This window comes from Salvelinus namaycush, chromosome 37, assembly GCF_016432855.1.
Source record: "Salvelinus namaycush isolate Seneca chromosome 37, SaNama_1.0, whole genome shotgun sequence".
Lineage (NCBI taxonomy): Eukaryota > Metazoa > Chordata > Actinopteri > Salmoniformes > Salmonidae > Salvelinus > Salvelinus namaycush.
The window spans coordinates 24,460,418-24,530,434 of record NC_052343.1 but is presented as its reverse complement, the minus strand read 5'-3'; the positions used below and the strand labels follow the sequence as shown (position 1 = coordinate 24,530,434).

Sequence of the window (70,017 nt, the reverse complement as noted above, 5' to 3'; positions counted from 1 at the left end):
ACCTAGAGGCCGGAGAGGGATTACACATGACAGTACCCCCTCTTCAACGCGTGGCCAAGATGATGATCCCGGGGATCAGGAGCGGACCGGTCACCTCTGCTAAGGCGCGGGAACCTGTAGATCCATAGAATAACGCCTCATCCAAGGGATGCATCAGGGAGTGTTTTTTTCCCCCGGTGGGAATGATGTCGGGTCCGGGAGCCGCTACAGGCTCTCATGCCTCAGACAGAACGCCAGGCTCCCCTGTGTCCGCCGGCTCGTCAGGCTCTCATGCTTTAGCCGGAAAGCCAGGCTCCCCTGCCTCAACCGGCTTGTCAGGCTCTCATGCCTCAGCTGGATCACCAGGCTCCCCTGCCTCAGCCGGTCTGTCAGGTTCCCGTGCTCCAGTCGGCGACAGGTTCCTGATTATCAGCAGGGGTGACCGGTCCGCTCCTGATCCCCGGGATCGTCCCTTTGGTTGGCGTCCTGCGGCTGAAGCCGAAAGCCCAGGGAGGGGTTACCGTCATGTATAATCTCTCCGGCGCTCTAGGTTGCTATGCTCCAGCGTCTCAGCCGGACTGACAGGTTTCCCGTGCCTCAGCAGAGGTGACCGGTCTGCTCCTGATCCCCGGGATCGTCATTTTGGTCAGTGTCCTGTGGCTGGAGCCGCGCGTTGGGGAGGGGGTACTGTCACGTGGGCTCCCTCTCCGGCCTCTAGGTCACCAGGCTGCTCGTTATGGCGCACACCTGTCCCCATCGTTACGCGCTCCTGCGCGTCATCAGACTCCATCACTTCCCTGATTACCTTCCCTACATAGGTCACTCTCTTTGGTTCCTTCCCCAGGCGTTATTGTTTCTGTTTCTGTGTCATGTCTGTGCGTTGTTCATGTTTCTTATTTTGTATTATGTTGTGATTATTTATTAAAACACTCCCTCCCTGAACTTGCTTCCCGACTCTCAGCACACATCTTTACAGTCCCAACGAACACAATGGCCTCCGTCATTCTTAAATGGAAGAAGTTTGGAACCACCAAGACTCTTCCTAGAGCTGGCTGCCCGGTCAAACTGAGCAATCGGGAGAGAAGGGCCTTGGTCAGGGAGGTGACCAAGAACCCAAGGGTCACTCTGACAGTGCTCAGAGATCCTCTGTGGAGGTAGAAGAACCTTCCAGAAGGACAACCATCTCTGCAGCACTCCACCAATCAGGCCTTTATGGTAGAGTGGCCAGATGAAAGCCCCTCAGTAAGGCACATGACATCCCACTTGGAGTTTGCCAATAGGCACCTAAAGGACTCTGACCATGAGAAACAAGATTCCCTGGTCTGATGAAACCAAGACTGAACTCTTTGGCCTGAATGCCAAGTGTCATATCTGGAGGGAACCTGGCACCATCCCTACGATGAAGCACGGTGGTGGCAGCATCATGCTGTGGGGATGTTTTTCAGTGGCAGGGACTGGGAGACTAGTCAGGATCGAGGGAAAGATGAACAGAACAAAGAACAGAGCCCGGACTGTACTTCTAACAGGACAACGACCCTAAGCACACAGCCAGGAGTGGCTTCGGGACAAGTTTGACGGACCTTGAGTGGCCCAGCCAGAGCCCGGACGTGAACCCGATCGAACATCTCTGGAAAGACCTGAAAATAGCTGTGCACCAACGCTCCCCATCCACCCTGACATAGCTTGAGAGGATCTGCAGATAAGGGGAGAACCTCCCCAAATACAAATGTGCCAAGCTTGTAGCGTCATACGCAATAAGACTCGCGTCTGTAATTACTGCCAAAGGTGCTTCCACAAAGTACTGAGTAAACAGTCTGAATACTTATGTCAATGTAAAATGTGTAAAAACCTGTTTTTGCTTTGTCATTATGGGGTATTGTGTGTAGATTGATGAGGGAAAATTGAATCAATTTTAGAATAAGGCTGTAACATAACAAAATGTGGAAAAAGTAATGTGGTTTGAATACGGTCCGAAGGCAATGTACAGTTGAAGTCGGAAGTTTACATACACTTATGTTGGAGTCATTAAAACTTGTTTTTCAACTGCTCCACAAATTTCTTGTTAACAAACTATAGTTTTGGCAAGTCGGTTAGGACATCTACTTTGTGCATGACACAAGTCATTTTTCCAACAATTGTTTACAGACATATTATTTCACTTATAATTCACTGCATCACAATTCCATTGGGTCAGAAGTTTGCATACACTAAGTTGACTGTGCCTTTAAACAGTTTGGAAAATTCCAGAAAAGGATCTCATGGCTTTAGAAGCTTCTGATAATAATATAATGTGAGTCAATTGGAGGTGTACCTGTGGATGTATTTCAAGGCCTACCTTCAAACTCAGTGCCTCTTTGCTTGACATCATGGGAAAATCTAAAGAAATCAGCCAAGACCTCAGAAAAAAAATTGTTGACCAACAAGTTTGGTTCATCCTTGGGAGCAATTTCCAAACGCCTGAAGGTACCACGTTCATCTGTACAAATAATAGTATGCAAGAATAAACACCATGGGACCATGCAGCCGTCACACCGCTCAGGAAGGAGATGCGTTCTGTCTCCTAGAGATGAACGTACTTTGGTGCGAAAAGTGCAAATCAATCCCAGAACAACAGCAAAGGACCTTGTGAAGATGCTGGAGGAAACAGGTGCAAAAGTATCTATATCCACAGTAAAATGAGTCCTATATCGACATAACCTGAAAGGCCACCCAGCAAGGAAGAAGCCACTGCTCCAAAACCGCCATAAAAATGTCAGACTACGGTTTGCAACTGCACATGGGGACAAAGATAGTACTTTTGAGAAATGTCCTCTGGTCTGATTAAACAAAATAGTCCATAATGACCATTATGTTGTTTGGAGGAAAAAGGGGGAGGCTTGCAAGCCAAAGAACACCATCCCAACCGTGAAGCACGGGGGTGGCAGCATCATGTTTCGGGGGTGCTTTGCTGCAGGAGGGACTGGTGCACTCCACAAAATAGATGGCATCATGAGGATGGAAAATTATGTGGATATATTGAAGCAACATCTCAAGACATCAGTCAGGAAGTTAATGATTTGTCACAAATGGGTCTTCCAAATGGACAATGATCCCAAGCATACTTCCAAAGTTATACAACAAAGTCAAGCATACAACAAAGTCAAGTTATTGGAGTGGCCATCACAAGCCCTGACCTCAATCCTATAGAAGATTTGTGGGCAGAACTGAAAAAGCGTGTGTGAGCAAGGAGGAGCAAGGAGCAAGGAGGACCAGCTCTGTCAGGAGGATGTAAGCTTGTGGAAGTCTTCCCGAAATGTTTGACCCAAGTTAAACAATTTAAAGGCAATGCTACCAAATACTAATTGAGTGTATGTAAACTTCTGACCCACTGGGAATGTGATGAAAGAAATAAAATATGAAATAAATCATTCTCTCTACTATTATTCTGACATTGCACATTCTTAAAATAAAGTGGTGATCCTAACTGACCTGAGACAGGGAATTTTTACTAGGATTAAATGTCAGGAATTGTGAAAAACTGAGTTTAAATGTATTTGGCTAAGGTGTATGTAAACTTCCGACTTCAACTGGATCTGTGCCATTTATTTTGAACTGGACTGTGTTTATAGCATGAGTGGTCATGAGCAGTGTTGGTCAATTTCTTCAACAAATGATCAGGTCTATATAATTATCAAACATACATTAGTAACGGAAAGGAAACACAGACTCTTTAAGTTTTAAAATACTCCTTTAGTAATACAATTGTAGGCAGAAGTTGTTACAGAGTACAGTATAACAGTATATGATAGTTCTCCCCAAGTTCTGCAAAATGTCTAAGACATCCTGTAACTCATATAGCCTCTCCCAGTCCTCCTTGCATGAGTTCCCCTGGCAACAACATTTTAATAAATCTAACCTCCCTCTGACAGCAGTAACCATCTTATCAGCAATTAAAAGCTCAGAAGTTGGTTTGACCGAAACTTGAACTTCCATCACAAGTATAGAGTCATAACAATGTGAACGAGTGTAAGCATCTTCTGACAGGTGGCTGGTTTCATCAGGTCTGTGGTAGCCTTGTGCTCTCAGAAAACCAGATAACCACGGTGGGATCCAGACAGGAGGAGTCTGAATGTAGACACCTTCTGATAGTGTCTGAAGGTCACAACACGCAAAACAGGTTTTAACACACAGAGGTCTCCTGAAGAGGAGACCTTACAGTTTATCATAACATAATTTATTAACCTTTTAAAAGGTATAAGGCCTTGGTTTAACCCTCTTCAGTAGATGTGCTTGTTTTGAGATCAAAACAAGAATTACATGTAGCCAACGTGTGCACATTTTTTTCATCTCCTTCTCTAGTTAGTGAGTTTTTAGCCCTGTTAGATCATTTGTAGTCAGCAATAGGGGAGTGATTGCTTCCTACAAGAGGACAAACGTGCACATTCCTAGGCATCTTTGCAAAACGAGTCAGGTAAAGAGCTTTTTTTTGTCTTAAAGGGCCAGTGTTGTGTTTTGAGACAGGGTTGAATAAGCTAAGTAGCCAATAGGCAGAGGGTAGCATAATTTGTCTGATTCTCTGTAATAATGGTATGGGAATAATAATGAATTTATTTTGTAAAGTGGTTTCTTGCATCAAACAACACAACATTTTCAGTCACCACCTTGTCTGAAGGACAAGTGGATAAACAGGTTAATGTCAAGCCCTGCATGTTTTTTTCAAAAGTCTCATGGAATGTAGGCCTACATTGAACACCACTCATTGGCTGCTGCTGTAGGCTTAATGACAGAATAGCTATTTCTATGTAACAATGTTATGGGTTGCATTTTCTCCATTGTTTGATGGTAGCCCACTCTAGTAGGTCTACAAATAGCCACAGAAGCCTACTTGGCCACTGTTAAAACTGTAACTTAAAGCGTGTACAGCCTCTGTGTTCACAGAAAATGCGTGCTGGAAGTTGCACTAACTTTTCACTGACTTTTCAAGTTTGCGCACTGCAGACCTGAAATTTGCTCAGTGCCTCAAAAAATGTGAGGGAACATTGCTCATGACTTGTATTGGATTTGTGCCACAAATGCTAACGTTTTCATGTGCAAACTGCTAGGACAACTAAACCAAATCATGGATTGCTTTCATACCTTTTCCATAGACTGCTTACAGGATAAGTAAATCAATATGTAATTTTTTTATTTGGGTGAACTATCCCTTTAACAACACGTGATGATCAATCCTGGTTCCAAAGGATAACCTACCCATTGCAAGGTTTAGTCCCGGTCTACTGTACATTAGATAACTTTGGTAATATACTGCTAAAACAGTGACGTACCTTTTAGGAAATCATAGAAGCAACTGGTATTGTAACGGCAGATTTCCTCCTCTTCGTCTGAAGAGGAGGTGTAGCAGGGATCGGACCAAGACGCAGCGTAGTTAGTGTTCATCATGTTTAATAACGACAAAACCGTGAACACTACAAAATACAAAATAACAAATGTGGCAAAACCGAAACAGTCCTATCTGGTGCATAGACACAAAGACAGCAGACAACCACCCACAAAACCCAACACAAAACAGGCTACCTAAATATGGTTCCCAATCAGAGACAACACAAAACACCTGCCTCTGATTGAGAACCATATCAGGCCAAACACAGAAATAGGAAAACTAGGCACACAACATAGAATGCCCACTCAGCTCACGTCCTGACCAACACTAAAACAATGAAAACACAAAAGAACTATGGTCAGAACGTGACAGGTATTGCCTATTTGTTAATAAACAGCTGCAGAAGTAGGGCTGGCACAATAAACATATAGCTGGCCGTATAACCGACAATTATAGACAAAAAAATATACAATTATGGCTAATCATGAACTACAAACGATAATAGTTATAATCGTTTTAGCTAATACATTTTGTACATAGTAGATATATTTTCAGGTATAGACGTATAGTTTACCCAACAGCAGTTTTTCATTTTAACATGAAGAGGGTCAAGTTGGTATTCATTTTAGGAGCAGAATGCACTTAGCTTATAAATGAACGAGAGACAACGTCCAAGATGGATGCCTGTTGTTTTCAACATAAACTTCTCACTTTCGCATGGTCGTTGCTAGATGGGATACAGTTTATCAAAATGATGTCAAAAGTTGCGAATTTTTTCATTTTAGCTAACCCTAACCTTTTTCCCAAATCTAACCTAATTCTTCAAACATGTTACGTTTATTATCCTAGCCTGCAGTGTAAGTTCTCCTAACCTGCTACGAAAAGTAATTTCTGACAAACTAACCATCTAGGCAAAACCTGTTTGCAAAACCTGTGTTTATTGCCCTCTTTTTAGATTTGGTTTAACAGAGCAGATAACACCTGCACACTAGCACAGCTCAATGTGCACTTGGATCTGTGCTATCCAAAATCCTTGGGACATCCCAACCCGATTGAAGTTGACATTTCTGCAATTTAACATGGTTAATTAACAATTAACAGCCAAAGCATTGCTTCCACTGTCTTGATGGCCTTCCTCCCTGTGGTGCCTAGTAGGCTTAATGCCCTGTAGAAGGATTGATCTGCGAACCTTCTGCATCCCACTTCGACAGACTCAGACCTTGCTCTTCAGTACTGCTCCACCAGGTCCTCGTACTTCGGGATATTTTCTTTCATTCTCCTCAATGCGGTCCTCCCAAGGGACAGTGAGCTCCGTTAAGATGACCTGCTTGGAGGTTTTGGAAAACAGCACAATGTCTGGCCTCAGTGTTGTCGCTGTGATGATGTCTGGGAACTTGAACTGCTTTCCCAGGTCAACTTTCAGCTCCCAGTCTTGAGCTGTTGCGAAAAGACCTGTGGAGGTTCTGGTAGTTGGTGTTGGCTTTTCCCTGGCTCTGACGATTGCAATGGCCTACTTAGCTTGTCCGAGGCGCTTGCAGTGGCTGTTCCCACTGAAGATGTTTTTTTGTCTTAAACCATAATACCTGCATTCTGACAGATGGTTTCCACAATGGCTTTAGGCACCAGGTTGTGGCACCAGCGGTAGTGACCCTCGCCTTGGGCTTTTGAGCAGCAGTTGAGAATGGATGTACTCCTCTCTTTAGGCAGAGAGCATGATTGTTAATCGACCTTGCCACAGCAGAACAGGTTAGATGGGCTTGGTAGGACGTTGTAGACTATACCCTGATGAAGACTGCTTGGCTGTTTATTTAATTATTGCATCTGAGCTCCTAGAGTGTGCGGCTCTCCTTTTCTTTTTCAGGACATCGTAGACTACCTGGATCAAGAACTTGATGCGATGGGGCTCGGCCTTCGACAGCTCGGAAAAGGGCTGGGCGATATGACGATATATATCGTGTGACGATAGAAAAACATCTATCGTTTCATATTATGCTCTATCATTTATTTTGTTATGTCGCAAATCACACTCTTTACGGCAATATTTTTAGTCAATTGGACGTCGCTTTGCGTTGTGTGGAAGGAAATTTGCAACACAAACAAACATGGTGGAGAGTGAACGTGACACAGAGCACGGAGACCGTACCTAAAAGAGGGGCTACTTCGGTCGCACGGACGTGGTTTGGGTATGAAAAGTCTGCCACGGACCAGAAAACCGTCCTCTGCAAAATATGCCGTAGGCCGTTCCCGACAACAGGCTTAAACACCACTAGCCTCTTTTACCACCTACGCAAGAATCATGTGAAACAGTACAGAGAGAGTCTACGGATGAGACCCAGAAAAGTACAGTCGAGTGCTCAAAACAAACCCCCGACTCAGACGTTGCAAGAGGCTGTTGCCCGCGGAACACCATATGACAAAAATCACGAAGGTGGAAGGAGATAACAGCTGCCGTTACAACTTACATCTGCAAAGACAAGGCCCCAATTTGCACGGTCGAGAAATGGGGGTTTCGTGAGTTGGTGCTAACACTCGACCCAAGGTACCAAATGCAAATTGATATGTGACACGTATTAATACCAAAATAACATACAAAACAGGCAAGCCCCCCCCCCCCCCCCCCCAAAATGCATATATTAGGCCTATATTTATTTTGTTTGCAACTATAGTTGAAGTGTTTTCTATTTACCTTTTTAGATTTTATACATTGATATATTATATTTTGTTACATGCTTAATTGAAAATTTGCACAAAGGTTCTAAATAAAATGAGAAATAATCAAATATAAGTAAGTACCTTTATTTGTTGAGTATAATTCAAAATGTAATAAGAAATAGGCCTTTACTTGTGGTCGTTTTATATAAACTATTTATTCATTGAATTTACAGAAATGTGATATATCGTTATATGTATCGTTATCGGGATATGAAATTACCTTTATCGGGATATGAGATTTTGGCCATATCGCCCAGCCCTAGCTCGGACCATGTACTTTCCACCATTTTCTCCCATCTTATTGCGGCATTCCTACCCTCCTGCTGGCTCACTCCTCCTCAACTGTTGCTCACACTTCCTCCAGCACCAGCTTCCACCTGTCTTTCCCTTGGGCCTGGTCGTAGTGTGGTGTTGTAATGCTACCAAGGTCAGCTCTTCCCGGAGTCACATTACCCACCAACACACTGTGCCATAGCCGTGACACAGCCTGCTCTACTGCATCCTGAGCCCTCCACTTCCTTCCTGTCCTCACCTCTATACCTGCCTAGGAGACTTTCGAGTTGCTTGACTCCCTGTATTGCAGCACCTCCCTTGTACGAGTCACCATTAATTCCTCATTCAGGCTGCTGATGGGTAGCTTCAGTTTGTTCTTCTGACTGTACAGGGCAGTGCTGCTCAGGCTTCGAGGTAATCCCAGCCATTTGCTCGACTGTAGAAATCGGGACCTTGTATACAAGGAGGGGCCAGAGGTTCCGTGGGAGGACACCATGTTGGTATATTCAGGCCTTGAACTTGCCAGGTAAACCTGACTTGTCCACTGCAGCCAGCTCCTGGTTGGATGTCTTGATGGATGCTGTATCCCTCAGGCTGCTGTCAAACATCTTGCCCAGACTCTTTACCGGTTTCTCTGTGTCTTGAATGGTGAAGCGTAACTTGTCCACAGTCTTCCCCCTTTTCAGCACCAGGTATCTAGACTTTGCTGGCTTGAAGTTCAAGTGGCAAGCTTCCCCAACCCCTTCAGAATTAATCTACTCCCTGGGATGGATGTTGTTGTCACAGTCAGGTCATCCATGAAGACTCTGATAGGAGGTTGTCGCACGCCAGACTTGGTTAGCGGGCCTCTACATTCCACCTCCGCTGACATGGCAAGGGTGAACAGGATCACTGAAATGGTGCAGCCCGTAATGATTCCATTCCCAGGCCTGTGCCATTCCAATGTTGTGGACCTGGAGGTGACTCTCAAACTGAAACTGTTGTAGTAGTTCAGCATGAGATCCCTGATCTTGCCTGGGATGTAGGGTATGAAGCCGTTGGCATTCGTGAAGTCCAGCCACAGTACAACAAGGTATCTTCTGTTCTCCCTGGCTTCCCTGATTATCTGCTTGACCACGCCTGTGTGCTCCAGTCATCCTTTCACCTCCGGGATCCCTTCTTTCTGCTGGACTGATGTAAGAGTTCTTCAGGAAGTAGTCTGTCAGATGGCTGGGCACAATGCTGAAGAATATCTTTCCTTCAACATTGAGCAGCGAGATGGTTCTGAAATGGTCGATGTTCTTCGAGTTCTTCTACTTCAGAATCCTTCTGCATATCTCCATTGTTGAGAGACTTTGCCCCTCCTCCAGATCACCTTCAGGATGCTCTTGCCCTTTTGACAACCTCCTGTACATCCTTCCAGCAGGGCTCCTTCTTGTTTAACTCTGTGGTTGGTACTGGTAGATCTATCAAGGCCTTGGCGTGCTCCATCTTGTTCTCTGATTGCGTTGCTGTACGTGGTGCGTAGATGGTTGTTGATCTCATCTTTGGAGCAGGTAAGGTGACCACTGTGCTTCTGACCTAGCAGCTGTTCAGTAAATCCAAAGAGATTTGCTAAAAAGGCAGCCCGCTTCCTTGCCCTCTTTTTCCTATGCCTTCTATGCCACTCAGCTCTCTACAAGGCCCTGAGGATATTCCGTAGCTCTGACAATGCTGGCCTTTCTTCTTCACTCACCTCCTTGAACTGTTCATAACTCCTGCCTTATCTGGTGGATCTTTGCCACTCTATGCCCAGTTGGTTAACCAAGCTGTCTATGACCTGTGAGGCTTCAAGGAATATTCTCCTTTTGACAGCTCTCAGCTCTCACTAATTGACGTTGGCTCACTGTTTACTATCCGTCACTTTATTCCTGTACATATGTACGTCAAATAACTCGTACCTCTGCACATCGACTCGGTACTGGTAAGAAAAGTTATCATTACTCATTACTTTTATTATTCACATGTGGAACTGCAATTCACATGTGAGATAAAAACATTTTATTCTCCTCACATGCGAAAAGGTGGTGTTACATGTGATCTTAAAATGCAATACATGTGAACATATGGTTTCACGTGAAAATTTCAGCTCAACGTGTGAAAGCAGCTATTTCAAATGTGAAAATGCAAATATGACATTTTTTTGTAAGGTCGATTCTTAGAAGGAGCTTCACAACAGCTCACTGATACGGATGATTCTGCAAGGTTACCATGAGTTGTGTTTGCAGCTCCTTGAAATCAATAAGAATGTTGCCACTATGGAACCAGTTGTGAACTTTGGTCTCCATCAAAATAAATATTTGTGGTGGATAAACAGAACTAGATAGAGCAAATTCAGACTTCTTCCCTTCAATGTTCATGAATACAACTACATGTATAATATGTTCCTGATACATTTTATTTATCAGTCACACTGGGGAACTTGTCAGCGTGTGCGCTACTGGTGATGAAGTCAGGTGCAGGAGAGCAGAGAGTTGTGATCAGGCGCACACTTTATTCGGCAGAAGCAAACAACAGACGGACGCAACAGTGTCCAACAAACCTCCAGCCAAAGGCAAAAGTGCAAAGCGCGACAAAGTCACAAATAAGCAAAACTTTTTAACAATTAAACATACTCCGTGTTGAAACATAGTATCCGGGGAAAAACCAGCTAGGCGCATCAATACAAAACACATAACAAAACAATCCCACACAAAGACATGGGGGGAACAGAGGAATATATATGCAGTTGATTAGGGAATGTAAACCAGGTGTGCAGGGAACAAGACAAAACAAATGGAACAATGAAAAATGGAGCGGCGATGGCTAGAAGGCCGGTGACGTCGACCGCCGAACGTCGCCCGAACATGGAGGGGAGCCGACTTCGGCGGAAGTTGTGACAGAAATATCATGTTTATTGACTGCCATTCAGCATGCCAACTGAAGGGTTTTCATATAGAATATAGTAATCTGTTCATTCAACATAGCTAAAACTAAATACCGCAAACGTTATCTCCATTTGAGAATCTTGAGTTTCATTGATTGGAGAGCCCGGCTCTATAGCAAGTGGGGCTCCTATGCTCACAGCCAGAGGAATAGATCCTTTGTCTGGATAGGACAAAAAATGTGACAAGTCACTCGTATGCAAATGAGGTGCAAGATTTCAAAGCCTAGCTCCTTGCGAACGGTGCCATCTGAATGGGGAGAGCTGTTTTGCTGAGTTTAAAGCAATTGACGTTGCACTGTTCATAGAACGTTCTGTACACAAACATTTTGGTCACTCAGAACCAGTCCAGAACCGCGACTAGTCCCCTAAATAAGGGACTTTACATCAGAGGTTAACAACGTACCCTACTAACAACCAACTTCCGCACCTCTGCAGAATAAGTTTTGGATTATAGCCAATGACAGTTCAGGGAATTTTGATTGACGTTTTGCTGGGCGAACACTTTTTTGGTTTCTCATACACTTAAAATGTTTTGATTATTGCTTGAATAGTCGCAAAGATTATATTTGTTTGTGAACTTTAAAAAACATATTTTGGATGTAGCAGTTGTTAGCTAGAATGCGAAAATCCAATTATAATCCCTAAGTAATGTGAAATTGGGCGGCAGGTAGTTGAGCGGTTGTCACATTCTGACCTTTATTTTCCTTTGTTTTGTCTTTATTTAGTATGGTCAGGGTGTGAGTTGGGGTGGGCAGTCTATGTTATTTGTTTCTATGTTTAGGTTTGTTCATTTAGCCTGATATGGTTCTCAATCAGAGGCAGGTGTTTTGCATTGTCTCTGATTGGGAGCCATATTTAGGTTGCCTGTTTTCACTGTTGGTGTGTGGGTGTTTGTCTTCCGTGTCAGTGGTTGTCGCCACACGGTACTGTTTCGGTTCGTTCACATTTGTTATTTTGTTATTTGTGTAGTGTTCAGTTTATATTATTAAAACATGGACACTTACCACTCTGCGTATTGGTCCTCCGATCCTTCTCGCCTCTCCTCGTCAGATGAGGAGGAAGAGATAGACAGCCGTTACAAATGTGTATAATACACACTTGTACATGTGTGAAATAGGACAAATGTAAGCACCCACCTTATTATTATTATTATTATAAATCTACTCATAATCTACGCAACATGTAAATGGAGGCTTTTTTAGCTGACCGTCTATGAGAACTTCCAATATGGTGCGCATCACCCACCTGGAGAAATGTTTGCAAACACAGAAAAGGGTATTTTGATTGATATGAAAAATCTTCCTTGATAAAACTTTTTTTTAAATACGACCAATGCCACAACATAATTGACCTTATTGCACAAATGAAGCCTAATGTTGTATTCATAGATACAGTATTTTTAACCTCCCTTCCTCTTTTTTATTCCCCCTTTAGCAGTGTGCCTCAACACCCCCCCCCCCCCCCCCCCCCTCCACTACCACCCATCCCCATTCCCCTCCTCTCTCCTCTCCTCTCCCGCTGCCTTGCACCTCTCTCAGTATGTGCTGTCAATAATTGATGGTTCTACAGACTCAAAGGGTAACAGGTCTAAAGAGGCAATCTCTCATGCGTTTATTTATTTATTTACCATTCCTATCTTTACACACACCAAGTCAGTGAGACCACTACCTGTGTTTCTTAGAGCATGGCGACCGATACCCAGCGACCCCTCTGTCTCTGTGTCCTACATGTACTGTATGTCAGGGCAGGGTCACGGGGGTTTGTTATCCATCAGTGCGTTTCCCTGTGGCCAAGATGGGGTTAAAATTGCTAGTCTGGCTGACAGCAGGATAGAGGGAAGGAAGTAGAGAGATTAAATGAGTGAGAGGCAGGGGGCAGAGAGAGAGAGAGAGAGAGGGAGGGGAGTGATTTAGTTCATCCCTAAGCAGCACTGATTGACTATAGCTAGCACACTGGCACTCACAAGCACTCACACCCACACAGAACGATGGAGAGAGACAGCAGAAATGAGAAGTTCTTCTCCAGAAAGAGAAGTTTCACTTTTGGGGCATATGGAGGGTGAGTAACAGTCACAGTATTGAGAACAAATTAAAATGCTTTGGTTCTAGTGTCAGAATCTGAATAAAATCTTGAAATAGTTGATAATAGAAGTAGTCCTTAATGTCATGCGACACATTGTCTAAGGAGTTACCCTATTCACAGTGTGGACAAGTTCATATGTGAAAATGAGACTAGGTGAGTAAAACTTAATAATACCTTTATTTACCTTTATCCACATTAGATGTAGTTTATTTCTCACTGGTTATTTTACACTGGATTTAAAGTTTGATACACTTGCAGTTGATGAATGGGAAAGGTGATGGTTGCATTTCTTTGCTCTGTCATTCCACCTGTTGCAGCAGACCAGAACCTTTAGAGCACAGCATTCTGGATATTTTGGACTCCCCTACCAGCGAGACCAAACCGTTCCTTTCTGCTGGCAGCAACCAGAAGGTAAAAGGACTTAATTGTGATAATGTGTCTTTCATCATATCCTTTTTGAATTTGTTGATCACATAATCACTCATTTAGTCTCCCTGCATCTGTGTTTGTCTAACGTTGTTTCTCTTTCTCTTCCTGTTTCTCCCTGAACCTCCTTTCTGTCTGTCTGTCTGTCTGTCTGTCTGTCTGTCTGTCTGTCTGTCTGTCTGTCTGTCTGTCTGTCTGTCTGTCTGTCTGTCTGTCTGTCTGTCTGTCTGTCTGTCTGTCTGTCTGTCTGTCTGTCTGACTCTGTATGTTGGTCTGTCTGTCTGACTCTGTCTGTCTGACTGTCTGACTGTCTGTGTTTTCCATGTAAGGTGACAGAGCTGTTTGAGATCATTGAGAAGTTGCAGGTGAGTGTACAGCACCATTCCCTCTCTGTTTTGTGTAGTCTCTGTGTGTACAACAGTTCTCTCTCCAGTTAGTCAATCAGTCAGTCACTGTTACCTTCCCTCTCCTTCATCAGAGCAGCAGGCTAGATGAACAGCGCTGTGAATTCCCTCTGCCTTTGAGGGTGAGTCTTTCTCCTAAAATATCATGTCAAGATCTGTGTGCACACGTGTGTGTGTGTTGACAATGACCTTTCAATATTCTCAACGATACAGACATTTTTGTTCCCTAAAACACTGACATCACAATAGTTATAACACTCATACCAGCATACATAAAACTCATTATTAGGTATGCTGATGCAACCATGAGCATGTCAGTTCAAACATCATCCTACGGATACTGCTAGATGTACATTTAATTGGATACACCAGACTATTTAATTATCATCTCACCCTTTTGAAAGTCTCAGCTTTTGAAGATAGGTCGTGACCTTCCTCTGATCCTGCCTCCAAAGCTGGGTGGTTACTGGATAGACCCCCCGCTACAGAAGTTTGCTGAGACCAGTCCGACATCCTCTCATTACGGACTAGACCCAGAGACCTATGACATCATGGAGAGAGACAGCGAGGCCACATACTACCAGGAGTTCTTCCGCTCACGAGTTAGTAGAGTACCGCCCATAGGACTACTCTTATTCTGTTCCATTTGATGGTAGAGATGGACTATGATCCAAGATGATGAAATACATACATAGTAACTGTGTGACTTTCTCTCCTATGTCAGTATCATCACTCGTTCACAGCAGTGGACCCCTCCCTGGGACCCCTCCTTCTCTCTGTCTGTTTGGAGGAAGAAGAGAAGAGGCTGAGAGTAATACTGAGGTTGTATCAGAAAGAATGGAAATGATTCAGTTAATGTAATGAAACACCCTGGTGAATTCCATGAGCAACAGTTATTACGTCTGTCTTTCCTTTCCAGAATGAGGGAATGCTCTATGCATGGGGTTTTCTCTGTGTCTCTGTTCCCAAACATCCCGTCTGCTGTGGAGCTGGCCAAGGTACCATTACTAGTCTCTCCAACAGACGTGTGTATTCTAGATGAACCTTTATTGTACTTTTACTGAAAACATTTACCATCATTGAAAAAACCCAAACTGACCATGTCCTTTTCAGATGCTATGCGACAGTGTGACTGTGCTCAGATTTGATGTGGTCAGTTACCTCAAGGTACTTCTTTTTCACTGTACATATTCCCAAATGCTTTAGGCCTTCATGTTACACAGAATGTACTCTTCAAATGACCTCTAAACCCTGAGACCATTTTGACAAAAATGTGTGCTCTCTCCTTCCCCTTTATCTCTCTGTCTCTCCCTCCCTCTCTCCCTCTCTTTGCTTCTTTCTTTCTTTCTCTCTTCCCCTCTCTGTCTTTCAGGCACCAGATCTTATAACAGCATTTGATGAACACAGAATGTCTCCGAATTTCAAGTTTGGTGTCTTGTATCAGAGAGAGGGACAGGTAAATAACTGGAATGCAGGCAGAAGCTTGGACGCATTAAATAGTAGCACTAGTCTACTGTACATTACCTCTCATATTTTCTCTCTATCTTTTACAGTTGACAGAGGAGGACATACTCTGTAACAATGAGGAAAGTGAAGAGTTTCAAGAATTCCTCTCTATTTTGGGAGCTACAGTCGCACTTCAAGGGTTCACTGGGTAATGTACAGTAACCTACATGGTGACATGGCCTTATGGAGAAATTACAGAAATATGACATTGTAACAGGAAGAGATGAATAAGAAGATACCAACAGCTTACTGTCACTCCCTCTCCCCAACTACCTCTTCCCTCTTTCTATCCCTCCCTCTCTTCCAGGTTCCGAGGAGGTTTGGACGTGTGTCACGGCCAGACAGGAAATGATGCGGTCTTCACTTCCTTCCACGGCAGAGAGATCATGTTCCATGTGTCCACCAAATTGCCCTTCACAGAGGGCGATACACAACAGGTTAGCCTGAATAACGACACCAAATCATCCTCACCCACAGTCAATCACTTCAACCCAGCTCCAGTGGCTCCCTCTTACCCTCTGATCATTACTCCTTACAGCTACAGAGGAAGAGACACATTGGCAATGACATCGTTGCTGTTGTTTACCAGGAGGGCCACACCCCTTTTTTGTCTGATGTCATCGGCTCACACTTCCTGCACTGTTTCCTAGTGGTCAGGAGGGTGAGGAAGGGAGTGGGGGACGAGGGGGAGGAGGCAGGAGGAGGAGGGGTGTTCCAGGTAAGAAGATAAAACAAAATGAGAGACACATTGATCTCTTATCACTGTAGGTATTTTATTGGAATGGAAAGCCTTTTTCAAACCTGGAAGTGGTCTGTTGCAGGTGTCAGTCACAGCCAGAGAGGATGTACCTCCCTTTGGTCCCTCCCTCCCTGATCCTCCCATATTCACAGAGGTGAGTAGAATTCACATCTGAACTTGGTGACATGGTAAAAGGCCATGATGCATTCTCAGTGTGTCTCTGTTGACTTATCTTCCAGAGCTCCCTGTTGAGAGAGTTCCTTCTGACCAAGCTTATCAATGCAGAGATCTCCTGTTATAAGGCTGAGAGGTTCAGTAGACTGGAGGTAACCACAGAAGAACAACACCAACACCATTATAAATGTATACAGTAATGCTTGAGGCATTACATGCACATATCCAAAGACTTTCTAGATGCAAATCTGGTATCTTTTTATGTGGAACAGAAACCTAAGAAACAAGTCTTTCCTCTTCTCTAATTCCTCTCTTCTGCTCCCCATCTCTTACTTAACTCCTCTATGATGCCTCCTTCTCTCCTCCGTCTCTGCCTCCTTCTCTCCTCCGTCTCTGCCTCCCTCTCTCCTCTCATCCTTTCTTTTCAAGCTGCGCACTCGTTCGTCCCTCCTGGAGGGTCTGCAGGCGGAACTGTCCACCCGCTCCCAGTGCATGATTGGAGATTCGCCTGTGTCCGCTCTCTCGACTTCTGAGGGGATGAGGGGTGTAACTGAGGGGAGTGGAGGGTTCATCGAAAACTTTAAGGTGAGGTCAGAAATCCTTGACTTTTCACTACAGTGTGGGGAAAGGGTGGGTTTTGGACTTGGCATACATATTTCCTGTCTTTGTTGCAGAGAGCCATTAGGGTACGCAGTAATTCTTTTGACACTCTTGGGGGGCCTAGAAAGATGGGCGGGGTGCCGCTCCCACAGAAACCCAAGGTAACTCATACTGAAGATGGAAGCACTTTCTCTTTTTTCAGTGAATATCTTATTGATATGTTTGTGGGAAATACTGACCACCCCTGTTGGTTTTTGTCTCCCTCTCCAGGCTGCTACAGAGAGAGATGGAGAGAGGTAAGACACTACAGAGAACGGACAAATCAGGCAGATGGATGGACAGACAGACAGATGTTGTTTTTTGTCTTTCAGTGAGTTGGCCTACAAGCCCCCTGAACCCAGCTTTCCGCCCACAGACAACCTGGGCTCCACAGAGGTCAAAGACCACTCCAGTCCCCAGGAGAATACATAGACAGACAGAATTATGTGTATATTTTAGTAATAACCGAGTGGATACTTTGTATGTACAGTGCATTCGGAAAGTATTCAGACCCCTTGACTTTTTCCACGTTTTGTTACGTTACAGACATATTCTAAAATGGATTATTCTAAAATGGATTAAATCGTTTTTTCCCCTCATCAATCTACACACAGTACCCCATAATGACAAAGTAAAAACAGGTTTTTAGGTATTTTTGCAAATTCAGTACTTTGTTGAAGAACCTTTGACAGCCATTACAGCTGTTATTTTCAGGTCTCTCCAGAGATGTTCGATCGGGTTCAAGTCCGGGCTCTGGATGGGCAACTTAAGGACATTCAGAGACTTGTCCTGAAGCCACTCCTGCGTTGTCTTGGCTGTGTGCTAAGGGTCATTGTCCTGTTAGAAGGTGAACCTTTGCCCCAGTCTGAGGTCCTGAGTTCTCTGGAGCAGGTTTTCATCAAGGATCTCTCTGTACTTTACTCTGTTCATCTTTCCCTCGATCCTGACTAGTCTCCCAGTCCCTGCCGCTGAAAAACATCCCCACAGCATGATGCTGGAACCACCATGCTTCACCGTAGGGAGGGTGCCAGGTTTCTTCCAGATGTGACGCTTGGCATTCAGGCCAAATAGTTCAATCTTGGTTTCAGCAGACCAGAGAATCTTGTTTTTTCATGGTCTGAGAGTCCTTTAGGTGCCTTTTGGCAAACTCCAAGCTGGCTGTCATGTGCTTTTTACTGAGGAGTTGCTTCCGTCTGGTCACTCTACCACAAAGGCCTGATTGGTGGAGTATTGCAGAGACAGTCGTCCTTCTGGAAGGTTCTCCCATCTCCACAGAGGAACTCTGGAGCTCTGTCACAGAGTGACCATCGGTTTCAGGGTCACCTCCATGACCAAGGCCCTTCTCCCCTGATCGCTCAGTTTGGCCAGGCAGCCAGCTCGTGGATGAGTCTTATTGGTTCCAAACTTCTTCCATTTGAGAAAGATGGAGGTCACTGTGTTCTTGGGGGACCTTCAATGCTGCAGAAATGTTTTGGTACTCTTCCCCAGATCTGTCCCTTGACACAATCCTGTCTCGGAGCTCTATGGACAATTCCTTCGACCTCACGGCTTGGTTTTTGCTCTGACATGCACTGTCAACTGTGGGACCTTATATAGACAGGTGTCTTTCCAAATCATGTCCAATCAATTGAATTTACCACATGTGGCCTCCAGTCAAGTTGTAAAAACCATCTTAAGGATGATCAATGGAAACAGGATGCACTTGAGCTCAATTTCGCATCTCATAGCAAAGGGTCTGAATTCTTATATAAATAAGGTATTTCACAAAACTAAAAACCAGTTTTCCCTTTATCATCATGGGGTATTGTGCTTAGATTGATGAGGAAAACAAATATTTAATCCATTTTAGAATAAGGCTGTAACGTAACAAAATGTGTAAAAAGTAAAGGGGTCTGAATACTTTCCGAATGCACTGTACAACCTGTAAAATAAGATGTTTAAAGTAATAGTAAGTAATACAAGTAATAATATATTTTAGAATATTTTCAATGTTAATATGTGGACATCATTGTAGTAAATGTATGATAACGAAGTCATGCAATATTTATTACTATTTTACTATTTTAGAGCATTGTAACAATTCAGGGCTGCCAACATTTGAAGAAAGTTTGGAGTGAGATTTGCTATGTGAATTTCATTGCCCCCTGGCCAATCCATAGACGAGGGACTGGGGGTTTACTGTTTTAAAGTGAATTTCCTGAAATTCTATGTATTTTGACATGGCTTAGGCCTATTACCAGGGTGGAAAATTAGGTTTATTCAGGATGCTTTGAACATTAAATGAACACTCCAAATTTGACTACTTTGTTACTTTTTTGGGGTATGAAATGTGAAGAATGCTAATATGTTTTTTCAAATGTTTTAGGTGGTTTGACACTTTATTCAGACAGTTTTTAAATGAGGTAGGGAGACAGGCAAATGCTAAAAACAGTGGGAAGGTTGGAAGCTGGGATTGATCCATGTTATCAGGTGGAAAGTTGTATGAGATACATGGAGAGGAGTGTGTTACTATTAGTGGTTGATGGTAGTGGGTAACCAAATCATAGATTGGAATCTGCTTGTCCAAAGACTGCTTTGAAGGTAAGGACACAAAAGTTTAATATTTTGTCATTTAGGATCAATCTCTTTAAAATAGGGATGGAAAGAAAATCCTGCTTGCTATCCAGGAGATTTGGACAACCAGATCTATGTTCAACAAGTGCTGGGTGTTTGAAAATGTTCTTGATATAAAAATACATTTTCAAGATGACGCAACCTTCAAGAAAAATCTAATGAAGATCAACATTCAGGTGGTTTATGACTACTAGTTGAAGATCAATATTCAGGTTGTTTATGACTACTAGTTGAAGATTAATATTCAGGTGGTTTATGACTACTAGTTGAATATCAATATTCAGGTGGTTTATGACTACTAGTTGAAAATCAATATTCAGGTGGTTTATGACTACTAGTTGAAAATCAATAATCAGGTGGTTTATGACTACTAGTTGAAGATCAATATTCAGGTGGTTTATGACTACTAGTTGAAGATCAATATTCAGGTGGTTTATGACTACTAGTTGAAGATCAATATTCAGGTGGTTTATGACCACTAGTCTAAAATCAATATTTCGGTGGCTTATGACTACTAGTTGAAGATCAATATTCAGGTGGTTTATGACTACTAGTTGAAGATCAATATTCAGTTGGCTTATAACTACTAGTTGAAGATCAATATTCAGGTGGTTTAGGACTACTAGTTGAAGATCAATATTCAGGTGGTTTTTTGACTACTAGTTGAAGATCAATATTCAGGTGGTTTATGACTACTAGTTGAAAATCAATATTCAGGTGGTTTATGACTACTAGTTGAAGATCAATATTCAGGTGGTTTATGACTACTAGTTGAAGATCAATATTCAGGTGGTTTATGACTACTAGTTGAAAATCAATATTCAGGTGGTTTATGACTACTAGTTGAAGATCAATATTCAGTTGGCTTATGACTACTAGTTGAAAATCAATATTCAGGTGGTTTATGACTACTAGTTGAAGATCAATATTCAGGTGGTTTATGACTACTAGTTGAAGATCAATATTCAGGTGGTTTATGACTACTAGTTGAAAATCAATATTCAGGTGGTTTATGACTACTAGTTGAAAATCAATATTCAGGTGGTTTATGACTACTAGTTGAAAATCAATATTCAGGTGGTTTATGACTACTAGTTGAAAATCAATATTCAGGTGGTTTATGACTACTAGTTGAAAATCAATATTCAGGTGGTTTTTGACTACTAGTTGAAAATCAATATTCAGGTGGTTTTTGACTACTAGTTGAAAATCAATATTCAGGTGGTTTTTGACTACTAGTTGAAAATCAATATTCAGGTGGTTTATGACTACTAGATGAAAATCAATATTCAGGTGGTTTTTGACTACTAGTTGAAAATCAATATTCAGGTGGTTTTTGACTACTAGTTGAAAATCAATATTCAGGTGGTTTATGACTACTAGTTGAAGATCAATATTCAGGTGGTTTATGACTACTAGTTGAAGATCAATAATCAGCTGGTTTATGTCCCCTAGTTGAAAATCAATATTCAGGTGGTTTATGACTACTAGTTGAAGATCAATATTCAGGTGGTTTATGACTACTAGTTGAAGATCAATATTCAGGTGGTTTATGACTGCTAGTTGAAGATCAATATTCAGGTGGTTTATGACTACTAGTTGAAGATCAATATTCATGTGGTTTATGACTACTAGTTGAAGATCAATATTCAGGTGGTTTATGACTACTAGTTGAAAATCAATATTCAGGTGGTTTATGACTACTAGTTGAAAATCAATATTCAGGTGGTTTATGTCCAATAGTTGAATATTAATATTCAGTTGGTTTATGACCACTAGTTGAATATCAGTATTCAGGTGGTTTATGACTACTAGTTGAAGATCAATATTCAGGTGGTTTATGACTACTAGTTGAAGATCAATATTCAGGTTGTTTATGACTACTAGTTGAATATCAATATTCAGTTGGTTTATGACTGCGAGTTGAAAATCAATATTCATGTGGTTTATGACTACTAGTTGAAGATCAATATTCATGTGGTTTATGACTACTAGTTGAAGATCAATATTCAGGTGGTTTATGACTACTAGTTGAAGATCAATATTCAGGTGGTTTATGACTACTAGTTGAAGATCAATATTCAGGTGGTTTATGACTACTAGTTGAATAGTAATATTCAGTTGATTTATGACTACTAGTTGAAGATCAATATTCAGGTGGTTTATGACTACTAGTTGAAGATCAATATTCAGGTGGTTTTTGACTACTAGTTGAAGATCAATATTCAGGTGGTTTATGACTACTAGTTGAAGATCAATAATCAGCTGGTTTATGTCCCCTAGTTGAAAATCAATATTCAGGTGGTTTATGACTACTAGTTGAAGATCAATATTCAGGTGGTTTATGACTACTAGTTGAAGATTAATATTCAGGTGGTTTATGACTACTAGTTGAAGATCAATATTCATGTGGTTTATGACTACTAGTTGAAGATCAATATTCAGGTGGTTTATGACCACTAGTTGAAAATCAATATTCAGGTGGTTTATGACTACTAGTTGAAAATCAATATTCAGGTGGTTTATGTCCAATAGTTGAATATTAATATTCAGTTGGTTTATGACCACTAGTTGAATATCAGTATTCAGGTGGTTTATGACTACTAGTTGAAGATCAATATTCAGGTGGTTTATGACTACTAGTTGAAGATCAATATTCAGGTTGTTTATGACTACTAGTTGAATATCAATATTCAGTTGGTTTATGACTGCGAGTTGAAAATCAATATTCATGTGGTTTATGACTACTAGTTGAAGATCAATATTCATGTGGTTTATGACTACTAGTTGAAGATCAATATTCAGGTGGTTTATGACTACTAGTTGAAGATCAATATTCAGGTGGTTTATGACTACTATTTGAAGATCAATATTCAGGGGATTTATGACTACTAGTTGAATATCAATATTCAGGTGGTTTGTGACTACTAGTTGAAGATCAATATTCAGGTGGTTTATGACTACTAGTTGAAGATCAATATTCAGGTGGTTTATGACTACTAGTTGAAGATCAATATTCAGGTGGTTTATGACTACTAGTTGAAGATCAATATTCAGGTGGTTTATGACTACTAGTTGAATAGTAATATTCAGTTGATTTATGACTACTAGTTGAAGATCAATATTCAGGTGGTTTATGACTACTAGTTGAAGATCAGTATTCAGGTGGTTTATGACTACTAGTTGAAGATCAATATTCAGGTGGTTTATGACTACTAGATGAAGATCAATATTCAGGTGGTTTATGACTACTAGTTGAAGATCAATATTCAGGTGGTTTATGACTACTAGTTGAAGATCAATATTCAGGTGGTTTATGACTACTAGTTGAAGATCAATATTCAGGTGGTTTATGACTACTAGTTGAAGATCAATATTCAGGTGGTTTATGACTACTAGTTGAAGATCAATATTCAGGTTGTTTATGTCCCCTAGTTGAAGATCAATATTCAGGTGGTTTATGACTACTAGTTGAAGATCAATATTCAGGTGGTTTATGACTACTAGTTGAAGATCAATATTCAGGTGGTTTATGTCCCCTAGTTGAAGATCAATATTCAGGTGGTTTATGACTACTAGTTGAAGATCAATATTCAGGTGGTTTATGACTACTAGTTGAAGATCAATATTCAGGTGGTTTATGACTACTAGTTGAAGATCAATATTCAGGTGGTTTATGACTACTAGTTGAAGATCAATATTCAGGTGGTTTATAACTACTAGTTGAAGATCAATATTCAGGTGGTTTATGTCCCCTAGTTGAAGATCAATATTCAGGTGGTTTATGACTACTAGTTGAAGATCAATATTCAGGTGGTTTATGACTACAAGTTGAAGATCAATATTCAGGTGGTTTATGACTACTAGTTGAAGATCAACATTCAGGTGGTTTATGACTACTAGTTGAAGATCAATATTCAGGAGGTTTATGACTACTAGTTGAAAATCAATATTCAGGTGGTTTATGACTACTAGTTGAAGATCAATATTCAGGTGGTTTATGACTACAAGTTGAAGATCAATATTCATGTGGTTTATGACTATTAGTTGAAAATCAATATTCAGGTGGTTTATGACTACTAGTTGAATATCAATATTCAGGTGGTTTATGACTACTAGTTGAATATCAATATTCAGGTGGTTTGTGACTACTAGTTGAATATTAATATTCAGTTGGTTTATGACTGCTAGTTGAATATCAATATTCATGTGGTTTATGACTACTAGTTGAATATCAATATTCATGTGGTTTATGACTACTAGTTGAATATCAATATTCAGGTGGTTTATGACTACTAGTTGAAGATCAATATTCAGGTGGTTTATGACTACTAGTTGAAGATCAATATTCAGGTGGTTTATGACTACAAGTTGAAGATCAATATTCAGGTGGTTTATGACTACTAGATGAAGATCAATATTCAGGTGGTTTATGACTACTAGTTGAAGATCAATATTCAGGTGGTTTATGACTACTAGTTGAAGATCAATATTCAGGTGGTTTATGACTACTAGTTGAAGATCAATATTCAGGTGGTTTATGACTACTAGTTGAAGATCAATATTCAGGTGGTTTATGACTACTAGTTGAAGATCAATATTCAGGTGGTTTATGACTACTAGATGAAGATCAATATTCAGGTGGTTTATGACTACTAGTTGAAGATCAATATTCAGGTGGTTTATGACTACTAGTTGAAAATCAATATTCAGGTGGTTTATGACTACTAGTTGAAAATCAATATTCAGGTGGTTTATGTCCAATAGTTGAATATTAATATTCAGTTGGTTTATGACCACTAGTTGAATATCAGTATTCAGGTGGTTTATGACTACTAGTTGAAGATCAATATTCAGGTGGTTTATGACTACTAGTTGAAGATCAATATTCAGGTTGTTTATGACTACTAGTTGAATATCAATATTCAGTTGGTTTATGACTGCGAGTTGAAAATCAATATTCATGTGGTTTATGACTACTAGTTGAAGATCAATATTCATGTGGTTTATGACTACTAGTTGAAGATCAATATTCAGGTGGTTTATGACTACTAGTTGAAGATCAATATTCAGGTGGTTTATGACTACTATTTGAAGATCAATATTCAGGGGATTTATGACTACTAGTTGAATATCAATATTCAGGTGGTTTGTGACTACTAGTTGAAGATCAATATTCAGGTGGTTTATGACTACTAGTTGAAGATCAATATTCAGGTGGTTTATGACTACTAGTTGAAGATCAATATTCAGGTGGTTTATGACTACTAGTTGAAGATCAATATTCAGGTGGTTTATGACTACTAGTTGAAGATCAATATTCAGGTGGTTTATGACTACTAGTTGAATAGTAATATTCAGTTGATTTATGACTACTAGTTGAAGATCAATATTCAGGTGGTTTATGACTACTAGTTGAAGATCAGTATTCAGGTGGTTTATGACTGCGAGTTGAAAATCAATATTCATGTGGTTTATGACTACTAGTTGAAGATCAATATTCATGTGGTTTATGACTACTAGTTGAAGATCAATATTCAGGTGGTTTATGACTACTAGTTGAAGATCAATATTCAGGTGGTTTATGACTACTATTTGAAGATCAATATTCAGGGGATTTATGACTACTAGTTGAATATCAATATTCAGGTGGTTTGTGACTACTAGTTGAAGATCAATATTCAGGTGGTTTATGACTACTAGTTGAAGATCAATATTCAGGTGGTTTATGACTACTAGTTGAAGATCAATATTCAGGTGGTTTATGACTACTAGTTGAAGATCAATATTCAGGTGGTTTATGACTACTAGTTGAATAGTAATATTCAGTGGTTTATGACTACTAGTTGAAGATCAATATTCAGGTGGTTTATGACTACTAGTTGAAGATCAGTATTCAGGTGGTTTATGACTACTAGTTGAAGATCAATATTCAGGTGGTTTATGACTACTAGATGAAGATCAATATTCAGGTGGTTTATGACTACTAGTTGAAGATCAATATTCAGGTGGTTTATGACTACTAGTTGAAGATCAATATTCAGGTGGTTTATGACTACTAGTTGAAGATCAATATTCAGGTGGTTTATGACTACTAGTTGAAGATCATATTCAGGTGGTTTATGACTACTAGTTGAAGATCAAATTCAGGTTGTTTATGTCCCCTAGTTTGAAGATCAATATTCAGGTGTTTATGACTACTAGTTGAAGATCAATATTCAGGTGGTTTATGACTACTAGTTGAAGATCAATATTCAGGTGGTTTATGTCCCCTAGTTGAAGATCAATATTCAGGTGGTTTATGACTACTAGTTGAAGATCAATATTCAGGTGGTTTATGACTACTAGTTGAAGATCAATATTCAGGTGGTTTATGACTACTAGTTGAAGATCAATATTCAGGTGGTTTATGACTACTAGTTGAAGATCAATATTCAGGTGGTTTATGACTACTAGTTGAAGATCAATATTCAGGTGGTTTATGTCCCCTAGTTGAAGATCAATATTCAGGTTGTTTATGTCCCCTAGTTGAAGATCAATATTCAGGTTGTTTATGTCCCCTAGTTGAAGATCAATATTCAGGTGGTTTATGACTACTAGTTGAAGATCAATATTCAGGTTGTTTATGTCCCCTAGTTGAAGATCAATATTCAGGTGGTTTATGACTACTAGTTGAAGATCAATATTCAGGTGGTTTATGACTACTAGTTGAAGATCAATATTCAGGTGGTTTATGTCCCCTAGTTGAAGATCAATATTCAGGTGGTTTATGACTACTAGTTGAAGATCAATATTCAGGTGGTTTATGACTACTAGTTGAAGATCAATATTCAGGTGGTTTATGACTACTAGTTGAAGATCAATATTCAGGTGGTTTATGACTACTAGTTGAAGATCATATATTCAGGTGTTTTATGACTACTAGTTGAAGATCAATATTCAGGTGGTTTAATGTCCCCTAGTTTAGGGCAAGATCAATATCTCAGGTGGTTTATGACTGCTAGTTGAAGATCAACATTTCAGGTGGTTTATGGACTACTAGTTGAAGATCAATATTCAGGTGGTTTATCGAACTACTAGTTGAAATCAATTATTCAGGTGGTTTATGACTACTAGTTGAAAACTCAATATTCAGGTGGATTATGACTATTCGTTGAAAATCAAATATTCAGGTGATGGTTTATGACTACTAGGATGGGAAGATCAATATTTCAGGTGCGTTATACTGAACATTACTAGTTGAAGATCAATATTCAGGTTGGTTTATGACTACTAGTTGAATATCATATTCAGGTGGTCTTATGACTACTAGATTGAAGATCAGTATTCAGGTGGTTTATGACGTACTAGTTGAAGATCCAATATTCAGGTGGTTTATGACTACTAGATGAAGATCAATATTCAGGTGGTTTATGACTACTAGATGAAAAATCAATATTCAGGTGGTTTATGACTACTAGTTGAAGATCAGTATTCAGGTGGTTTATGACTACTAGTTGAAGATCAATATTCAGGTGGTTTATGACTACTAGATGAAGATCAATATTCAGGTGGTTTATGACTACTAGATGAAGATCAATATTCAGGTGGTTTATGACTACTAGATGAAGATCAATATTCAGGTGGTTTATGACTACTAGTTGAAGATCAGTATTCAGGTGGTTTATGACTACTAGTTGAAGATCAATATTCAGGTGGTTTATGACTACTAGATGAAGATCAATATTCAGGTGGTTTATGACTACTAGTTGAAGATCAATATTCAGGTGGTTTATGACTACTAGATGAAGATCAATATTCAGGTGGTTTATGACTACTAGTTGAAGATCAGTATTCAGGTGGTTTATGACTGCTAGTTGAAGATCAATATTCAGGTGGTTTATGACTGCTAGTTGAAGATCAATATTCATGTGGTTTATGACTACTAGTTGAAGATCAATAGTCAGGTGGTTTATGACTACTAGTTGAAGATCAATATTCAGGTGGTTTATGAGTACTAGTTGAAGATCAATATTCAAGTGGTTTATGACTGCTAGTTGAAGATCAATATTCAGGTGGTTTATGACTACTAGTTGAAGATCAATATTCAGGTGGTTTATGACTACTAGTTGAAGATCAATATTCAAGTGGTTTATGACTGCTAGTTGAAGATCAATATTCATGTGGTTTATGACTCCTTGCTGAAGATCAATATTCAGGTGGTTTATGACTACTAGTTGAAGATCAATATTCAGGTGGTTTATGACTACTAGTTGAAGATCAATATTCAGGTGGTTTATGACTACTAGATGAAGATCAATATTCAAGTGGTTTATGACTGCTAGTTGAAGATCAATATTCAGGTGGTTTATGACTACTAGTTGAAGATCAATATTCAGGTGGTTTATGACTACTAGTTGAAGATCAATATTCAAGTGGTTTATGACTCCTTGCTGAAGATCAATATTCAGGTGGTTTATGACTACTAGATGAAGATCAATATTCAGGTGGTTTATGACTACTAGTTGAAGATCAATATTCAGGTGGTTTATGACTACTAGATGAAGATCAATATTCAGGTGGTTTATGACTACTAGTTGAAGATCAGTATTCAGGTGGTTTATGACTACTAGTTGAAGATCAATATTCAGGTGGTTTATGACTACTAGATGAAGATCAATATTCAGGTGGTTTATGACTACTAGTTGAAAATCAATATTCAGGTGGTTTATGACTACTAGATGAAGATCAATATTCAGGTGGTTTATGACTACTAGTTGAAGATCAGTATTCAGGTGGTTTATGACTACTAGTTGAAGATCAATATTCAGGTGGTTTATGACTACTAGTTGAAGATCAATATTCAGGTGGTTTATGACTACTAGATGAAGATCAGTATTCAGGTGGTTTATGACTACTAGTTGAAGATCAATATGCAGGTGGTTTATGACTACTAGTTGAAGATCAATATGCAGGTGGTTTATGACTACTAGATGAAGATCAATATTCAGGTTGTTTATGTCCCCTAGTTGAAGATCAATATTCAGGTGGTTTATGTCCCCTAGTTGAAGATCAATATTCAGGTTGTTTATGTCCCCTAGTTGAAGATCAATATTCAGGTGGTTTATGACTGCTAGTTGAAGATCAACATTCAGGTGGTTTATGACTACTAGTTGAAGATCAATATGCAGGTGGTTTATGACTACTAGTTGAAGATCAATATGCAGGTGGTTTATGACTACTAGTTGAAGATCAATATTCAGGTTGTTTATGTCCCCTAGTTGAAGATCAATATTCAGGTGGTTTATGACTACTAGTTGAAGATCAATATTCAGGTGGTTTATGACTACTAGATGAAGATCAATATTCAGGTGGTTTATGACTACTAGTTGAAGATCAATATTCAGGTGGTTTATGACTACTAGATGAAGATCAATATTCAGGTGGTTTATGACTACTAGATGAAGATCAATATTCAGGTGGTTTATGACTACTAGTTGAAGATCAACATTCAGGTGGTTTATGACTACTAGATGAAGATCAATATTCAGGTGGTTTATGACTACTAGTTGAAGATCAATATTCAGGTGGTTTATGACTACTAGTTGAAGATCAATATTCAGGTGGTTTATGACTACTAGTTGAAGATCAATATTCAGGTGGTTTATGACTACTAGTTGAAGATCAATATTCAGGTGGTTTATGACTACTAGTTGAATATCAATATTCAGGTGGTTTATGACTACTAGATGAAGATCAATATTCAGGTGGTTTATGACTACTAGTTGAAGATCAGTATTCAGGTGGTTTATGACTACTAGTTGAAGATCAATATTCAGGTGGTTTATGACTACTAGATGAAGATCAATATTCAGGTGGTTTATGACTACTAGATGAAGATCAATATTCAGGTGGTTTATGACTACTAGTTGAAGATCAATATTCAGGTGGTTTATGACTACTAGATGAAGATCAATATTCAGGTGGTTTATGACCAATAGTTGAAGATCAATATTCAGGTGGTTTATGAATACTAGATGAAGATCGAATATTCAGGTGGTTTATGACTACTAGTTGAAGATCAATATTCAGGTGGTTTATGACCAATAGTTGAAGATCAATATTCAGGTGGTTTATGAATACTAGATGAAGATCGAATATTCAGGTGGTTTATGACTACAAGTTGAAGATCAATATTCAGGTGGTTTATGACTACTAGTTGAAGATCAATATTCAGGTGGTTTATGACTACTAGTTGAAGATCAATATTCAGGTGGTTTATTACTACTAGTTGAAGATCAATATTCAGGTGGTTTATGACTACTAGTTGAAGATCAATATTCAGGTGGTTTATTACTACTAGTTGAAGATCAATATTCAGGTGGTTTATGACTACTAGTTGAAGATCAATATTCAGGTGGTTTATGACTACTAGTTGAAGATCAATATTCAGGTGGTTTATGACTACTAGTTGAAAATCAATATTCAGGTGGTTTATGACTACTAGTTGAAAATCAATATTCAGGTGGTTTATGACTACTAGTTGAAGAACAATATTCAGGTGGTTTATGACTACTAGTTGAAGATCAATATTCAGGTGGTTTATGACTCCTAGTTGAAGATCAATATTCAGGTGGTTTATGACTACTAGTTGAAGATCAATATTCAGGTGGTTTATGACTACTAGATGAAGATCAATATTCAGGTGGTTTATGACTACTAGTTGAAGATCAATATTCATGTGGTTTATGACTACTAGTTGAAGATCAATATTCAGGTGGTTTATGACTACTAGTTGAAGATCAATATTCAGGTGGTTTATGACTACTAGTTGAAGATCAATATTCAGGTGGTTTATGACTACTAGTTGAAGATCAATATTCAGGTGGTTTATGACTACTAGTTGAAGATCAATATTCATGTGGTTTATGACTACTAGTTGAAGATCAGTATTCAGGTGGTTTATGACTACTAGTTGAAGATCAATATTCAGGTGGTTTATGACTACTAGTTGAATATTAATATTCAGGTGGTTTATGACTACAAGTTGAAGATCAATATTCAGGTGGTTTATGACTACTAGTTGAAGATCAATATTCAGGTGGTTTATGACTACTAGATGAAGATCAATATTCAGGTGGTTTATGACTACTAGTTGAAGATCAATATTCAGGTGGTTTATGACTACTAGTTGAAGATCAATATTCAGGTGGTTTATGACTACTAGATGAAGATCAATATTCAGGTGGTTTATGACTACTAGTTGAAGATCAATATTCAGGTGGTTTATGACTACTAGTTGAAGATCAATATTCAGGTGGTTTATGACTACTAGTTGAAGATCAATATTCAGGTGGTTTATGACTACTAGTTGAAGATCAATATTCAGGTGGTTTATGACTACTAGATGAAGAACAATATTCAGGTGGTTTATGACTACTAGTTGAAGATCAATATTCAGGTTGTTTATGACCACTATTTGAAGATCAATATATACGAGGAAACACCCTACTCCTGGCGATCGTGTCAGCATGCATGCGCCCGTCAGCGTGCAAACCCTCCCCAAACCCGGGCGACGCTTGCCCAAAGTCTGCGACAGAGCCTGGACTCGAACCAGGATCTCTAGTAGCACAGCTAGCAACTGCGATAAGTGAATGGATTATCTTGACAAAGGATAAAATACTCACTAACACAGATGTAAACAAATTTGTGCAGTTCAGAGAAATAATCATTTTTTTGTATAAAACACTTCTGGGATGTTTTATTTCAGCTCATGAAACATGGGACCAGCGCTTTACATGCAGCGTTTATATTTTTCGTTGATGGCTGCAAACTATTATTAGGTCAGTGTTTTTCTTCTTCAAAACGAGCAGAGCGGTTGAAGAATGTCTAGTGGTATCGGTACGGTAGGTCGTGACGGGCCTTAACACTCAAGTACAGTAGGTGGCGGTATATGCACCTATCAATAAAATTTCAAGAAGAAGAATATAGAAAGTAAGCAAACACGGTTTTGACTAGATGGAATACAGTTTATGTCACAATTGACTAGAATTTACTTTTCGTAGCAGGTAAGGAGATCTTACGCAACAGGTTGGGGGAATTAGGTTAAGGTTAGGAAAAGGATTAAGATTAGCTATGGAAAAAACACTACTTTAGATGTAATTTAACACAATGTATCCCATCTAGCCATGACCCAGAAGCACTGGGGCGTAGACTGCAAGTTATTCTATCCGGGTTATTTAAAGCAGCTCCAGTTAAGTGTCTTTATTGGTAGGTTACATGTACGCTTGAAATAATCAACGAAAGAACAAAGTTAACAACTGGTTTGACTTTTGCACGGGTAATTTGTATGGACATTTCTAAACTTGAAAACAATCAGAGTGCAAAATGCATTTGATTGTTTTCAATGGTTGAACTTTGACACAGTTTTTTTTTTAACAGACGGACAGCTAGCTGGTGCTCAAAGGTAACGTGCACATAATTAACAATGACGTAAGATTTAATTTACCCCACAAAATAACGTTATAACTAAGTTTTTGTGGCTACAGGAACTTTTTTACTTGCAGTGCAATGACATTGTTACACGGATGTTACAACTAGATAAATTGTTTGGCTACAGGAATGTTTTTACTTGCAGTGTAATGACAATGTTACAGGGATGTTACAACTAGCTAACTGCATCCACACATTAATGTTGTCCTGAATTATTAAATTGTGTGTGGGGGGGGGGTTTGCCTGGTGTTCTATTATTTAATTGTTTTCATTGTGTTCAGAGGAATGTCCCTGTATTGATGTGTAATATTGTTATTATTTTTTTCAATGATAAATAATTATCATAATAATCTCTTATTTTTTTGAAGTAATAAAAAAATAAAATCCTTCAGATGGCAAGTTCCCGGAAAGTGATTGAACTGTTTTATGACGTGGTCTCTCCCTACTCATGGCTTGGCTTTGAGGTTAGTGTCTTTAGATTGTACATTTTTTAATTTCAGAGGTAGAGTCTATGCATTGACTAATCATTGTGCATGCATGTATCCGATCTTTAGGTCATGTGCCGTTACAGAAATGTGTGGAACATTGACCTTAAACTACGTCCTGCGTTCTTGGGTGGCATCATGCAAGGGTCAGGTAAGTAGCTAAGATCAACATTACACAAACCAGACTTCACAATAGGCTATGGATGGATTGTTATGTTTACATTGCACATGTTGTCAGTCAGCCATTAAAAAGTCATTATGATGAGTCATCTGTATTGTGATGTAAAGTCTGATTGTACTTGTATCCTGTATTCCAGGTAATAAGCCCCCAGGTCTGGTCCCAAACAAGTTCCTGTATATGACCACAGACCTGCACCGTCTAGCCCAGTACTTCCAGGTCCCCATCAGTCCCCCTGCTGACCCCTTTGAGGCCATGTTTGAAAAAGGTGCACCCCCCCTGCATCTCCTTTATGTAAATATGCCAGTAGCCTATTTTGCCAAGCTTATAACAACGCTATTGGATATATGTTCACATTGGGTGGGAACAGCACTAATATGCCAGTACTGTTTCTTATATAGAACGTATCTTAACATATCTTAAAGATCAATGAAGGTTTCCTAATATAGATCAAACAGCATCTTTAACAGGTCTTCGCCTCAGTGCAGTAGGGCAACATTTGGTAGCTCAACATTCCATTGAGTACTGCTGTCTGTTGGGGACACTCAAGGAGGAAAACATCTGTGCTTTCAACATGTCTGTTCTATATTATCAATGAGCGTTATCCCTATGAACCTAATACACTGCTCTGTATGGTCTCTCTTAACCTTTTTGTGCCTCGCCGTCAAGCAAAATAAACTCCTTGCTGACCTCACGGTCACCACATTTTCCTCTTGCAACCATGTATTTGTCTGTCCCAGGCTCGCTGTCTGCCATGCGCTTTGTGGTGGCAGTACAGGAGAGGGAGGTGGGAGGAGATAAGCAGGTAGAGCAGGTGTCCCGGGAGCTGTGGATGAGGATCTGGAGCCAAGACAAAGACATTACCCAGCCTGCATCACTCTCTGAGGTACCAGGATGTACTCAGTCACTGTAGCTTGAATTCAAGCCTTCTCTCCATTCATCATCTGTCTAGTATTTTTCTCATGTGCCTTTCACATAATATCTGAAAAATTTGCATTTTAGTAAAGTGTTAAACAAGTGTTATCTCCCAACACTAATGCCATTGCTCTCAAGATCACAATCCCTGAGTGCTGGAGGGCATAATCCTAGAGCATTTTGAGATTGGGTCTGGGTAGATAGTGGCGTCATGGATTTGAACATTGCAGGTTGTTTGTTTTTAATGTGATTCATGTTTTTTCCAGGCAGCCATGAAGGCAGGGCTCTCAGCCAGTGAGGTAGAAGAGCTGCTGAAACTGTCCACCTCTAAGGAAATCAAAGACAAGCTGAAGAGATCCACCCAGGAAGCACTGGACCATAGGGTCAGTGTCTCCCCCTCGTCTCCCTGTTCCCTCCCAACCAACCCCTAGCCCCATACTAATGACAATAGCAGCCATCAGTGTGGGAGAGGACATCAGTATCAGTACATTCACTTCTTTCGCTATCTCACCTTGTCTTTGTACTCTCTATCTCAGGCCTTTGGTTTTCCTCTGGCTGTGTGTCATGTGAATGGAAAGGCGGAGGTGTTCTTTGGCTCTGACCGGTTTGAGCTCATTGCCCACTACATAGGTGAGCCCACACTTCCTCTGGCATCATAAGGTGTCATGTTCCTGCATAAACTCCCACTTTGGATGCATCAGAATATTCACAAATAGCATATTATAGAATTTACTTTAACCAATATGACTGATCAATCCACCATCATACCAGGGCATGTAATGCTTAAAAACAAATTGGATGAATACAATATTTAGCCACAGAAGTGCCATTTCTTACCGATCTCTATAGCGTCTGTCCAAAAACGGATCCTGTGATATTAGGTCAACACATACTGGAGGAGTTACTGGCTAGCTACAGTGGCTAACTTAGCTAACGAACTAGCCAAGTTGGTCACAGGGCGCGCATGACCAGAATGACACATCGACGAACCACCAAAGTCACACCCCAAATTGAGAAAGGGGCGGAGTTCGGAAAAAAAATTGTGTCCAAAGTTAACCTTTAAGATGATAACAATTACTGTAGGCTATATACTTACAGCAATTTGGCATTCTACGTCATTTAGCAGACGCTCTTATCCAGAGCAACTTAGTAAGTGCATACATTTTAATACTATTTTTTGTGCTGGTCCCCGTGGGAATCAAACCCACAATCCTGGCGCCATTTTCTACCAACTGATCTACACGGGACTGCAATCAATACTGTACATCTTATTGTAATACATCACATGTCATTTTATACGTTTTATGTCATGCACCTCACAACCTTTTGATAGATTTATCAATCAAAAGGTATGTAATCACACAACTCAAGACAGTTATCATTATTGCGTCCTGGTTGCTAGATGTGGTAGATTCTATTGTTTTGAATTTTGGTTCCTATATCATTACTATCATCTCTTTGAGCCCATCAAGATTCACCTCAGCGCAGACCTTATCCAATCATATTCTTCTGTCTTCTAGGAGAGAAGTGGATGGGACCCCAGCCTGCTGCTGCCAAACTGTGACTTAAAACATGAAACTGGGACGTGACTGGGACTTGAAACCTGTCACATATGGAATTCATTAAGATTTATAAATACTATAGATATGATTTGAAGTTGTCTATTTTCTAAATCGAACTGAAAATGATTATTTGAAATAGATAGATGACTGTCTTTTCACTAATAATTTTTACTGCCACAGAAAGAAACCTGACATTCATATTTAAGGACAAGCAAGGCTTTAGGAACATTAGTTGCCAGCTAGGGTGAGAGAAAATGCCAGATATGCGAAACAAAAGGAAGAGGACAGAAAATAGACTGGAAAGAAGTGGAAGAACCTGTTTCCCCAGGTCAAAAGAGAGATGGCAAAGGGCTAGCAAACACAACGAGAGTTTGACAGGTCAAGACAGAATAAGGAGGGAAATAACTTCCACAAAGGGAGAGAAATAAATCCATTAAACTGGTGTAACAACATTACAATAGACTCCCTGGATGAGGAAAAAGGGGAGAGGGGGAGGAAATGGAGTGAGAAATGGTGGGAGAGAAAGATGGATGTAGTGCAGGTGAAGAGGGCGGGGTTGAGACAACACTGAATGTGTGACTTAGACAAACACAACCACACAACACAGTAATCCCTGGAGCCTGACAAACCCCCTGAGAGGAGAGAGAATGGGAGAGAAACCACGACACTAACCCTGGACTACACACACTGACACAACAGGGAAAATGTATGAAATGTGTTGGTTTCTGTGACGGAAAGGGCAAAGGATTACATCACTGGATTGTTAAGGTTTCTTTCTCAAGGTCTGAGGCACACACACACAGGGAGAGAGGTAAGATGACCACTGTGTGTTTACTTTGTCTGTGATTGTTTTATAATGATTTCTCTGAACTAGATATTGGTTCCATTACTGTATATTCGCGATAGAGATTGTTTGTGTTCCTCTGCTGAGTGTGTTTTACCGGTTTGTCAATGGGTGTGTGTCATTGTGCTTTACCTGGTTGAAAAAAATGCAGCTGGACAAGTTAAATCATCACTGCACTGACACAAACAGGTGATTAGGGAGATTTATTTTCCTTGTGTAACTGGGAGACACATTTTTGTAGTTGGCCTATAGTAAAACGGTAGTAGTGTGTTAATGGCAAACCAGGCAGAAACACCAGATGCTGTGCCACATAGGTGTACAGATGTGCATTGGTGCTGCAATGTGATGCTTCATACCAGGATGTGCCCTTTTGTTGTGAAGCTTGGGCATATCATTTTGCATTCACAGCTACAATGAGCTGTGTATGTGAGAGTGAAACGGGGAGGGGAAGTTGAGAGAAGGGAATAGAAAGACTTGACAGGACAAAGAGAGAATTGGTTTCCTTAAAGTTATAGTACAATTTCTGAATAAATTGGAGGTGAGTGTGTGTGTGTCTATGATAATCACAAGTTGTATTAGTGTCTAAGCACGCCTCAGATTGTGAGAATCTCTGAGGTTCCTGCTAGCCTTGTCTCAGTTCACTCTAAACCCAGACATCTGCTTATACTGATTAGGATATTATTGGATAAGGTCTGCGCTGAGGTGAATCTTGATGAGCTCAAAGAGATGAGAGTAATGATATGATATATCTACCATGGTCATTATACAATTCATTCTCCCACAACAACTGCACCACGGGCGACCAGTGTGGCAGCCCACTGCTTCAGCCTGTATATGTATGTAATAATAAGAATTTGGGGGGTGCTTATATTTGTACTTTTACACAAGTGTGTAATGGAAATGTGTTTCTTCATATCCCAACTCCCCCTGAGACACTCGTGGGGAGTGGGGTCACGGCCGGGGTCACCATTGAACAGCGCTCCTGGTGCAATTAGGGTTAAGTGCCTTGGTCAAGGGCACAGTGACAGATGTTTTGCCTTGTCGGCTCCAGTATTCAGAACAGTAACTGAAAGATCACTGGTTCGAATCCTGGAGCCGACAAGGTGAAACATCTGTCTCGTTTGTCTTTTGGAGGAGGTGTTGGGATAAAACAGAAGTCCAATTTCAGTCTTAATTCACATCACAGGATCTGATCTAGTTAGTCCACTATAAGCAGAGGATCTGAAACTCACTATTACTGGTCATCATGTGAGGATGATGTTGTTCATCATTCATGTGATTCATCCGTTCTTGTGTTTGAATGTTTAAGCAGGTTATGTGTGTAAGTGTGACCTTTCATCATGGGAAAAAAAGAAACAGAGGATGTGAATATTCTTCTCCCAGGCACTGAGCCGTCTGCCATTGAAACCTTGTTTTAAACCTGATTGAACCAGCGATTCGTACAGGATTTCAGAAGCAACATGACTCGGTTGAAATGTGAAAGTTCAAGACAAAGTAAATGTGGGAAATCTCAGCACAGTTCCTCTGGGAAGGTCTAAAAAAAATGGCTCAATGTCAACCATTTAATCAATTACATTGGTTATGCACTGTGATCAAGAAATGTAATGTCACCTCTTGACATACAGTACCAGTTTGGACACGCCTACTCAGTCAAGGGTTTTTCTTTATTTTTACTATTTTCTACATTGTAGAATAATAGTGAAGACAAAAAAACATTGAAATCACACATGGAATCATGTAGTAACCAAAAAACTTAAACAAATCAAAATATATTTTATATTTCAGATTCTTCAAAGTAGTCACCCTTTGCCTTGATGACAGCTTTGCACACTCTTGGCATTCTCTCAACCAGCTTCATGAGGAATATTTTTCCAACAGTCTTGAAGAAGTTCCCACATGCTGAGCACTTGTTGGCTGCTTTTTCTTCACTCTGCGGTCCAACTCATCCCAAACCATCTCAATTGGGTTGAGGTCGGGTGATTGTGGAGGCCAGGTTTTCGGATGTAGCACTCCATCACTCTCCTTCTTGGTCAAATAGCCCTTACACAGCCTGGTGGTGTGTTTTGGGTCATTGTCCTGTTGAAAAACAAATTATAGTCCCACTAAGCGCAAACCAGATGGGATGGTGTATCGCTGTAGAATGTGGTGGTACACATGCTGGTTAAGTGTGCCTTGAATTCTAAATAAATCACTGACAGTGTCACCAGCAAAGCACTATCACACCTCCTCCATGCTTCATGGTGGGAACCACACATGCGGAGATCATCCGTTCACCTACTCTGCATCTCACAAAGACATGGCGGTTAGAACCAAAAATCTCAAATTTGGACTCATCGACCAAAGGACAGATTTCCACCGGTCTAATGTCCATTGCTCGTGATTCTTGGCCCAAGCAAGTCTCTTCTTCTTATTGGTGTCCTTTAGTAGTGGTTTAGTAGCAATTCAACTATGAAGGCCTGATTCACGCAGTCTCCTCTGAACAGTTGATGTTGAGATGTGTCTGTTACTTGAACTCTGTGAAGCATTTATTTGGGCTGCAATTTCTGAGGCTGGTAACTCTAATGAACTTATCCTCTGCAGCAGAGGTAACTCTGGGTCTTCCTTTCCTGTGGTGGTCCTCATGAGAGCCAGTTTCATCATAGCGCTAGATGGTTTTTGCGACTGCACTTGAAGAAACTTTCAAAGTTCTTGAAATGTTCAGTATTGACTGACCTTCATGTCTTAAAGTAATGATTGACTGTTGTTCTTGAAGCTGGTTGAGAGAATGCCAGGGTGTGCAAAGCTGTCATCAAGGCAAACGGTGGCTACTTTGAAGAATCTCAAATATAAAATATATTTTGATTTGTTTAACACTTTTCTGGTTACTACATGATTCCATATGTGTTATTTCATAGTTTTGAAGTCTTCACTATTATTCTACAATGTAGAAAAAAGTAAAATAAAGAAAAACCCTTGAAATAGTAGGTGTCCAAACGTTTGACCTGTACTGTACAATGTTGTAACCTACAAGGCCTCATGTTTTACCCACTTTGCCTTGCTTTGTTGTTAGAATGTCTTCAATGTCAGAAGCAGACTCCCACTGTAAACCAGGAGACACCATCTGTAGTAAGTGTTACACACACACACACACACACACACACACACACACACACACACACACACACACACACACAGTTATCTCTCTTCGTTGTCTTAATGCTCACGTCTGTTCCTCAGATATCCGTGTGTACGAGCAAGAAGTGATCATCGTGCCCATCCTCCTATTGGCTAGCTTCCTGGTCATGCTGGTCTTCATCATCCTGCTACGGTACTGTCCTGAGAAGGTGGACCGCATCCGACCACAGAACACTGTGGCCACGTCCAGATCACAGCGCTCCAGAAGACAACTGCACGGCATTGATGGTGAGTGTGTGTGTATGTGTGTATATTTGTGTTCAAGGATGTGACTTTGAAAGACTGTTTTCATAGTGAAATACTGTAGGTAATTTGAGGTAATGAGTGTGTATGTTTCTGTCTAAGTCAACAACATAGGCTCTTATTCTATTTGCACAGGCTAGTAATGAACAGAATCTAACCTGTTATTATAATGTAGCTATCTACTTCTAAACTTCAGGCAATAACCTCTTTCTCTCTCTTCCCTCTCTGTCCTCTCTCTATTCATCCTCCCCTCCCACTCCGTAGCTCCCCTGGGTATCAACCCGCTGGAACATGAGACTATTGCTCTCGATACCCCCTCCTACTCTACCTTCTCCTCAACTCACTCCCACCCCTCCTCCAACCGTCTCTCCTTCTCCATGAGGACTCCCTCTCTCCCCCCTATCCCCCCACCCAAGACCTTCATCCCATCCTCCCTGTCCAGCCCCCTGCCCCAGGCGTTGACACCTTCCTTCACCCCTATGGTCCAGCCCAGGGAGCTGCCTCGCCAGAGGCTGCCAGAGTCCTTCAACCTAGTGGCCTCGCTGCCCGCAGCCTTCTCCCTGCGCTCTGACAAGGCTGTCTCCCTCTACAGGGCCCGCATGGACAACAGGAACGCTGTGCTCCGAGTGCTCAACGGTGAGAGGATGAAAAACATCTACTACTGAAACAAGCTATTTAATAAGGGCTTATAAGCAGTGTATTAGCATACCAAAGTGGTGATATAGTCAGAACTACTTAGAGTTAGGGTAAGGGTTAAAGTTAGGGTTGACATTAGTGTGAGGTAGAATTTGTGGTCAAAGCATGGTACTTCAAAAAGTGAGGAAACAGCCACTGTAAAGAGCCTTTCCCCTGCCATTGAATGGGGGCACAGCGTCATTAGGCAGTTTCTTCCCTAGTTTCAATACCATCACCACCATAATTACAGCAACTGTTTACTTTGTAAAACTGGTCTCTCTACAACCTGTTTCTCTGACCTCCCTTTCAGAAATGTAGTTACCAACTGGTACAGCAAGTCTGCTTCAAGGCTTTGAGATACAGACAAAATATGTTCAGCCATAGCAGTTGATTATCAAAGGCTTTGGAAGGCCATTTTCGCACAGCATGTTGGCAGGCAATTTCATCTTCCTCTCCTCCTATCCCTCAGACTCTGCGAGTGCCACAGAGAGGCACAACTTCCTGGGCTTTGCTTCCTTCTTGTCTCAGTTGGGGCCACACCCCTTCCTACCGGAGCTCCTGGGCGTGGTCTCTCTGCGTGTGCCCCTAGTTACCGTTGTTGAGGAGCTAGAGAACAGAGATCTGCTCAGCTTCCTGTGGCGGTGCAGACAGGTAGGAACCACATTACCCATGAGGCATTGTCCCTACAAGCCCATTATTTATAGTAAAATTAGGAGCTGTTTGTGATTTTGGGTATAAATTGATTCTCTTTCTGTGTTATGTCAGGATGGTGTGGGCGGGGACCCTCCATGTGAGATCACAGAGAGACGTATATTTACCATGGCCAAACAGGTAGCCTCTGCTCTGGTGAGTAGACTATGGTAATATGTTGGCTTAATGTGTTTCTGCCACAGAAATCAACATGTTTAAACCATGAACATGCCCCATGTTCAAACCATGAACCTGCCCCGTGTTCAAACCATCAGACCATGAACCTGCCCCATGTTCAAACCATCAAACCATGAACCTGCTCCGTGTTCAAACCATCAGACCATGAACCTGCCCCGTGTTCAAACCATCAGACCACGAACCTGCCCCGTGTTCAAACCATCAGACCATGAACCTGCCCCGTGTTCAAACCATCAGACCATGGACCATGAACATGCCCCGTGTTCAAACCATCAGACCATGAACCTGCCCCGTGTCAAACCATCAAACCATGACCCTGCCCCGTGTTCAAACCATCAGACCATGAACCTGCCCCGTGTTCAAACCATCAGACCTTGAACCTGCCCCGTGTTCAAACCATCAAACCATGAACCTGCCCCGTGTTCAAACCATCAAACCATGAACCTGCCCCGTGTTCAAACCATCAGACCATGAACCTGCCCCGTGTTCAAACCATCAGACCATGAACCTGCCCCATGTTCAAACCATCAGACCATGAACCTGCCCCATGTTCAAACCATCAGACCATGAACCTGCCCTGTGTTCAAACCATCAGACCATGAACCTGCCCCGTGTTCAAACCATCAGACCATGAACCTGCCCCATGTTCAAACCATCAGACCATGAACCTGCCCCATGTTCAAACCATCAGACCATGAACCTGCCCCATGTTCAAACCATCAGACCATGAACCTGCCCCATGTTCAAACCTTCAGACCATGAACCTGGCCCGTGTTCAAACCATCAAACCATGAACCTGCCCCGTGTTCAAACCATCAGACCATGAACCTGCCCCGTGTTCAAACCATCAGACCATGAACCTGCCCCGTGTTCAAACCATCAGACCATGGACCATGAACATGCCCCGTGTTCAAACCATCAGACCATGAACCTGCCCCGTGTTCAAACCATCAGACCATGAACCTGCCCCGTGTTCAAACCATCAGACCATGAACCTGCCCCATGTTCAAACCATCAGACCATGAACCTGCCCCGTGTTCAAACCATCAGACCATGAACCTGCCCCGTGTTCAAACCATCAGACCATGAACCTGCCCCATGTTCAAACCATCAGACCATGAACCTGCCCCATGTTCAAACCATCAGACCATGAGCCTGCCCCATGTTCAAACCATCAGACCATGAACCTGCCCCATGTTCAAACCATCAGACCATGAACCTGCCCCATGTTCAAACCATCAGACCATGAACCTGCCCCGTGTTCAAACCATCAGACCATGAACCTGCCCCGTGTTCAAACCATCAGACCATGAACCTGCCCCATGTTCAAACCATCAGACCATGAACCTGCCCCATGTTCAAACCATCAGACCATGAACCTGCCCCATGTTCAAACCATCAGACCATGAACCTGCCCCATGTTCAAACCATCAGACCATGAACCTGCCCCGTGTTCAAACCATCAGACCATGAACCTGCCCCATGTTCAAACCATCAGACCATGAACCTGCCCCGTGTTCAAACCATCAGACCATGAGCCTGCCCCATGTTCAAACCATCAGACCATGAACCTGCCCCATGTTCAAACCATCAGACCATGAACCTGCCCCGTGTTCAAACCATCAGACCACGAACCTGCCCCGTGTTCAAACCATCAGACCATGAACCTGCCCCGTGTTCAAACCATCAGACCATGGACCATGAACATGCCCCGTGTTCAAACCATCAGACCATGAACCTGCCCCGTGTCAAACCATCAAACCATGACCCTGCCCCGTGTTCAAACCATCAGACCATGAACCTGCCCCGTGTTCAAACCATCAGACCACGAACCTGCCCCGTGTTCAAACCATCAGACCATGAACCTGCCCCGTGTTCAAACCATCAGACCATGAACCTGCCCCATGTTCAAACCATCAGACCATGAACCTGCCCCGTGTTCAAACCATCAGACCATGAACCTGCCCCATGTTCAAACCATCAGACCATGAACCTGGCCCGTGTTCAAACCATCAGACCATGAACCTGCCCCATGTTCAAACCATCAGACCATGAACCTGCCCCGTGTTCAAACCATGAACCTGCCCCGTGTTCAAACCATCAGACCATGAACCTGCCCCGTGTTCAAACCATCAGACCATGAACCTGCCCATGTTCAAACCATCAGACCATGAACCTGCCCATGTTCAAACCATCAGACCATGAACCTGCCCCATGTTCAAACCATCAGACCATGAACCTGCCCTGTGTTCAAACCATCAGACCATGAACCTGCCCCATGTTCAAACCATCAGACCATGAACCTGGCCCGTGTTCAAACCATCAAACCATGAACCTGCCCCATGTTCAAACCATCAGACCATGAACCTGGCCCGTGTTCAAACCATCAGACCATGAACCTGCCCCGTGTTCAAACCATCAGACCATGAACCTGCCCCATCCTGACCTCCTCATTGTCTACTACTAACATCTCTTTACCTTGTTTGCTTTTCCATAATTAGGATCAGAAAGGATCTTGAAAGATGTGTGTGCTGTGTCTCAAAAGTCCACAGTGGTTTCCTGTGCGTATGTATTTTCCACAGTGGTTTCCTGTGCTTATGTATTTTCCACAGTGGCTTCCTGTGCTTATGTAATTTCCACAGTGGTTTCCTGTGCTTATGTATTTTCCACAGTGGTTTCCTGTGCTTATGTATTTTCCACAGTGGCTTCCTTTGCTTATGCATTTTCCACAGTGGCTTCCTGTGCTTATGCATTTTCCACAGTGGCTTCCTGTGCTTATGCATTTTCCACAGTGGCTTCCTGTGCTTATATATTTTCCACAGTGGCTTCCTGTGCTTATGCATTTTCCACAGTGGCTTCCTGCGCTTATGTATTTTCCACAGTGGCTTCCTGCGCTTATGTATTTTCCACAGTGGCTTCCTGTGCTTATGTATTTTCCACAGTGGCTTCCTGCGCTTATGTATTTTCCACAGTGGCTTCCTGCGCTTATGTATTTTCCACAGTGGCTTCCTGTGCTTATATATTTTCCACAGTGGCTTCCTGTGCTTATGTATTTTCCACAGTGGCTTCCTGCGCTTATGTATTTTCCACAGTGGCTTCCTGCGCTTATGTATTTTCCACAGTGGCTTCCTGCGCTTATGTATTTTCCACAGTGGCTTCCTGTGCTTATGTATTTTCCACAGTGGCTTCCTGTGCTTATGTATTTTCCTTCTCTGCATTGATTTGGTCAGCTGAATGCCATGGTAGGTTTCCTGTATGTTAGTGTACTGCACCTGTCCTGTATATTATGTACCATTGTAGATTTCCTGTATGTCAGTGTACTGCACCTGTTTTGTGTATTATGTACCATGGTAGGTTTCCTGTATGTTAGTGTACTGCACCTGTCCTGTGTATTATTTACCATGGTAGGTTTCCTGTATGTCAGTGTACTGCACCTGTCCTGTGTATTATTTACCATGGTAGGTTTCCTGTATGTTAGTGTACTGAACCTGTCCTGTGTATTATGTACAGAAGAGGGAAAGGAAACAAGAGGACAAAGTCACTGTGGACTTTAGAGACTAATTGAATGAAAGGGAATCATTTACGAATGTTGAGATATGACACTGTCCCACAGCTTTAACCTCTGACCTTTGACCTCACGTTATCCCCTGTCATCCAATCAGGAGTTCCTCCACAGCCGAGACCTTCTTCATGGCAACGTCCGTGCTCACAGCGTATTGGTCAGCCGGGAGCTGACGGCCAAGCTGTGGGGACTGGGCGGGGTCTACACCAGGAATACCCAGGGAGCTACTCAGACTGAAGTTCCCGGCTTGAAGAAATGGCAGGCCCCTGAGCTATTGGCTAGGAGGCCTGCCAATCATAGCAGTGACGTGTGAGTTACTCTACTTAGTCTATGCTGACATTTCAATCAATTCTCAAGATATGCAAAATACACTGATACATGTTTGTCTTTCTCTCACTAGCTGGTCGTTTGGCATCTTGTTGTTTGAAATGGCGACCTTGGGTGAGTTACATGAAATCTATTCTTCTGACTTTGAGTGCCCCATTTGGCCAATGATACACATAACAACCACTCTCATTCATTCTGATATACTCTCTTTCTTTCTCTGAGCTACAATCTCTAATTTGTGTCATTAACCTTTCCTTCTCTCCGCTCTTTCTCTCTTTCTCCCTCTCTCAGGTGATGCTCCGTTTTCAGATATCTCCGTCAACGAGCTTCTACAGTTTCACCAGAGAGGGAAAACACTGAGAAAGCCAGCCAACTGCTCCAACTCACTGTAACTATCCATTATACAGCACTATTATTACTGTGTTATTGCCAGGAGAGGGGGCTTCTTTAGACCGAGATCAAAGAGATAGATAGAGGAATCTAGTGCCTAAAAGCCTGTTTTAGTATGGGCAGCACCATTGAGGAATTTCACCATTTTGAAGTAGTCAAATGGATGGGACTTCCTATGGGTTAAGGAAGGGTCACATAATTCCATCCAGGTCTTCAGGAGAGATCGGCAAATGAAATATACTTGTGAGCAGGAGTGAAAGTAAGGCGGTACAGCGTCCCGGCAAAATAAATAGTTGAGGTACACCGTACCGGTAAAACACCTATCGCAATAATTCAAGCAAAATGAAAAAACTGTAGGCTATTCCACCACTTTATATCATTACCGAAAGTCAGAGGCATGAAAAATGAGTGAACTGACTTGAAAACGGGTGGTATAGCCTACGCTCCAAAATGCAATGTTGTTCGACGAGAACACTGAAATTTGGCAAGGCAGCGATGAGTGTCCGACAGAGACGAGCGAGGACAGCAGTGGACGCATAATTTATTGCCTAATGTCATTACACTTAGTGGGGTTTGGTGTAACAGATTCACGTGCCTGGATAGCCTAGTAAAGGAGCCCTTTGAAGTGAGTGTTTGACAATCAGATGAAAACATCATGACTGGTTGTGTTTATGCCACAATAGAAGGTAATACATTGTAAAAGTTAATTGACAAATCTTTAGTACTAGGCCCACAGAGATCCTATTAAATGAATAGGGATTCTATATGTAATTAATGATTAACCCCATACATAAAATTATTTATGCACACGCTTATAGGAGGTCCCGTACCAGGAAGAAATTAATTCTACTTTCACCCGTGCTTGTGAGCAAACATTCCATAACTGCAGGTGGCAGTAAATCACAAACCTTGGCTTTATACCTGTTCAAACAACACGCTCTAGGTGGCAGTATGCACCCTTTCAGTTTGTTTACCAACTCATAGAAGTAGTCGAAGAAGAAAATTGACTAGTTCAAAATGGAGATGGCCTCAATGACGCTGCCCATGCTCTCACAGATGCCATAATGGGACAGACAGATACAATGTTCTCTGTCCTCTGTCTTTATGATGGAGATATCCCTCTATTCCCCCGTAACCACGCCCACCCTTCTCACAGGTACTCCATCATCAAGGCCTGCTGCCAATGGAAGGAGCAGGATCGCGCCACATTGACCGAGGTCGACCGCAAGCTCCAATCAGGAGAGAAGAGTGCCAACGACAAAGTCCTCAAGGTGCCTGAGCCAATCAACATCGAGCAGTACCTGCAAGAGGCTGGATATGGGGAGTCCAACAGCTACACTGTTTTCTGAGTGGCGGATGTGCCGGCCAACGACAACGGTGGATGTTTATATATGTATGCCTCCATTCATTACAGAAAGATATTCACTTCCTTCTGCCCTTTTTCAGTCCCCTTCATGGGGTACTGAATGTCTTTGTACCATAGACTTAAGATAGGTATACTTGAACAGATACATTCGTTGAGTCAACCTCAGTTTGTAGTTGATTGTGTATACCAGTAGAGGCTGCTGAGGGGAGGACGGCTCATAATAATGGCCAGAATGGAGGTAATGGAATGGTATCAATTTTATGTGTTGGATACCATTCCATTCACTCAATTCCAGCTGTTTCACTCCGTTCCAGTCATTATTATGAGACGTCCTCCCCTCAGCAGGCTCCACTGATGTACACTACCGTTCAAAAGTTTGGGGTCACTTAAACATTTCCTTGTTTTCCATGAAAACATACATGAAATTAGTTGCAAAATGAATAGGAAATATAGTCAAGATGTTGACAAGGTTATAAATAATGATTTTTAATTTAAATAATAATTGTGTCCTTCAAACTTTGCTTTCGTCAAAGAATCATCCATTTGCAGCAATTACAGCCTTGCAGACCTTTGGCATTCTAGTTGTCAATTTGTTGAGGTAATCTGAAGAGATTTCACTCCATGCTTCCTGAAGCACCTCCCACAAGTTGGTTTGGCTTGATGGGCACTTCTTACGTACCATACGGTCAAGCTGCTCCTACAACAGCTCAATAGGGTTGAGATCCGGTGACTGTGCTGGCCACTCCATTATAGACAGAATACCAGCTGACTGCTTCTTCCCTAAAAGGTTATTGCAGAGTTTGGAGCTGAGCTTTGGGTCATTGTCCTGTTGTAGGTGGAAATTGGCTCCATTTAAGCGTCATCTACAGGGTATGGCATGGCGTTGCAAAATGGACTGATAGCCTTCCTTCTTCAAGATTCCTTTTACCCTGTACACATCTCCCACTTTACCACCACCAAAGAACCCCCAGACCATCACATTGCCTCCACAATGCTTGACAGATGGCGTCAAGCACTCCTCCAGCATCTTTTCATTTTTTCTGCGTCTCACGAATGTTCTTCTTTGTGATCCAAACACCTCAAACTTAGAATCGTCTGTCACTTTTTTCCAATCTTCCTCTGTCCAGTGTTCTTTTGCCCATCTTAATCTTTTATTTTTATTGGCCAGTCTGAGATATGGCTTTTTCTTTGCAACTCTGCCTAGAAGGCCAGCATCCCGGAGTCGCCTCTTCACTGTTGACGTTGAGACTGGTGTTTTGCGGGCACTATTTAATGAAGCTGCCAGTTGAGGACTTGTGAGGCGACTGTTTCTCAAACTAGACATTCTAATGTACTTGTTCCCTTGCTCAGTTGTGCACCGGGGCCTCCCACTCCTCTTTCTATTCTGGTTAGGGCCAGTTTGCGCTGTTCTGTGAAGGGAGTAGTACCCAGCGTTGTACGAGATCTTCAGTTTCTTGGCAATTTCTCGCATGGAGTAGCCTTAATTTCTCAGAACAAGAATAGACTGACGAGTTTCAGAAGAAAGTTATTTGTTTCTGGCAATTTTGAGCCTGTAATCGAACCCACAAATGCTGATGCTCCAGATACTCAACTAGTCTAAAGAAGGCCAGTTTTATTGCTTCTTTAATTAGTACAACAGTTTTCAGCTGTGCTAACATAATTGCAAAAGGGTTTTCTAATGATCAATTAGCCTTTTAAAATTATAAACTTGGATTAGCTAACACAACGTGCCATTGGAACACAGGAGTGATGGTTGCTGATAATGGGCCTCTGTACGCCTATGTAGATATTCCATAAAAAATCTGCCGTTTCCAGCTACAATAGTCATTTACAACATTAACAATGTCTACACTGTATTTATGATCAATTTGATGTTATTTCAATGGACAAAAAACAAGGAAATTTCTAAGTGACCCCAAACTTTTGAACGGTAGTGTATTTATTGTATATCAGGGATGGGCAACTCCGGTCCTCAGGGGCCTGATTGGTGCCACACTTGTGCCCTAGCCCCAGCTAATATACCTGACTCCAATAATCAACTAATCAACTAATCATGATTTTCAGTTTAGGATGCATTTAATTTAATCACCTGCGTTTGCTAAGTCCTTAAGCCCACTTAAGTCCACTTTTCCCCATCCCTGCTGTTTATGAAGGTTTACAAATCTTGTCTTCAAAATGATTGTGTAATAGGAGTAATAATATATGACTAGAAATCATTATTTTTGTTGTGATTTGAGGGACTGAAAGAACATATGGGTGGAGACACCAGGCTTCATAAGAGATTTATAAGGGGTTTATAAGTTGTTTTGTTACACTTCATTTATCATTTTAAGTCCAAAAAATGTATGTAGCAACTAATGATTCTAGCTTTAAATACGTCTGTCTCATAAGTAGGGCCAGAGTTGAATTCTCCTGCGGAAAAACTCAGGACCCTGGTTGCGCCTCAAGTTTGTTCTGGTCAGGTCATGTGATCATGAAACCTCCCGGAAGAGGAAGCGAAATCTGTCACTCCTTTTTTCTGGTTCATAAACAGTTAATGAAATTAAGCAGACCAGACCCAGCTGCTAAATCCATGGAGACCGGAACTGTGACAATTCTTATTCTATGGTAAATGATCTGAGTGGGACATTTGGTACAAGCTATATGGAAGGTCAGAGTTCAGTGGTTGATGTTCTACTGTAAATAAGCACAAACTGAACTCACATTATTTGCACACTCTCCACAATGTGAATCAATGTAGAAGTTTACCAATGTCAATTAAAACCGTTCACACTGATGCTTTTTCTCATCTGAATTGGTCAGCAGTACTCTGTTCCAGTGGCTCCCAAACGTTTTTGTCTTTTGAATTCTTTTGTCATTTTTTTATACTTCTACTTAATGCTTTTCTACAAGCCAGGTGTTATAAGAGTTTGGCCTTGAATGATTGTATCATTGCGCAGTGAGAACCCTACAAGTCATTAAAATGCCACTATAGAGTCAGGGCTAGTTATACTGAACAGAAACAGTTCATATGAGGAAATCAGTCAATTTAAATAAATTCATTAGGCCCTAATTTATGGAATTCAATTGACAGGGAATACAGATATGGATTTATTGGTTACAGATACCTTAAAAAAAATGGGCCTCACAATGGGCCTCAGGATCTCATCGCTGTATTTTTGTGAATTCAAATGGCTAATCGATAAAATGCAATTGTGTTTGTTGCCCATAGTTTATGCCTGCTCATACCATAACCCCACCGCCACAATGTTGACATTAGCAAACCGCTCGCCCACACAATACCATACACATGGTCTGCGGTTGTGAGACCGGATGGACGTACTGCCAAATTCTCTAAAACGACATTGGAGGCGGTTTATGGTATAGAAATTAACATAAAATGATTTGCTAACAGCTCTGGTGGACATTCCTGCAGTCAGCATGCCAATTGCACGCTCAAAACTTGAGACGTCTGTAGCATTGTGTTGTGTTACAAAACTGCACATTTTAGAGTGCAGTTTTGTTGTCCCCAGCACAAGGCAAACCTGTGTAACGATCATGCTCTTTAATTAGCTTCTTGATATGCCTCACCTGTCAGGTGGATGGATTATCTTGGCAAAGGAGAAATGCTCACTAACAGGGAAATAAACAAATTTATCCACAAAATTTGAAAGAAATAAGCTTTTTGTGCCTACGGAACATTTCTGGGATCTTTTATTTCAGCTCATGAAACATGTGACCAACATTTTACATGTTGTGTTTATATTTTTGTCCAGTGTAATTCTGGTCCCGGAGGGCTGAAATATTTCTAGTTTTCATCCTCTCCTAATAAGGGACTGGTTCAGACCTGGGACACCAGGTGAGTGCAATTAACTACCAAGTAGAAACAAAAACCAGAAGTGTTTCAGCCCTCCAGGACCGGCATTGAACAGCCCTGAATCTGTAGCAGCAATATACAAACAACACTCAGAGCTAAATAGCATAGTTCCAGTAACAGGTGTTTATTGGTAGTACCTCTCCTCTCAGGACAAATGCCCATATTCAGGTAGTTCAGTCAGTTACTAATATTCACTACATCCTCTCCATGAAAAACTTCCACACCAAAATAAGAAATTTGATTGTAGTACAAAAGATAAAAGCTATAAAACAGTCGTATCTGGTGAAAAAAAAAAAAATGTTAATTAAAGCTCTTTAATGTCCTTTCATACACTTGATTAGAGCCTGGCATCTACATTAACATTACAAATCCACTTTGTAAAAAGAAAAGTGAAATGGACCATTTTCAATAATAACACTATGGTTATAGCACCGTTGAAATGTAGAAAAAGGCAACTTGAACTGTCCTAGCTAGCTAGCCACGGTTACTGTAGGTGACCACGTTTGTAGTGTCACATGAGTATGTTTCTCCTGAAAGACACACACACGAACTCACCCATACATTGTCAGTTTACCTCACAAACATGAACACTCTAAAGACAGACTATCAGATGCTCATGCTCACCTCTCACTCATAACTAACAGATTTTTTTGCACATTCAATGTCCAGGAAAGTCAAAGCATATCCTAATTATTTCCCCTCTTACCTATATTCAACCCCCTTCTCTTCATCTAGTCTCTAAAATGATTGATGTTTATGATTAAAATCAACCCCCATTTTCCCCTCCCTTTCAGTCTTGGTCTCAGGCTTGAATGTCACTAATACAAGTCTTTAGTGTGGGTCTCAGTTTGAAGTTCATTGGAACCCCTCTTCCTCCTCCCTCCCTCGTCAGTCTCGTAGGCTGTTGATGAAGGCACAGATCTTGAGGGCGGGTCCTAGTTTGATGTTCATGGTGGAGATGAGGTGTTCTTCTCTGAGTAGCAGCAGGGCCTGTCCATCAATCTCCTGGGACAGGAACTGGGCAGCCAGGTCCTCACAACCTGGGAGGGGAGGAGAGAGTGAATACGCTATGAAAAGGGACTGCTCACTAGGAATGAACATCAACCTAAAATACACTTTGGCGTGGGTTATGGACAAACCAGAACTGTTGGATTTCTTTGATCTATTTCAGGGTTACCCAAACTGAGTCCTTGGGCCCCCTTGGGTGCACACTTTGTTTTTTTTGCCCTAGCACTACAAAGCTGATTCAAATAAGCAACTCATCATCAAGCTTTGAATCAGCTGTGTAGTGCTAGGGAAAAACCCAAAACGTGCCCCCAGGATCGAGTTTGGGAAACCCTGATCTAATTGACCAGTTGGCCATGGGTTCCATTTTTACAGATTCCCCTATGAAGACTCTTTATGCATTGTTTACTTCATTGACTGTTAATGAATGAGTACTGACCTTGTAGTGAAGAGATGAACCTGCAGACCTCCTCCACACCCCAATGGGCGGGGCTCCCAGACAGGAAGTTGGCCTCGTCCAATGGGAGGCTGCCTTGAGCCGAGTCGTCCAAATGGGGATCGCAGTGGGCGGGCCTAGGGCAGGAGAGGGAGGAGCTAGGGGAGAGTGATGGGGAATCTTCTTCCTCCTCCTCCTCCTCTCCGTCACAGCTGGACACATCCTCCGAGCGACTGGACTCAGAACGACACTACAGCCAATCATAGAGAGAAGAGCGTCATACATGTAGGCCTGCAGTTTAAATATGGTACTGGAACTGACCCTGTATGTATGTATTATACATACACACTGAACAAAAATATAAACACAACATGCAACAATTTCATTGATTTTACTGAGTTACAGTTCATATGAGGAAATCAGTCAACTGAAATAACTTCATTAGGCCCTAATCTATGGATTTCCCTACTGGGAGTACAGATATGCATCTTTTGGTCACAGATAGCAAAAAAAAGAAAAAAGGGTCTCGATCTCGTCACTGTATTTTTGTGAATTCAAATTGCCATCGATAAATTGCAATTGTGTTTATTGTTCCAGCAGCATACCACCCTGCATACCACTGCTGGCTTGCTTCTGAAGCTAAGCAGGGTTGGTCCTGGTCAGTCCCTGGATGGGAGACCAGATGCTGCTGGAAGTGGTGTTGGAGGGCCAGTAGGAGGCACTCTTTCCTCTGGTCTAAACAAAGATCCCAATGCCCCAGGGCAGTGATTGGGGACACTGCTCTGTGTAAGGTGTCGTCTTTCGGATGGGACGTTAAACGGGTGTCCTGACTCTCTGAGGTCATTAAAGATCCCATGGCACTTATTGTAAGAGTAGGGGTGTTAACCCTGGTGTCCTGGCTAAATTCCCAATCTGGCCCTCAACCATCACGGTCACCTAATAATCCCCAGTTTACAATTGGCTCATTCATCCCCCTCCTCTCCCCTGTAACTATTCCCCAGGTCGTTGCTGCAAATGAGAACGTGTTCTCAGTCAACTTACCTGGTAAAATAATGGATAAATAATAAAATAAAAAAATTGTCCGTAGCTTATACCTTCCCATAACTCCACCGCCACCATGGGGCACTCTGTTCACAACGTTGACATCAGCCAACCGCTCGCCCATTTAACACCATGTGGACTGCGGTTGTGAGGCCGGTTGGACATACTGTCAAATTCTCTAAAACACCGTTGGAGGCGGTTTATGGTAGAAAAATGTATATTAAATTCTCTGGCAACAGTTCTGGTGGATATTTCTGCAATCAGCATGCCAATTGCACACTCCCTCAAAACATGTGACATCTATTGTGTTGTGTGACAAAACTGCACATTTTAGATTGGCTTTTTATTGTCCCAAGCACAAGGTGCACCTGTGTAATGATCATGCTGTTTAATCAGCTTCTTGATATGCCACACCTGTCAGCTGGATGGATTATCTTGGCAAAGGAGAAATGTTCACTAACAGGGATGTAAACAAATGTGTGCACAAAATTTGAGAGAAATAAGCTTTTTGAGGGTATGGACATTTTCTGGGATCTTTTATTTCAGCTCATGAAACATGGGACCAACACTTTACATGTTGCGTTTATATTTTTGTTCAGTATAGTATGCTTACTTACTTTATCATGTTCTTCTTATTTTTCTATCTGGTGTGTTTCAGTTCTACCTTGTTATTTTTGGTATTACATTGTTATTGATTACTGCAGTGTTGGGGTTAGAGCTGGTGAGAAACTAATTTCACTGTACTTGTGTATGTGACATTCAAACTTGAAACAGGAGGAGAGTAAAAAACAACATTTCTATTTCATGGATCAGAAATTTCCACTTTACCTCCTTGACAGGCAAATGTCTGCCGGCTATTTTAGCGCAGGCGATCTCCGAGCTACTCCTGCGAGGACCCCTGCGTCTGACGATGCTGTCTGGGGGAACGGGAGGACCAGGCGGCCGTGCAGAAGCTCGCCCCCTACTAACCTGGAAGTGGTGACTGCAGCTCACATTGTATCTGGAGGAGAGTGGACAAAGCAGGTAATAACAAGGAGTCAATACTGTTGGATGCACCCAGGACAAAAATGTGATGTCAACAGTGCTGACTTTAAAGTGTAGATCTGTTCTGGTCAGAGAGGTGTGTGATATAGTGAGAAGACAGGTGAGGTGGCTAGGGTACCTCTTAGCACAGGTCTTGGAGCAGAACCTCTTGGAGCCCCTGAACTGGCTAGCTGGAGCCAAGCTCTCACAGTACTCACACTTCAACACTGGTGAGGAGAGAGTCAGACTGTTAGTACAGAGATGACTAGGGGTCAGAGGAGGCTGGTGGGAGGAGCTGTAGGAGGACGGGCTCATTATAATGGCTGGAATGGAATAAATGGAACGTTGTCAAACACATTACAATGAGCCTGTCCTCTTATAGCTCCTCCCACCAGCCTCCAATGCTAGGGATGACAACTACTGTACAGAATCAAGCTATAGTACTGCAACATCTCACAGACAACTGGATCAGAGGCAGAATCGAGCTATAGTACTGCAACTTCTCCCAGGCAACTGGATCAGAGGCAAAATCAAATTTTTAAAAAGGCTAGCGCATCAGTCAGCTAGTATAGAGTGTATTCTTTAAGGAAGGTAGAAAATGTACCACCCACTAACCTGCAGGGCCTCCATTGTCAGCCTGTTGAACACTCATGGCTAGAGGCTCCTTCACTGGCCCAGTCACCTGTTAATCAATGTCAGGTTTGGTTGTTAGAGAAGGATACGTTCTGGCCCTAAAGCAAAGTTCTGTGCAAACCTGATCCATGGTAAGCAGGTAGCTAGGTGCTAGCCAGGTATGTGAACTCACAGGGAAAGGCTCAGCTCCCTCCTGGATGACAAAACCCTCTATGAGGTGGGTGAGGACCTGAGGTTTGACCACCGCCTGGGGCAGAGGGGCTCTGTCTCCCTGACCCCCCACCCCCCAAGACAGGGTGGGGGGAGAGGAGAAGGCTGGCACCGCTTTAGGAGCTGGAGAAAGAGCGCGAGAGAAAGTGAGGGAACCAGGGTAGAAAAGAGTGTGGGTGAAATGTCAGAGTTTGGGAATTTACACTATTGATTCAAAAAACAAACATGAATTTACACTATTGATTCAAAAAACAAACATGAGTTTACCAAATATGAATCATGCTGTGTTTTACAACTTAACCTTAAATCCTTGTATCAAGCAATCGCCAACCTTAGATAGGATTCAACTAAACAAGAACATACATTATATCTTCAGACATCTTACCTGAGTCCAACATGGGGGCGGGACATAGAGGGGCAGAATCTCTCATTGGTGGACAGCAAATTTGGGAAGGTTCGACTGCCATCTCATTGGTTGCATCAGTTTCCGACTTCCTCTTCAATGAGCCAATTGCAGGCTTTGCCTAATGCAACAGGAAGAGACAAGTTTTGATTAACACACACACAGACACACACACATCCCAACTCTTTTAGTTTCTAAGAGAGTTACCGTGGTGTTCCCTCCAGTAGAGGCTATAGCGATGCTTTTGTCCTGGGGGCAGCAGCTTCGGGCCTGTGCCAAAGCCTGGGAGTTTCCTACTGAGCCCTGCCTAGCTCCCACCAGCTGGACTGGGACATGGGGCGGGTGATGGCCCCCCGTGTTAAGCGGAGCCGGGAGGATAGGGGGAGGGTGGCGTGGGGGCAGCTGGACAGGTAAGCGGTGACCCTGTGAGGTTTTGGGCTGTATGTGCACAGGGCCAGAGCTGTGGCTCACCTTGTCCATGTTAGTGTTGGACTGCTGCAGTGGCTGCACCACCAAGGTCTGGGTGTTGACGTTAGTTTTGGGGGCGACTGAACCTATGGGGTAGCCCTGAGAGGAGGTAGGAACGTTGGAGGTGGGGACTAGGATGTGCGTCACCGTGGCAGCAGGGGTAACCGTGGTTACCGCCCGGGCCTGACAAAGGCCTGAGGGGGAGAGGAGGAGCTGGGAGAGAGGGAGCGTGGGAGAGGAGGCGGGAACTGAGGTGGCAGCGGTTGGGGCCATATTCAGCTGGTTTCCAGTCTTGACATTTATACTGGGGAGAGTAGTGGGATGAGTGTAGCTAGTCAGTTTGTTGGCCATTTGTTGCTGTTGCTGCTGGGGTTGTATCTGCTGCTGGGTGTTCTGAGAGAACTGCTGCTGTTGCTGCTGAGGATGCTGTTGTTGACTAGGAGAATAGTTGGCTGATAAAGGGAGAGAGTTTAAAGCATGTTTAAAGTTGGAATGAGAGACACAGTTCTTTGCATCTTAGTGGCACACAAATTGATAGAGAATTGTGTCTGCATATTGGAGGCAAAGATAAGTCCTTTCACCTGCGTCTCTCCTGTCTGGAAACTCCGTCTTCACTGCGGCCACTCTGGGAGTGGAGATACAGTGGAGAGCCAGGTTTTGCACCTGAAAGAGTAAGTCGAGTGAGAGAGAAAATAAGGCAAACAATTAGAAACAATATTATCTGTGCAAAATCTTAATTGCAGACAACTGTTGACTGAGAAAAAAAATGCTTCTCACAACAGGAAGTGGTCACTACCTGGTCATTGTCAGATTGGGCATTGGAGGTGGGATGGACTTCCTGTTGCTGCTGTTGTTGCTGAGGCTGTTGCTGTGCAACTGTCGCTACAGCAGCCGTTGCTGTGCCACCAGGCATGAAGATGAGCTGGGAGGCTGCGAGGGGTGCCCTGAGGGAGCGGTTGACCTGTGGGCTCATAGGTCAGAGGTTATTGAATATAAAGAGGCTCCTTCTCAATTGACAAAAACATCAGTCTTCTCCTCATTCAACTCACTCTCAGGTACATCTGGCCCTGTCCGGCTGAGTTCCCACCCAGCAGCACTGATTGGCTGAGAGCTGATGATGTCACTGATGTGGCAGGGCCGAGTGGGCGGGGATTGCTCATGGTCCCTCCCCCAGAGGTGGTGCTCAGATTGACCTGTGACAAGAGGGAAAATGTTGACGCTGCCATATGTCAGGACTCTCAAAGAAAGCTAAGAAACTGCAATTCAGGATAACAATTCTTGCCACGTTTAATTTGAATTATTGACTGTGAAACTTACAGTGGTGGTTGCTTGGGAGACACTGTGGTTGGGAGAGTTGGACTGGCGACTAGCAGCAAGGGTGGCCTTAGAGAGAAACACAAAATGAAAGAGGTCAAGAGAAAGTAACAACTTTGAACGTTTTGTGACAGTGCAGTGCATTCCTCTGCTTAGTGTTATTACCTGTTATGTAAGGGATAATTAACGAGGGGCTATGTGTTCTATGGAAAATAATGAATGACGTGCAAGGTGTGCTCCACGACGCGCTAGCGAAGTGGAAGTGACGTTCCACAGGGTTGCATTATTTTCCAGAGAACGCAAAGTGCCGAGTTGATTATCCCTTTTATACCATGGCTATAATTGAACACATTTGGCGCTAGAAATGTGTTAATTTGCCGGTAGAAATGTGTTCAACATCTACTGAAGTAGCTAGCAAGTTTAATAGACAGCCACAGTTGTCTTAGTAAACAAACAGACTTGCTAGTTTAGCTAACCAAAACGTCATACCTAGCTTGCTGCTATGAACATCGAATTCAACAATACCAATGTTTTCAATTCAACTTTTGCTTTCAAAAGAAGCTCAAACAGAACATGCAAGAATGAACTATAGCCATTGAATTCTACAGTGTGTTATAGGGAAATAATGCATGCTCTAGAATGCCATTCAAGCCCATCAGAAACAAGTATTCAACAATGCCATGGTATAATAGTGTTATTACTTGTGTTACCTGCAATTGTCTTATTACCTGTTATTATTGCGTTATTAGCTGTTGTGTTACCCATTAGTGTTATTACCTGTTGTGTTACCTGTTTGTGTTATTACCTGTTCTGTTACCTTTCATTGTGTTATTATCTGTTGTGCTACCCGTTATTATTACCTGTTGCACGGCAGCCAGGTTGTGAAGCTGCTGGGCACTGTTGATTTGCTGCTGCAGCATGAGCTGCTGGAAGTACTGGGCTGCGTTCGGCTGTCTCTGCAGCGCCTGAAGGGCCTAGAGAGTACAAATCACCACCATCATCCTCAACATCATATTCATTAAGATTAACATCACTTTATTGTTCAAATACACACAAGGTCCAAGCGAAATCTGACTTCCGCTTTTAACCCAACCACTACGAAAGACACACATACAGGTATTTTTTGGAGAGGTGCGGGGGGCTGCGACACTGGGCACCCGGGGTGCTGTTAATGTGGGGGGGGTTAAGTGCCTTGCTCCAGGGCACAACTGCAGGCAATGGCATCTAGGATTTGATACCAGCAACCCTCCAGTATGCACATGCTCTTCTTGACTGGTCATTCCTAGGCAAGGCTAGTAGTTCAACATTCAGTGCAGACAGTCGCCCTATTGTCAAAGATAATAATTCATGCAGCAGGCTTAAAAAAAAAAAAAAAAAAATTCACCTGCACAGCTTGCCTCTCATACAGAGACATGTGGGCTATCTGGGGAGGGCGGGAGTTCCCAGCAGACGGAGCATTCCCATTGGTAGAGCCCGTGTTCTGGTCATCACCTGCATCCATGCTCTCTGCACAAAACACAGATGTCAATCAAATCATGCACTAATATCTTACAGTACTGTCAAATAATACTTTTTTCTTTCTTATATGAAAATATATACCATAACAATTGCAAAGCAATTTTATTAACTAGAAATCTATATTCTCAGTAGCAGACATTTGACCTCAATAGACCCCTACCCAGGTATCACGCTCTAATCTAATCTATAAATTAACTGGCCATAACTGTTAAAGCTATATCTTGCTGTATGTTGTTGCTATTGTTAGCTAGCGAATGCAATGGGTGAAATTGTCATTAGCGGTAGGAGACCGGCTGGCTGTCAACAACATGATCGATGACCGAAAGGGATGCACCAGGAGAGAACATGGACGGACAAGTGTGCTCTTCCAAACGTTTAAAACGTTAAATTAGACATTCAAAATGAAGGACAGACAATTTCGTTTGATATTAGATAGCTATATAATTTACTTTCAATGACTGGCAATGTTGAATTAGAACAAAACCTAGGCGAGATCATTGCAGCAATAGTCCATCTGGCTAACGTTAGCATAGCTAGCTAGCTATCAAGCTAGAGCTAGATAATAAGTTAATTGCAAGGCTTTGTGAACTCTTTCTCTTACCTCAATCTCCTGGACCTTTATTTTTTACCTTTTAAATATAAAATCCAGCTTTTATCCGTAAACGTTTTACGCATTTGCTTTTGGAAGGAATCTTTGGTGATGTTTTTCTGATTATTGTGTGAAGCAAACAACGGTGAGGCAGATGAGAGAAATCCCGCCCCCTCTCAATCTTTACCATTCCTTTTCCGGCGCCAAATATTACGTCATTGAGATGCATCAGAGACAGAACAGTAGGCAAATCTAAAATCAACCCCTACACCCTACACCCCATGCAATTGTGCAGATTTAAGACGATTTGACAGGTGTTAGTAATATGGCAATAGCTCCACATTGCACCTGTCAAATCCTCTCTTATACATTAAGGTGGATGCTACCAGGATAGTATTGAATGAATCGTGAATAATTGTATTTATTTTATTTATTTCACCTTTATTTAACCAGGTAGGCAAGTTGAGAACAAGTTCTCATTTACAATTGCGACCTGGCCAAGATAAAGCAAAGCAGTTCGACACATACAACAACACAGAGTTACACATGGAGTAAAACAAACATACAGTCAATAATGCAGTAGAAAAATAAGTCTATACAATGTGAGCAAATGAGGTGAGATAAGGGAGGTAAAGGCAAAAAAAGGCCATGGTGGCAAAGTAAATACAATATAGCAAGTAAAACACTGGAATGGTAGATTTGCAGTGGAAGAATGTGCAAAGTAGAAATAGAAATAATGGGGTGCAAAGGAGCAAAATAAATACAGTAGGGGAAGAGGTAGTTGTTTGGGCTAAATTATAGATAGGCTATGTACAGGTGCAGTAATCTGTGAGCTGCTCTGACAGCTGGTGCTTAAAGCTAGTGAGGGAGATGAGTGTTTCCAGCTTCAGAGATTTTTGTAGTTCGTTCCAGTCATTGGCAGCAGAGAATGGAAGGAGAGGCGACCAAAGGAGGAATTGGTTTTTAGGGTGACCAGAGAGATATACCTGCTGGAGTCCGTGCTACAGGTGGGTGTTGCTATGGTGACCAGCGAGCTGAGATAAGGGAGGACTTTACCTAGCAGGGTCTTGTAGATGACTTGGAGCCAGTGGGTTTGGCGACGAGTATGAAGCGAGAGCCAGCCAACGAGAGTGTAAGGTTCGCAGTGGTGGGTAGTATATGGGGCTTTGGTGACAAAACGGATGGCACTGTGATAGACTGCATCCAATTTATTGAGTAGGGTATTAGAGGCTATTTTGTAAATGACATCGCCGAAGTCGAGGATCAGAAGGATGGTCAGTTTTACGAGGGTATGTTTGGCAGCATGAGTGAAGGATGCTTTGTTGTGAAATAGGAAGCCAATTCTAGATTTAACTTTGGATTGGAGATGTTTGATGTGAGTCTGGAAGGAGAGTTTACAGTCTAACCAGACACCTATTTGTATTTGTAGTTGTCCACATATTCTAAGTCAGAACCATCCAGAGTAGTGATGCTGGACGGGCGGGCAGGTGCAGGCAGCGATCGGTTGAATAGCATGCCTTTAGTTTTACTTGTATTTACGAGCAGTTGAAGGCCACGGAAGGAGAGTTGTATCGCATTGAAGCTCGTCTGGAGGGTTGTTAACACAGTGTCCAAAGAAGTGCCAGAAGTATACAGAATGGTGTCGTCTGCGTAGAGGTGGATCGGAGACTCACCAGCAGCAAGAGCGACATCATTGATGTATACAGAGAAGAGAGTCAGCCCAAGAATTGAACCCTGTGGCACCCCCACAGAGACTGCCAGAGGCCCGGACAACAGGCCCTCCGATTTGACACACTGAACTCTATCAGAGAAGTAGTTGGTGAACCAGGCGAGGCAATCATTTGAGAAACCAAGGCTATCGAGTCTGCCGATGAGGATGTGGTGATTGACAGAGTCGAAAGCCTTGGCCAGGTCAATGAATACGGCTGCACAGTATTGTTTCTTATCGATGGCGGTTAAGATATCGTTTGGGACCTTGAGCGTGGCTGAGGTGCACCCATGACCAGCTCTGAAACCAGATTGCATAGCGGAGAAGGTGCAGTGGGATTCGAAATGGTCGGTAATCTGTTTGTTGACTTGGCTTTCGAAGACCTTAGAAAGGCAGGGTAGGATAGATATAGGTCTGTAGCAGTTTGGGTCAAGAGTGTCCCCCCCCCCTTTGAAGAGGGGGATGACCGCAGCTGCTTTCCAATCTTTGGGAATCTCAGACGACACGAAAGAGAGGTTGAACAGGCTAGTAATAGGGGTTGCAACAATTTCGGCAGATAGTTTTAGAAAGAAAGGGTCCAGATTGTCTAGCCCGGCTGATTTGTAGGGGTCCAGATTTTGCAGCTCTTTCAGAACATCAGCTGACTGGATTTGGGAGAAGGAGAAATGGGGAAGGCTTGGGCGAGTTGCTGTGGGGGGTGCAATGCTGTTGACAAATAGCATACCCCCAAGACATGCTAACTTCTCACATCATGAAAATAAGAGGGGAGTTTAGCATTTTTTGGGGGGGTATGATATTTGTGCGTTTGTAACTTTCTAAATCATCCTTATTCACGATTCATTCAGGACTATCCGTAATCATGGTAGTATCCACATTAATGTAGAAGTGTTTAGAGACATATTATATAATTATTTACAATAAAAGTGACTCCAAAATGACACAATACATTATTTAGCATTCATTTCAATTGGGCACAAAATAATCAGAAACACAACCAAAACAAATAGCAAATGCATTCAACAAGTTTGAAGAGTCACAAGCTTGATGTAATCATTGCGTGCTAGGAATATGGGACCAAATACTAAACTTTTGACTACTTTAATACACATATAAGTGAATTTGTCCCAATACTTTAGGTCTCCTAAAATGGGGGGACTATGTACAAAAAGTGTGGTAATTTCTAAACTGTTCACCCGATATGGATGGAAATACCCTCAAATTAAACGTGACAGTCGGCACTTTATTTTATCATTTCAAATCCAAAGTGCTGGAGTAAAGAGCCCCCCCAAAAATTATCACTGTCCCAATACTTTTGAAACTCATTAGTTTTTTATACTTGTGTGTCATTAAAGTTTGCTTTGCCTACCTATTTCAGGGATTTAGAAGAATGTCTACTATTTGTTTGCTATTTTGTTTGCTATTGCTATTTTATACAAAATAGAAGGAAAAAATGTGTAATCTTTATAATTTAAAGAAACAGAGGGAGAGTAAGAGGACTCACATGCTATAAAGTTCATGCACACCTGAAGACACAACTCCAAATACAAGGCTGACATGACAGAGAGAGAGAGAGAGTGTGATGTGCTCTCACACCAAACAGGACAATCCAGTTCAGGATGACATACAGCAGTGGGAACTAAGGTGGAGACTCAAGCAACAACAGTATCTGCCATTGACAAAGGCTAAATTGTACAGTACAACATATCACAACGACCTATCAACAGTAGCACATTTCAGAAAGTCTACTGTTCTCAGCAAGGGTCCAAATAAAAGGCCTGGAAGACTTGAAGGAAGCCACTTGAAAACGACAGTAAGCCCATCTAATTATTTGTTGTAGAATAACAGATGCGTATTAAAGATCTTGTATAATTTCAGCCAGTAGTTTTGAAAGTAGAGCTCACGAGTCAAAACGGGTCCCCGGAAATTGTGCACAATTGTGTATAACGTCATCCATTTCGTATGATATTTTACGTCCTGCAAACATATTTTTTCCTGCAATTCGTGTGATGTTACAAATACCAATTTCTACAATATGTTGCTAATTTGTAACTGCTTTGGGGCCTGTTCAATATCTTTAACTGCTCTGGAAAAAGATTGATGTATGTTTTGTGTTTCTTTTATTTGTAGTCATTGTTGTTGATATTAGAGGCATTTTTATCAGAAAGGATGACATTTGATGTCATTTCTTTTTTGCATCAATAGGTCCACACCCCTTACATTGGGAGTTGCCTCTTTTAGGCATATGCCAATGATTACACCACTATCATGGAGAAAAGAAACTGACAAGAGTGAGAGAGGATATTGTGAAATAGTGGGCTGGCAGATCCCAGTCTTCTCTACTTTGAGGTTTGTCTGATTGTGAGTCACTTCATCAAACTGGTCTTTCTTTTTATTTTCCATTTCCATCCACTACAGAGGCTAGAGTTTCTGACTGTAACTCTGGCCAACATGACAGGCTTCCACATGAGATCGTAGCTTTGGCAGATGAGGAAGAATGGGAAACAGAGGAGTGAAGGAGCGACAGACAAGGGGAAAATTAGGTAGTGCCGAAGGAGGTGAGGAATTAAGACCTCCAGTTAAGGGAAAGAGAAGCGAAAGGAGGGGGAATTGGGCAGAAAAATGTGCTCTAGGTCAGGAAAATATTGGAGGAAAGGGTGCAAAGACCGGTGTTAGAAAGGGGGGAGGCAGAGTAGGAGCAGCATGGAGTAAATACAGAGAGGGGGAAGATGCAGGCGCAAGAACAGAGCTAGTAATCAAATCAGTTATAAGTGTCACATGTCAAAGGAACAAATGGAAAAGGGAATGTTAGAGAGAATGGAAAGGTCGAAGGGATAGAAAATGGAGAAGAACTCAAAGTCAGGGACGGAGGTCCAGGGAGACGAGGGAGAGGAAGAGGAGGAGGGAGAGGAAGGGGGGGGGGGACTGCAAATAGAGACGGTCTAGGCCAGGGAGATGTAGAACCAGTAGAACTGAAGATAGACAAGAGAGGAAGAGTGAACAGAGGGGTGGGTGGGGGAGGTAATGGAGGTTTGGGTGTAAGAGGTGGAGGGGGAGCTGGATTGGGAGGAGGGGGTGAGGATGAGGTAGGACAGAGAGGAGATGTTGAAGCAGGAGATAGCACTGTGGTTGGTGGAAGACCAGGAGAAGACTCACATCTAACCCAGCAGGACTACCTCCAGCTGATGAAATCACTGAGCGTCAGGCTCCCTGAAGGTGTCCTGACCCCACAGGTGATTGAGCTGGCTAACATGGAGAGCAGCATCCAGGATGCCCAGGCCATCATCCCAGACCTGGAACACTTTAACATCCGGTTCAAAGCCGTTCCTCGACTGGTGGAGGTTAAAACATTTCTGGCCATGAAAAGGGATGGTCAGGTCCTTCAAATCACAAAATTCCTCTTCTTTGACCAAGAGGATGATAAAGAGCAGCGTAGGAAACACTGGAGGGGGAACAAGACCAACACAGGCCGAGGGTTCAGGCTGAGGAATAGGTACATGGGTGATACGGCTGTCTCAACACCGGCTATGTACACCAGTGCCACCAGGAGTTGGGCTAGGTTGGAGGTGGGGGAGGTGTCTTCGATAGTGACTAAAGGAACCAGAGTGAATGTGAAAGACATTGAGAGCAAAGAGTATTGTGACGAGTCAGTGTTTTGGAGGAACGGAGTGTCACCCGGGCCTCGGAGGTTCGGTATGTTCTTCCAGAATGAAGCAGATGAGTTGGAAATGCTCAAGTTCTTTCATGAGCTGGGAGAGGGCGAGTCAGGTGGAACCAGGACAGCATCATACACCAAAGGCAACAAGGTGGAGTATGGATTCCTCAGCGGAAGGTTGGACTTCCTGGCCCAAATCCAGACGGACAATTCTGGAAAAAACAGAAAGGCGGCTGAAAAGAAGAAACGTGAGCGGCTCGTGATCGAATGCAAAAGCACTACCGGCGACATGGTTGGGAAACTGGTCACTACAATTAACCAGTACAGCTACCAGGTCCAGACCTACATGTACAGTGGGGAGAAGAAGTATTTGATACACTGCCGATTTTGCAGGTTTTCCTACTTACAAAGCATGTAGAGGTCTGTAATTTTTATCATAGGTACACTTCAACTGTGAGAGACAGAATCTAAAACAAAAATCCAGAAAATCACATTGTATGATTTTTAAGTAATTAATTAGAATTTTATTGCATGACATAAGTATTTGATACATCAGAAAAGCAGAACTTAATATTTGGTACAGAAACCTTTGTTTGCAATTACAGAGATCTTACGTTTCCTGTAGTTCTTGACCAGGTTTGCACACACTGCAGCAGAGATTTTGGCCCACTCCTCCATACAGACCTTCTCCAGATCCTTCAGGTTTCGGGGCTGTCGCTGGGCAATACGGACTTTCAGCTCCCTCCAAAGATTTTCTATTGAGTTCAGGTCTGGAGACTGGCTAGGCAACTCCAGGACCTTGAGATGCTTCTTACGGAGCCACTCCTTAGTTGCCCTGGCTGTGTGTTTCGGGTCATTGTCATGCTGGAAGACCCAGCCACGTTTCATCTTCAATGCCCTTGCTGATGGAAGGAGGTTTTCACTCAAAATCTCACAATACATGGCCCCATTCATTCTTTCCTTTACACGGATCAGTCGTCCTGGTCCCTTTGCAGAAAAACAGCCCCAAAGCATGATGTTTCCACCCCCATGCTTCACAGTAGGTATGGTGTTCTTTGGATGCAACTCAGCATTCTTTGTCCTCCAAACACGACGAGTTGAGTTTTTACCAAAAAGTTCTATTTTGGTTTCATCTGACCATATGACATTCTCCCAATCTTCTTCTGGATCATCCAAATGCTCTCTAGCAAACTTCAGACGGGCCTGGACATGTACTGGCTTAAGCAGGGGGACACGTCTGGCACTGCAGGATTTGAGTCCCTGGCGGCGTAGTGTGTTACTGATGGTAGGCTTTGTTACTTTGGTCCCAGCTCTCTGCAGGTCATTCACTAGGTCCCCCCGTGTGGTTCTGGGATTTTTGCTCACCGTTCTTGTGATCATTTTGACCCCACGGGGTGAGATCTTGCGTGGAGCCCCAGATCGAGGGAGATTATCAGTGGTCTTGTATGTCTTCCATTTCCTAATAATTGCTCCCACAGTTGATTTCTTCAAACCAAGCTGCTTACCTATTGCAGATTCAGTCTTCCCAGCCTGGTGCAGGTCTACAATTTTGTTTCTGGTGTCCTTTGACAGCTCTTTGGTCTTGGCCATAGTGGAGTTTGGAGTGTGACTGTTTGAGGTTGTGGACAGGTGTCTTTTATACTGATAACAAGTTCAAACAGGTGCCATTAATACAGGTAACGAGTGGAGGACAGAGGAGCCTCTTAAAGAAGAAGTTACAGGTCTGTGAGAGCCAGAAATCTTGCTTGTTTGTAGGTGACCAAATACTTATTTTCCACCATAATTTGCAAATAAATTCATTAAAAATCCTACAATGTGATTTTCTGGATTTTCTTTTTCTCATTTTGTCTGTCATAGTTGAAGTGTACCTATGATGAAAATTACAGGCCTCTCTCATCTTTTTAAGTGGGAGAACTTGCACAATTGGTGGCTGACTAAATACTTTTTTCCCCCACTGTACATTCTGAATTGGGAGGGGGGGGTAGAAAAGTGTTCTCAGATGAAGAGAGCAGGGATGATTGTGAGACACTACCACCAGGGAGGGGACCCTCCCAGGGACTTCCACTGGAGTTACCTGCAGATAGAGCCCTCTGTCCAGGCAAAGATAAACAAGCTGAGGGCCCTACTCCAGGTGGAGGTGTTGGCTTGCTACTTAGCCCTCCTCAACCTCATCTTCCAGAGGGAAACTCAACCTCAATAACTGTGGTAGTATGATAGTCTAGTCTATGACTTATTAAACTTGAAAGAAAATCTTAATTTATTTTTATCTAAACTCAGCAAATAATGTCCTCTCACTGTCAACTGCATTTATTTTCAGCAAACTTAACGTGTAAATATTTGTATGAACATACGATTCAACAACGGAGACATAAACTGAACAAGTTCCACAGACATGTGACTAACAGAAATTGAATAATGTGTCCCTGAACAAAGGGGGTGTCAAAATCAAAAGTAACAGTCAGTATCTGGTGTGGCCACCAGCTGCATTAAGTACTGCAGTGCATCTCCTCCTCGTGGACTGCACCAGCTTTGCTAGTTATTGCTGTGAGATGTTACCCCACTCTTCCACCAAGGCACCTGCAAGTTCCCGGACATTTCTGGGGGGAATCTAGACCTCACCCTCCGATCCAACAGGTCCCAGACGTGCTCAATGGGATTGAGATCCGGGCTCTTCACTGGCCATGGCAGAACACTGACATTCCTGTGTTGTAGGAAATCACGCACAGAACGAGCAGTATCTCTGGTGGCATTGTCATGCTGGAGGGTCATGTCAGGATGAGCCTGCAGGAAGGGTACCACATGAGGGAGGAGGGTGTCTTCCCTGTAACGCACAGCGTTGAGATTGCCTGCAATGACAACAAGCTCAGTCCGATGATGTAGTGACACACCGCCCCAGACCATGACAGACCCTCCACCCCCAAATCGATCCCGCTCCAGAGTACAGGCCTTGGGTGTAACGCTCATTCCTTCGACGATAAACGTGAATCCAACCATCACCCCTGGTGACACAAAACTGCGACTCGTCAGTGAAGAGCACTTTTTGCCAGTCCTGTCTGGTCCAGCGACGGTGGGTTGTTGTCTGTGATGTCTGGTGAGGACCTGCCTTACAACAGGCCTACAAGCCCTCAGTCCAGCCTCTCTCAGCCTATTGTGGACAGTCTGAGGGATTGAGGGATTGTGTGTTCCTGGTGAATCTCGGGCAGTTGTTGTTGCCATCCTGTACCTGTCCCACAGGTGTGATATTCAGATGTACCGATCCTGTGCAGGTGTTGTTACACGTGGTCTGCCACTGCGAGGACGATCAGCTATTCGTCCTGTCTCCCTGTAGCGCTGTCTTAGGCATCTCACAGTATGGACATAGCAATTTAATGTCCTGGCCACATCTGCAGTCCTCATGCCTCTTTGCAGCATGCCTAAGGCACGTTCACGCAGATGAGCACGGACCCTGGGCATCTTTCTTTTGGTGTTTTTCAGAATCAGTAGAAAAGCATCTTTAGTGCCTTAAGTTTTCATAACTGTGACCTTAATTGCCTACCGTCTGTAAGCTGGTAGTGTCTTAACGACCGTTCCACAGGTGCATGTTCATTAATTGTCTATGGTTCATTGGACAAGCATGGGAAACAGTGTTAAAACCCTTTACAATGAAGATCTGTGAAGGTATTTGGATTTTTACGAATTATCTTTGAAAGACAGGGTCCTGAAAAAGAGACATCTTTTTTTGCTGAGTTTATTTATCTGTATCATGTTTATAAACTGGGTGGTTCGAGCCCTGAATGCTGATTGGCTGAAAGCTGTGGTATATCAGACCGTATACCACTGGTATGACAAAAAATGACTTTTTACTGTTCTAATTACATTGGTAACTAGTTTATAATAGCAATAAGGTACCTTGGGTGTTTGTGGTACAGTATATGGCCAATATACCACGGCTAAGGGCTGTATTCAGTCACTCCGCGTCGCGGCGTGCATTAGAACAGCCCTTACCAGTTGCATATTAGTTAAATATTGCTTAAATATGAATCATATTTTATCAGTACATACAGAGAGCAGTTGTTTTAAAAATATATTTATTATGTTTTACATTGTGTTGCTTAGGGAGTTAATTGCCCCTGCTAACACACCAGCACACTAAAACGTGTCATACATGACAGATTCAGAACTGTAATCAAACTCTTTATTAATATTTAAATTTTGATGCAAAAGCACAAAACAAACTAAACAAATTCTCTTTTACTCTTCCCCTCATCTGCAAGTACAAATAGCATCACAAACTAAAGCCAAAGTCAGAACTGACCAAATCCATTGAACCCAGACCTGGTTTAGTTCTGATCCATTTCGCCACATCTCATTGGGGCCTGTTGCGCTGGGTCGGGTCTAACTAATGCGATCTTTCAGGTCTTGATTGAACTAAGCGAGTGCCATGGGTTAGTTTTAATTTTTTTTATAAACACCACAAAGCAAAAAAACAAAAACAAAAAAAACATTCACCCACGTCACAGATAGTACATGTGTATTTTTTTTGATTATATAAATTACTTAAGTTCCTCCATTTTACTGTTGAACACAAAGTGCCTTCTGAAGGACCTGTTCAATCACAGCATTATATTACAAAATCATCATCAATGTCCTCAGTATCATTAATTCTGCGTTCATAACCAAGTGGGAAGGTGGTATTTACCACATACGACTGGGAAAGGTGTTCAAGTGGATATTTCCAACTGGTAATTACTAGTCGGAAACTTGTCTATGATCCCTGAGCTCCGACTTCTCCCTCATGGTGACTTCTGACATCACCTATAAGAAAATGACCTCGATAACAGCATTTTTGGCTGTTAAATGCAACAAAACATTATTTATAAAATGCAACAAAACATTATTTATAAAAATCTATTAATATGGATTTTTAACACTATAATTTGTTTACAAGCGTGAAAGCTGTACTTTTAATTTACAGTTGACGCCGCTTGTTGGCCATTAGCCAATCAGCATTTCTCAACGAATTCAAAGATTGTAAAATGAACCCAACTGGTATTTACAACTTCACAACTGGTAATTACCACCTTCCCACTTGGTTATGAACACAGCATAATAGTAGGCTACTACTCAGTACCATGGTTGGGGTCAATGCCATTTCAATTTTGTCAACATAGGAAGTGAACTGATGGGAACAGAATTAAAATGGAATAGGTTCCAACCCTACTCTTCAAATAGCTAAGGAAAAGGTATAACGG

The 70,017-nt window shown here is 42.1% G+C and overlaps 5 protein-coding genes and 1 pseudogene across 13 annotated transcripts in view; 3 read left to right on the top strand and 3 right to left on the bottom strand.

Moving 5' to 3' along the window:
• Positions 1-6,421: 6,421 nt before the first annotated feature.
• Positions 6,422-10,252, bottom strand: LOC120030919 (annotated as a pseudogene).
• A 3,002-nt stretch (positions 10,253-13,254) lies between these two features.
• On the top strand, positions 13,255-17,669 carry si:ch1073-90m23.1 (rap1 GTPase-activating protein 2). Its single transcript, XM_038976424.1, has 18 exons — positions 13,255-13,325; positions 13,667-13,760; positions 14,105-14,140; positions 14,584-14,781; positions 14,904-15,001; positions 15,099-15,177; positions 15,293-15,346; positions 15,552-15,635; positions 15,733-15,833; positions 15,993-16,122; positions 16,224-16,346; positions 16,387-16,403; positions 16,494-16,578; positions 16,664-16,750; positions 17,028-17,183; positions 17,273-17,359; positions 17,469-17,494; positions 17,570-17,669. Exons 1-18 carry the CDS (start codon positions 13,255-13,257, stop codon positions 17,667-17,669), a joined length of 1,626 nt encoding a protein of 541 aa, XP_038832352.1.
• A 14,171-nt stretch (positions 17,670-31,840) lies between these two features.
• Positions 31,841-35,549, top strand: LOC120030874 (glutathione S-transferase kappa 1-like). Of its 6 annotated transcripts, none has more exons than XM_038976368.1 (9): positions 31,841-31,897; positions 32,271-32,295; positions 32,690-32,785; positions 32,876-32,957; positions 33,124-33,252; positions 33,725-33,870; positions 34,166-34,282; positions 34,436-34,529; positions 35,420-35,549. In XM_038976368.1, exons 3-9 carry the CDS (start codon positions 32,714-32,716, stop codon positions 35,461-35,463), a joined length of 684 nt encoding a protein of 227 aa, XP_038832296.1. In that variant the 5' UTR covers positions 31,841-31,897; positions 32,271-32,295; positions 32,690-32,713; the 3' UTR covers positions 35,464-35,549. The 6 variants fall into 6 exon arrangements, with proteins under 6 accessions (XP_038832296.1, XP_038832299.1, XP_038832298.1 ...); XM_038976371.1 differs by having other exon boundaries at positions 31,880-31,897; positions 32,714-32,785; XM_038976370.1 differs by lacking the exon at positions 31,841-31,897 and adding an exon at positions 32,058-32,169 and having other exon boundaries at positions 32,714-32,785.
• A 1,402-nt stretch (positions 35,550-36,951) lies between these two features.
• LOC120030873 (tyrosine-protein kinase STYK1-like) lies at positions 36,952-47,307 on the top strand. Of its 2 annotated transcripts, XM_038976366.1 has the most exons (10): positions 36,952-37,799; positions 39,355-39,410; positions 39,522-39,707; positions 39,987-40,358; positions 40,867-41,048; positions 41,163-41,243; positions 44,948-45,156; positions 45,248-45,288; positions 45,466-45,562; positions 46,721-47,307. In XM_038976366.1, the coding sequence occupies exons 2-10, from the start codon at positions 39,356-39,358 to the stop codon at positions 46,911-46,913; spliced, it is 1,416 nt and encodes a 471-aa protein (XP_038832294.1). In that variant the 5' UTR covers positions 36,952-37,799; position 39,355; the 3' UTR covers positions 46,914-47,307. The 2 variants fall into 2 exon arrangements, with proteins under 2 accessions (XP_038832294.1, XP_038832293.1); XM_038976365.1 differs by lacking the exon at positions 36,952-37,799 and having other exon boundaries at positions 39,245-39,410.
• A 3,575-nt stretch (positions 47,308-50,882) lies between these two features.
• Positions 50,883-59,606, bottom strand: LOC120031172 (polyhomeotic-like protein 1). 2 transcript variants are annotated; one of them, XM_038976777.1, is made up of 15 exons: positions 59,467-59,606; positions 58,704-58,825; positions 58,180-58,293; positions 57,323-57,388; positions 57,055-57,198; positions 56,802-56,966; positions 56,587-56,668; positions 55,745-56,457; positions 55,520-55,658; positions 55,097-55,257; positions 54,907-54,973; positions 54,431-54,518; positions 54,097-54,268; positions 52,231-52,477; positions 50,883-51,826 (listed from the first exon to the last, which is right to left on the bottom strand). In XM_038976777.1, the coding sequence occupies exons 1-15, from the start codon at positions 59,510-59,512 to the stop codon at positions 51,675-51,677; spliced, it is 2,478 nt and encodes an 825-aa protein (XP_038832705.1). In that variant the 5' UTR covers positions 59,513-59,606; the 3' UTR covers positions 50,883-51,674. The 2 variants fall into 2 exon arrangements, with proteins under 2 accessions (XP_038832705.1, XP_038832706.1); XM_038976778.1 differs by having other exon boundaries at positions 59,439-59,581.
• Positions 59,607-68,836: 9,230 nt separating this feature from the next.
• m6pr (mannose-6-phosphate receptor (cation dependent)) overlaps positions 68,837-70,017 on the bottom strand; it is a 7,600-nt gene continuing 6,419 nt past the window's right edge. For both annotated transcript variants that reach the window (XM_038976590.1, XM_038976589.1), the window contains exon 7: positions 68,837-70,017. This exon is cut by the window's right edge and continues 1,266 nt beyond it. The gene's annotated coding sequence lies outside the window, so the exon portion shown is untranslated.

What these genes read in the sequence shown, in the direction of transcription:
- si:ch1073-90m23.1 (XM_038976424.1), top strand. Translation starts at nt 13,255, where the DNA reads ATGGAGAGAGACAGCAGAAATGAGAAGTTCTTCTCCAGAAAGAGAAGT. An exon ending in AGAGGTTCAGTAGACTGGAG is followed by an intron (nt 16,751 to 17,027) that starts GTAACCACAGAA and finishes TTTCTTTTCAAG; the next exon opens with CTGCGCACTCGTTCGTCCCT. An exon ending in CGCTCCCACAGAAACCCAAG is followed by an intron (nt 17,360 to 17,468) that starts GTAACTCATACT and finishes CTCCCTCTCCAG; the next exon opens with GCTGCTACAGAGAGAGATGG.
- LOC120030874 (XM_038976368.1), top strand. Translation starts at nt 32,714, where the DNA reads ATGGCAAGTTCCCGGAAAGTGATTGAACTGTTTTATGACGTGGTCTCT. An exon ending in ACTCATGGCTTGGCTTTGAG is followed by an intron (nt 32,786 to 32,875) that starts GTTAGTGTCTTT and finishes TCCGATCTTTAG; the next exon opens with GTCATGTGCCGTTACAGAAA. An exon ending in AGGAAGCACTGGACCATAGG is followed by an intron (nt 34,283 to 34,435) that starts GTCAGTGTCTCC and finishes TCTCTATCTCAG; the next exon opens with GCCTTTGGTTTTCCTCTGGC.
- LOC120030873 (XM_038976366.1), top strand. Translation starts at nt 39,356, where the DNA reads ATGTCTTCAATGTCAGAAGCAGACTCCCACTGTAAACCAGGAGACACC. An exon ending in ACAACTGCACGGCATTGATG is followed by an intron (nt 39,708 to 39,986) that starts GTGAGTGTGTGT and finishes CCCACTCCGTAG; the next exon opens with CTCCCCTGGGTATCAACCCG. An exon ending in AACAGGTAGCCTCTGCTCTG is followed by an intron (nt 41,244 to 44,947) that starts GTGAGTAGACTA and finishes TCATCCAATCAG; the next exon opens with GAGTTCCTCCACAGCCGAGA.
- LOC120031172 (XM_038976777.1), bottom strand. Translation starts at nt 59,512, where the DNA reads ATGCGTAAAACGTTTACGGATAAAAGCTGGATTTTATATTTAAAAG. An exon ending in ATGAGAGGCAAGCTGTGCAG is followed by an intron (nt 58,294 to 58,703) that starts GTGAATTTTTTT and finishes TGTACTCTCTAG; the next exon opens with GCCCTTCAGGCGCTGCAGAG. An exon ending in ACCTGGCTGCCGTGCAACAG is followed by an intron (nt 57,389 to 58,179) that starts GTAATAATAACG and finishes TTTCTCTCTAAG; the next exon opens with GCCACCCTTGCTGCTAGTCG.